General features: G+C 28.7%; 5 protein-coding genes across 5 annotated transcripts; all 5 read right to left on the bottom strand.

The window, feature by feature from the left end:
• Positions 1–14947: 14947 nt before the first annotated feature.
• LOC119674243 lies at positions 14948–34012 on the bottom strand. Its single transcript, XM_038085371.1, has 4 exons — positions 33818–34012; positions 15411–15566; positions 15170–15334; positions 14948–15103 (listed from the first exon to the last, which is right to left on the bottom strand). Exons 1-4 carry the CDS (start codon positions 34010–34012, stop codon positions 14948–14950), a joined length of 672 nt encoding a protein of 223 aa, XP_037941299.1.
• Positions 34013–35315: 1303 nt separating this feature from the next.
• Positions 35316–35943, bottom strand: LOC119674242 (cuticle protein 8-like). The gene is made up of 2 exons (XM_038085370.1): positions 35932–35943; positions 35316–35864 (listed from the first exon to the last, which is right to left on the bottom strand). Exons 1-2 carry the CDS (start codon positions 35941–35943, stop codon positions 35316–35318), a joined length of 561 nt encoding a protein of 186 aa, XP_037941298.1.
• An 820-nt stretch (positions 35944–36763) lies between these two features.
• On the bottom strand, positions 36764–37213 carry LOC119674241. The gene has a single exon (XM_038085369.1). The coding sequence runs from the start codon at positions 37211–37213 to the stop codon at positions 36764–36766; it is 450 nt and encodes a 149-aa protein (XP_037941297.1).
• Positions 37214–40041: 2828 nt separating this feature from the next.
• LOC119674240 lies at positions 40042–40569 on the bottom strand. The gene is made up of 2 exons (XM_038085368.1): positions 40267–40569; positions 40042–40206 (listed from the first exon to the last, which is right to left on the bottom strand). The coding sequence occupies exons 1-2, from the start codon at positions 40567–40569 to the stop codon at positions 40042–40044; spliced, it is 468 nt and encodes a 155-aa protein (XP_037941296.1).
• A 510-nt stretch (positions 40570–41079) lies between these two features.
• Positions 41080–41806, bottom strand: LOC119674238. Its single transcript, XM_038085365.1, has 4 exons — positions 41747–41806; positions 41539–41694; positions 41310–41474; positions 41080–41241 (listed from the first exon to the last, which is right to left on the bottom strand). The coding sequence occupies exons 1-4, from the start codon at positions 41804–41806 to the stop codon at positions 41080–41082; spliced, it is 543 nt and encodes a 180-aa protein (XP_037941293.1).
• Positions 41807–72089: the final 30283 nt, after the last annotated feature.

The raw sequence follows: 72089 nt of genomic DNA, 5'->3' as shown, positions 1-72089 counted from the left end.
TGATTTATGTTAAGCATTGTTGTTGGCTATTATTTTGTCAATACTAATAGTAGGTCACTTAAACAGTAGTAACTTATTGGCTTGAGTTGAGACTGTAACGCGATCTTGACAACGTCTTAATGGATGAGTGCAGATTTTAAATATGGTCACTTAAAGGTCACTTAAACAGTTGTAACTTATTGGCTTGAGTTGAGACTGTAACGCGATCTTGACAGCGTCTTAATGAATGAGTGCAGCTTTTTAAATATGGTATGTAGTACATACGACTATTGTTACCTAATGGTTACTCTCGAGATTTACTAAGTTATATGTATGTTACATATGTATGTTAATTGGAGTTATTAAAAAAAAATTACTAAATGCTAGAAGAAGGATCGATATAACTAACAAACTTAGTGTGAAGATTGGTGAGTAAAATAACATGAATGCTGAAAAGTTGTTAAGAAAAGCAATATTAATATAAAAACTCAAAGAGGATGAGAGCATATAATGACTTTTAATAGAGATGTATTATTACTATTGTTAGGGGATGTGGCACTCGATCGTCGGGTCTATTTTGCCCCCTTCTAGGCTTAGAGAAGGTCTTAAAGCCCTTTTGCGTCAATAAAAAGTAGTATAGAACCTATTTTACAGAGTTTTATTGCCTCTTCCTAGGAGTCTATTTCATTCACTACATTAGCGCAGGTATTCTAACAGCACACGTGTGGCCAACTCCTCATTCTCTTCACAGAATCTACAGTTTGCATCCGTAAGGATACCCAGTTTCGTAAGGTGGTGTTTTAGTCTACAATGCCCTGTTAGGATTCCTATGATGATTCTATTATTATTATTATTATTATTATTATTATTATTATTATTATTATTAAAAGTGTAGACGTGAAAATTGCCCAACAACCGGTACTGTGGCCAGAAGAGTCCTATTGTACCAATTTCACTATTGATTACACAAAACTCTTTAAAGCTTTGTGAACAAAATCTAGAACTGAATCTAGAGAAGTGCTCTTTATCTGCTCTGGTGACAGAAATTCCATATAAAACAGGTTTATTGTGTGCGTTATAAAAGCTGGACAGTCACAAAGAATGTGCATGGTCGTTTCTCAACTTCGAGGCATTATCTGCATTCCGAGTTTGCAGATAATTGTAGTTTATGAAGTTTAGTTTATATTTCAGACCATAATTACTTGTAATGAAACCCGTTATCAACCTTAAATCACATTTTGACAATTTAAGAATGTCTTTGTACGAACACTGTGTTATCAGTGCTTTGCTTTGTCAGAGTCCTGGAAAGTTTTCCCAGTACTCCAGTCGCACTCCAGTACTCCAGCAGAACCGAAACCGAATAAAGACTTACCTTATTCCGAGCTGCAAGTGATTGCAGGAGCTCGTAACACTCTAGGACCTGTTTTAATTTGAAAGTCCAAGAAGAAAGAGTTTTAAGAGCAGTCTGGTTGTCAGAGTAAATAACAATACTCGAGCCAGAAGATTTTTTGATTAAGTTGAATCTTACGCATAAGTTGATGGTTGTAAGTTGATTCTAAGTTTTTCTTTTGATAGATTCATACAATCCTGATATATCTTATTGTTATAGGTACCATAAGTGATTTGGATTGTTTTATTCCTGGTGTATTATCCCAACAATCATTTTTATTCTGATTCTTTTTTTATGGGAGAAATGAGCGTACTATTTCCTAGAGAGATGTGTAGTGATAATTAAATGTTATATAAAGCTGGTTTCATTTTATATTAAGTGGGTGTCTAATGTTGTTAAATGGACTTAAGTAATGAATTATTCTTTTAAAGGTCTCAATTTTTTTGTGACAAATAATGTTTCGACATACGAAAAACGTTTGAAATCAGTGAAGTAGAAGATTGTCGTAAAAGACACTACCTCCACGTACCGATATGATAATGTTAGTGATAGTCAAAAGCATGAAATTCTTCGCTTAATAAATATAAATGGCGTCTATACACAATTAAATAATATTATTGAAAATATACTCATATTTATTCAAGTTGAGATTATTTTTTATTACTTACATAAATTGTTTTTATTTAGCTTACAAAATTTTTGTTTCCATCAATTAAACTAAGCCATGTTCTTCAACTGATTTCATATAAATTGCATAATTTTTTACAATGTATAATTTTTTAAAAATATTTGCAATCGAGTGGAATGCAATTTTATTGATTATGAATCAGCAAACTAAAAAAAAAGCCAAAAATTAATTCCAAAGAACTCATTTCAGAACTTTTTCTTATATGTAGTATAATATATTCTTTTTGTAATATTTACTATGTGTAATATATGTACATATTTTTTGTTATTTGCCTATAGTAAATATATTTTACTACATGCTTCTAAGTAACAAAAGAAAAAAAAAGAAAAAAATTATCTTGAAAAATTTATTGATAGCACAATGTGGATACTTGAGAAATCGCCTCGTCAATTATAATAACCGCAATAGGCGACAGTATAAACGGGGGTGTAGGCATACCAGAGCCCTGTACAATAAATATATTAAATGCCATAAAATAATTTATCAAATTTTAACTTCACAACTGTCATTCTGGTATTTTACGTTTTGAAATTTTAAACTCTAATCGCAAAGAGTTCAATAAAACAACTATTCTTAATCTTTACCAGCGTTGGCTAGAAGCTTTTAATAAGGAGTTTTCTGAAGTTGTAGTTCTATTTCAAATTTCCTTTATTTTTGGAAAATCACGTGCTTGCAAGTGGAGCTTCCCCTAACTTAATCTTTAAGAGAAAATTAGTTTTTTATTACATTTTATTTTTTGTATATTTTTTAATTTTATTCGCAATCAGCGTTTTTGATTTAAATTTAATTTACTTGTTATTCATTGTAATCTTATCATATTATTGATTAATAAAAATAAAAGTCAATTGTATTTAGACCGTCTTTGTTTTATTTTAGTATTTAACATAGGGTTCTGCTTTATTTTTATTCTGTCTCATGCTCGATACCCCTTAACAAAACCAATAAAATTTTACTCAGATTGTAAAGTGACATTTTTTTAATTTAATCAACGCACTTCTTCATTTGATTCCTCGAAACATGGCGCTATAATTTGTCATTAAAAATAATTAACTATAAAAACTATACAAGTGCGCATATGGAACTGATAAGCGTTTATTCGGAGTCGCATTATCAGTAAGAAATTAATAATAAAAAATAGTTATAAAGCCACCTACGTTTTAAGTGGAATACCACACATAAGGTTTGCTCACCTTATACTATATAGGTATTACATAGAACTGGATGCCAATTTATTAAGTTTCAAATATAGATATAAAAAAAAAGTTGTGTTTATAAAACTATATGAATATAAATTTATGTTAAGTTACCCACAACATAATATAAAAAATTAATGTGTGTTATAAGATCACTATGCTGATCACTTGTGTAGAGATGAATATATCTATATTACCATGTAGATCTGAATAGACTACACATACTTATACATATACAATAAAACTTATTTTATTACTCCAGGTATTTTATTTAAGTAGCTTTAAGCATTAAACAATTTACTATAATCATTAGGAATGTAATTTTTAAGCTGGAATTTCTCAAGCACCTGTATTCCGTATACACTGTAAAAACTCACCTTTAATTTTATTTCTTTATATGAAAGTATTGGTACCGATCTTTGTAAAACATATTGAATAATACACATACAATAAAACTTATTTTATTACTCCAGGTATTTTATTTAAGTAGCTTTAAACATTAAACAATTTACTATAATCATTAGGAATGTAATTTCTAAGCTGGAATTTCTCAAGCACCTGTATTCCGTATACACTGTAAAAACTCACCCTTAACTTTATTACTTTATGTGAAAATAGATGGGTAACAACCCATCTTTGTAAAACATATTGAATAATTGACTTCTCTATACAAAACAGTTGCAATATTTTTCCGCTTCAGAATGTGCCTTGGGTTGAGGAACACTGGTCTAAGGACACTGGTCTAACATACCTCTGCAACAATTTCACCAGTGGATTACCGTTTCACATAATCAAAATCGAACAAATAATTAAGAACTAGCATTTGCAATAATTTATGTGATTAATACCCTATGTATAGGTTATAAAAATGTATAGTTAAAAACAAGCCCCAGTTTTTGTTTTTTTGGCAAGTTTTGAATATTTGAATGCAAATATATATTTTTTGTCAAAAAGTAAAAACAGACATATTTCTGGGTAATTTTTGGAAAGCTTGAAAAACTAGGTAAATGAAATAACGAATATATATGCAACAATCTTACCAGAAACTTGCCGGTGTAGATAATATCAGAAAAAAAGACTTGAACTTGTTAAATATAGAAATTGTTTTGTTTTCCCAAAAGAAATTCATAAAATAGAATATACAATAAGATAAATATCTTTTATATCATTATGTATTTAACTAGTAGTGTCATTATGTAGTCTATCTCTCAATCCAATGATTGATAAAATTTATGATGAAATAGTGTATTTATTGTTCTATCGTGATTCATAGAATGACTCGACGTTACGACGATTTACTCAATCTCTTTTAAAAATGTTCAATCATTCCAATATAATAAAAAATTTTTTTAAAAGATTATTATTTGCAATATTATAAAAAACTGTTTGTTTCGGATCATATACCTACCGAAATATTAATAACACATTCTGATGAGTCAAATTTTGTAAAAATTCTGGCAAGTTTTTTCTAAATTTTTACGATCCCAGAACGGCGCACTTTCTAAAACAATAACAAAAACTTTAATTTTGATAAGCAAATTATTTCAAATTTTTACAAATATTTTTATGTTAACTTAATTAGTTTACAAGTACTTTTCCAAACAAGAACAACAATAAAAGTGTTTTTATCACAATTAACTAACAAATAATTATCAATTTTTAGTTGTTTTTAGAAAATTAACACGTGTTTTGCTATAATTGTAGTATGTGGAGTGCATACCAAACTCATGACAGCTTATATCAGAGAACGAGGCGAAAAGTACCCGGCGCCCTTATAAAATTTTATTTAATTTCTTAATCTGATATTTTTAGTTATTTTATTACCAAATCATTCCTAGAAATTTATTAAAAATTAAAAATTTATATAAAGAATTTATGTTATAAATTATTGTGTATAAAGCACTGCTAGAACCTTCACCTTAAACGATACGCAATCGAAATACCTCTTCGCCCATGCGTAATAGGTATACGGTTTGGGACTCTGTCAATGTCTTGCCAAAATGATAACGATTTTTTGAAAATGAACGACCTTGCGAAATTACTGATAAAATTCCAATAAATCGATAGGAATCAATATGTTCACAAAGCGCTCTATTCGGCGGAATTCTTTTTTTTCAATATATTAAGTTAATTTTTTTTTAAATTGATTGTTTTGATATTTTGATGACAGTAATTTTTTTCTCGCAATAAATAAAAATATGATGCCATGAATTTTTGTGGTTTTCTATAATTTATATTTTATAAGAAGTCAATTTATTTTAATATAATTAAATCTGGTCATTCGTATATGTGTTCAAAACTGAGACCTTTATAAATCAATGCTTACAAAAAATCTTCATCAATTAGTAGCCACAGAAAAAATCAAACAACGGTTCTTGTGGGTTCAGGCAAGCTTAAGCAACAGAAGAGATTCAGAAATGTAAATGGAATTGGATACGAAACAGTAGCATATTTCGGTAGAATAACATAGTGTGAACGACGTTTTGTTTCGAAGAAGTCTGGGTTTGAATAGGGTAGCTTCATAGACCGTTGTCAGTGAGTTTAAACAGGCTTGAGCAGCAGAAGATATTCAAAACCGTAAATGTAGTTAGATAGGACAGACTCTAAACAGTAGTATATTTCAGTAGAATAACATAAAGTGAACGACGTTATGTTTCGAAGAAGTTTGACAGTGGGTTAAAACAGGATTGAGCAACAGAAGAGACTCGGAGTATATTTGGGTGGAATATTTCACTGTAAGCAACATTTTCTTTCATATTCGTTTCGAAGAAGTCTGAGTTTGTATAGGGTAGGCTCATAGACTGCTGACTTTGTGTTCAAGCAGGTTTGAACAACAGAAGAAATTCAGCAACGTAGATGAAGTTAGTAGACTCTAAAAAGTAATATATTTCGGTGAAATATTCAACTGTGAGCAACATATTCTTTCTTTCTTCGTTTCAAAGAAGTTTACTTTTTCTAAGCCACAAAAATTTTACATTTACAAGTAGAGAGGCTATTCCTTTTCAAGCAAGTTATTCTGAAATTAGGTTGTCGGTACTAGGTTCCAAATTGAGATGGATTTAAATAAATCTAAGCCGAGTACTTTGATTGCTGCTTGGCTGTAATAGGGATAGCTACTCTCCATTCGAGCTTAAACCGATATCATAAGTAACACGAAAAATTAAAAATTCTGGAAATTCTGTAAAAATTATTACTCAATTATTTTAGTACTAATGCTAATAATTTTTAATGAAGATTTATTTCTTTATTTCGCACGAATTTAAATTGTTCTTGAAAATTAACTCGTAGTTTTATTAAAAAAAGAAATTATAGTGAAACGTAGAAGACATGTTTGTTTATTATTAGTACTAAAAGTATTTGTTGTTCAAACAATTGTTGTTTGATTAGTTCTAGGTTTCTTGGCCTTATCAGGAAAAAAATATGAAAAAAAAGGTTTGAAAAGTGCTAATTGAATTGTCATTTTTGTAATGTTTTATGATTGCAGCAATTAACTTGGTTAATGACTTTTTACCACAAGTTTTAACATGAATTGGCAATAAGATATCATAAAATAAGTTAACCATAAAAAATCCAAAAAATTAATAAATGAAGAACTATCTCATGTTTCATATATATGAGCAAAAATATTATATATGTAATAACATTTTATTTTAATATAACACAGCAAGCGAAGTTGTTAATGAACTTTCACGGCAAATTAACATAAAATTCCAAGTTCGAATATGCAAGTCAAGTAAGGATTTGGGTCAGTTGCCTAATGAATGCTGAATCTGAGCTTCAAATTTGCCAGGGTACTAGTTCAACCCTTGATACTTGCAGTCTCAAAAAGTTATTTACGAATAATTAAATATAAGAAATAATTTCCAAGACCACTATTAATGGGTATTTGGCAATACTCAAAACAGCTGTGTGGTCAACCAAATTAATTAATAATCTTAATCTCTATTAAAACAATAGTTTTTATAACGAAACATAGTTTCGAAATGGTCTTCCAAAAGAGATGCTTCATGGCAATGTTTTTTTGATTTTATAAAGAATTCCTTAAAACCTTCCTTAATTTCTTTCAACGGCCGACCTAAAGTATTTTTAAAAACGAAAAGATGCACTTTTTGTGTGGTGATTGAATTTTTATATTTATAAAAATTATTTATAATTATAAATATACGGTGCTGTAATAATGTAGATATACTATATATTTGAGCTTGTTATACATTGCAAAGGGTTATAAGTACATTCAAAGATTACAAATGATATAATAACTTTGATTACTTATTTATATTTTTTTTTGAAAAGGATTATGTGATTAAACATAAAAAATTTAAAATTAGTTTTTATTTTAATTTTTATACTCATAATACTTTTTATAAATATGGTCGACGATTTAAAGTTTGACTGACTTTTTCTTCAGGTCGGCGTATTATTACAACGTATTTATGTCATACAAACTTCGATATTTGTATGATTTCCAATTTTTTATTTTTTATTCACATAACCCTTTTTAAAAAACAGAAACCATTAAAAAGTGAACTAAATTTTGTTATTTAATTTTTGAAAGTATTTTAAATTTAGAATCTTTTCCATCATAAAACATATAATTGCAATTCCATATCCAAAGCCCAATAACAAAGCAGGCATTTCAAAATATGATATATCCAGAGGTTTAACTTCATAGTACTCCGTCTTAAAATAGTCTATGTAACCGACACGTATAGCTCCATCAATTGTGTCTTGCAAAATTTTTTGGAAAAACCCTACTTCATGTACACGTGACATAAAATTATTAAACATAAATTCAAACGGCCAACCATGTACCATGGGCAATCCACCCCATAAAACCAATACGTATTTATCGAGCATCTTCATTCGTGGGCGGATCATGAATTTTTGTTGATATAAAAATAATTCGCACTTATAATGAAGATTAATATAAGCATATTGTGGATCCAAACGATTTCGATGCTTTTGTAAATGTTCTGCAGGTACGATAATTAGTTTGTCTATTATCTCATCTTCTGATACACCAAATGCATCAAACACAAACTTATCTACAGGATCAGCCATTATTTTAATATCTGATTTCTGAAAATCATTAAAAGTGTTGATTTCTTTTTCATAAACATTTGTACTTAAAATGCTTGATAGAAACGCCTGGTAATAATTAGATAACATGAAACCAATAATTAATAGAAGCAGTTCAATTGCATATATAGCTTTTCCCTGTAAGCTGCGTAAGTTGAATGTAATATATAAAATACTGCTTAAAATGCGTAAGAAGTATTTACTCATGTGCCAAGCTCCGCACTGCAATCGATGTATAAATGAGAGGATTAAGGTTAGTGCACAGATACTACCAAATATTACCAACCACACTGGCATTTGAAATGGCATCAGAAAATAACGAAATTTGGCAAGTGGAGGCGCATATGGCACTAGTAGAAAGCCAAGTGACAACGATTGTGGTCTGCTCACTGGAAAAGGTACATTTATAGGTGCAGCATCGCCACAAATATTAGCTAAACCATTGCTAAGCAAACGCAGGCATTCCATTATGTTATAATTTGTAGTGTTTGGCACAAGCACATGCTTTAGCGTAGCATTATAATGTTGTGAAAATAGATTTACGAATTGTGGCATGAATCCATCAAAAACAATGTGTCCATCGGATTTAGTGTAAGTGAACGACCAGGGTGGATTGTTGCCAGCAACCACTTTTATAACATAGCCCTGAAAGTCTAGCCAGTAGTTACGATTTTTCATATAATCAGAGAGTGTTGTTCCCACTTCTTTAAGCAATGGAAATGGCCAAAAAGTAGTTATTATGTTAGTTGCTATATCCAACTGCAAAACATTATGAAAGCCATTCTGCCAAAACCATTCAAACGTTTCTGGGATATAACGTTTCTCTGTTTTAGAAAAGGACGTGAGTAAAACTATATCAACATCATGCCAACGTTTTAAGCTCTTTTTTAACGACTGTTGTAAGATATTATTTGGTGGATTCATTAACCAAACTAAAACCAATACATCTGCACTAAAGTTACTTCGAAGTTCATAGCTGATTTCTTCTGTTATTATTATTTTTGGTAATTCTACACAATTTAAGATACTTTCATAAGCTGTTATACTTGTATTCTCTTCTTCGAAGTTATATATAATGATTGTGCTTGCGTTAATCCTTGAACTTAAATCTTTTATTAAGGCAGTTGTATCCTGTCCACCAATCTCTGATATTTTATAGATGAAAAGTAATAAAAAGCAAAACCACATCTTTACCTATAAGCACCTTAAACTGAAGTAATCATTACGAAGGAAGTAGACTTCATGAAAAGCTTTTATCTTAAGAAAAAACAGGAACTAATAATTAATATTTATTTTAATGCTGAAGGAAAGAAATTATTAGATACACAAACTTTACTAAATTACTAATAATTATAGAGTTGATTGAAGTTATTGAATAAGAAAATTTGACTTTTTTAATTAAATTTCCATTTGTAATTAAAACATTAGTCTTTCAATGTTTATTAATTATGATTACATGACGGATATGATTAAAAGTATTTAATTAATACTGAATACGCCTTCAAAATTACCGCATATAATTCAATGCATTGGAAAGGTAAAAGTTGGTAATAAAATTCTATTTTGGAATTCATATATAGGAGTAACATATAGGGCCGCAACAAAGTTTTTCCATTCAGAATAACTATTAGCTAATAGCTTCAATTCTCTCCAACTTTTAGGCATACGTGAAACTTTCGTATCCGTTTGTCGTCTCCAGGTGTGCGCCATGAGTTTCCACTTGATCGCCATTCTTGTGGTGTCATTGGTTGGTCTGCGCAGAGTATGGCTTATCAAGTGCCAATTGCGCTTTATTACCTCAATCTTGATTGGAGTTTTGTTGGTAATGGATCATAGACTTTTATTTGACTACTCGGTTCTACAAGATACAAGAAATGTCCCACAACGTTGTGTTCTAATTTTTTTGAGATAAATATTTTACACATATATGACTCAACACTTCTCTGATACGAATTAGTTACATACAATTTATTATTATGTATTTAATGGTCTTACTTAGTGGATCATGTTTTAGCAAATCAACTTAAAACTCTCGATACTTTCGTACTTCAAGGCTCGGCTATAAGTTATTTGTCGATGAGTTATCGAAAAGCATCTACTATTACTGGATATCTCTCTGAACACATTTGTATCATATACATATTTGATCGAGGTTTCGAGGGTTCTGCCGATATACGTTTACTTTTCAAAATATATACAATTTGGATAAGCCTGTATTTCCTTGAAAGGTGTTACGGCATAAAAATTAATTAATTAGATTTAGATAAACATTACCCACATATTTATACTAACAGTGTCTACGAAAATAGGTTAAGTTAAAACTAACTATTAACTCAATTCAATTTAATTGAATTCATATTATTTTAAAAAATATATTGGCATGTGGACATTATAATTCGATTTAAACCAGATGAGTAGTTTTTATTATATTGTGATAATTAACATTAACGTGTTGTTTTTATTTGCGTTTATGCTGGTAGTAAATTAACAACATATAGGAGTATATATGGGTTTTAGCAAGTGATATATATACAGAAGCTCAGTGAAGACCTCTACTTTTTATTTCTATACCCCGAAACATATCTTGCATCTTTGAGACTTTTTTCTCTCCAATGGAATAACTAATCCTGCATTCGTGCACCCTGTTACCTATGGTATAACACTACAATATAAGCATTTGTTGGCACATACATATCTTCGACGTATGATTAAAATCTTGCAGACATAGTTCTGTTCTCTTTCAGCAATGCTACACAAAAACTATCTTAAATGTAATCCTTAACTGCTTATTGTGATGGACTCTTCTCTTTTAGCAGAAGAGTAAGATCCCATGTACGTCATATTAAATTGACGGAGATGAGTGCTTCGATGAGCTTTTGGAATGAGATAAAGTGCCTTATGGAGTTAAAAGAACTGAAGATGATGACAATAATTCTGAAACACTAAGGCTAAAAAGTAAATTTACGCTGAAATCTGAAAGATATATCTGAAAGATATACCGGCATCATTCCTGGTAGTTGAAAAATTCATTGTCATTGTTGCAACTTTGAAGTTAATTATTTTGACCGAATATTAATTAGTTTAATGTGATAAGTTACTGTTAATTCGTAAATATATGAATGCACTGAAAATTTCTTTTTAGTTATTTTTATATATACTATATGTGAAAAATTGTTGCTATATGCGAAAGATACAAACGATGTGGTTCATTTTTAGTGATGAACATTAAATATTTACTATTGCGCTGTAATTATGATATTAATTAATCTAAACTAGTAACAGAAAAATTTTTTATTTCAATAGAAAATCAATTTCTAAGAAAAAAGTGAAAATTATATGTAATTAGTAGGCGTTGTAAAATATTAAAATAAAAACATTAAATTTCATAATTCAAGGAATTTCAATAAGAAAAACAATCGATATGCAATGTCATGTTTATTGTTAATAATGCAGTGTGCAATATAATTAACGTATTGGTTGTTTATCGGCGTAAAATCGTAAAAGTGTGATGTAAGAATTTTTACCTCACCTCACCTCAGATGCAATAGAAGAAAATTATTGTATAAGTGCTCAGAGCAGAAGGTGTAAACAATCAATTGTTTTCCTTAAAAGGTGTAAGTTCTTCAAAATAACTACTTTAAGCCAATAATTACAGAAGTATGGTTTAATGTTGACTTAAACCGGACATAATCTGTATGGGGACAACAATGGCGCTTAGCAGGCAATAATTTTGAACTAAAATGCAGTGCAGCTTTGTCAATTCAAGTTGTGCAGCTTTGAGAAAATAATGCATCATCTGGAAATGATGTATGCAATATTCAATATCACGCCTATTAAAAATTAAATAGATATTTTTTAATTAATTTCACCGCTAACGAACATACCAGAAATATTTAAAATAACTTTTTTATATTTATTATTTATTATTCAACAATTTGGTTCTTCTCGAAAATATGCGAGGAATTTTATCTAATAATTTAATTTTTGTCAAACACTTGACAATCTCAAACATTTCCGCTGAAATCACATTTATTCGTTAAAAAAATATTTCAATATTGTTTTAAAGAAAAAAATACATATAACTAAATACATATGTATATATACATATGAACAATATATTAATAAGGAAAAAGTCTGTAATGAGAAAACAATTTGTTCGCTAATTAAGTTATTATGTACTTTGGCATTTACATAAAAATTTTTTTAAACTTATTTTCAATTATTTGTTTTCATTTAAATTTTTGTTTTAAATTTTTTAATTTATTCATAATTCATTGTTTACCCGTTTTTATTGCTTTATATAATTTTTGTGTAAATAACTGACATTTTTGAAATTTTTGCATTTAAATGTTTGATTGGTTATTAAATTTTGTAGATGATGATATGAATATTTCGGATTGACTTGTTTTTGGCATATTTTTAAAATTTCCATTACCAAACAAAAAAAAATTGCTAATACAAAAAATCGTAAGTTATTTTCAATTAATTATATTAAGTAAAATGTATGATAACTTCAATTAAATAATCCTCAAAATAATTTATCAAAATAATTATGTGGGCTGTTCGAAAAACCTACATACCAGTAGTTGTCGATCTTTTGAAATGGACGTTGAAACATCTGAGTAATATTTTATAATGTCATAAACTGCTTTTACTTTTAATAAAATCTTTCATTGGCCGACTTTGTGGAAGTGGAGAGTTATAAGTATCATACCTCTCTAAAGCTCAAAAACAGGCTTGGAGATTGATTTTGTAGTCAGCAAAAAAATATCCTTTTACCGGGCTCTTGCACTACCAGTATTTGTCGATCTTTTGAAATGGACGTTGACACATCTAAGCACTTCTGAGTTCACAATTGAGCGGCGCCAGAATTATCCATCTTGAAGGCAGACATAATATGAAGGGAACTAAAGCCTTTTAATGATTTGTTGAAATAACTCGGGTTAGTACGATAAATGGGTCTTGTGGTAAATGAGAAAAAAATAAAGTAATTTCTGTCAACAAACAAATCTCCTGAAGATATTGAGAGCCACGTCACTGTTGACATTTATAAGTTCGAATTTGTGAAACATTTTGTTTATTTGGAAACCAGCGTAAATACCAAAAAAAAACGTCGATCTACAGATTCAACGAAAAATCACTTCGAACAGACGTTACTTTGGGCTTAGTAGGCCTCTTTTGAGAAATAAAGTCTTCTCTCGACAAACGAAAATCACACTCTACAAATCCCTTATCATGCCTGTCCTGCTGTATGGTGCAAAAGCTTGGACAATTATCAATAGTGATGAGAAGACGTTATCTCCCTTACGTGTTGGCAATGATTATCAAATTAAGTGGAATAATGAGCTGTAATATTGATATAGTTAAATGCATAAAAAGTTAGCGGTTTCGTTGGTGTAGTCAATTCGTGCGATTAGAAGACAGTGCTCTAGTTAGTAAGGTATTTGATTTGGTATCGGCAGGTGGAAAATGCGGCAGAGAACATCTGCATCTTCGATGGAAGGACCAGGTGACTAACGATTTGGGGGCACTCAGTACTATCAACTGGTGACAGCAATCTACTGATCGGGTTGGTTCACGTCTGTAATGGCCATCTAAGTAAGAAGTAAGTAGGCACAATATGCCACATCAATCGCGGTGTGTAGAATTTTGCAATTGATAATTGTTAGTATAATAAGTACAATGTGTTCAGATTTTTGTGTTTAAAAAATAATACGTCCAGTCAACCATGAAAGTACGAGCACAAAAAATGAAGCGGTAAGTATTTTCAGTTCAGTAGTTTTTAGTTCAGTATTTTTAACAGGAACTCAGTGCCATTGTAAGCAGTAGTAAAAATATAGGTAGTGGACTGTAAAAAAGTTCCGCTGCATTAATTAGCAAAGACCATTCTGGACAGGGAAAAACTGTTATATTTAAAGTAAATATTTAATAACTATATCCGATGGTACTGCATAACTGTTGAATGAAAATTGTAAAGGTTGTTGAGGTTATAATCGCTATGTGTAATAGAGCTTCCGAAAGATTGCATGAAGGTTTGAGCATAATTAAAATTCCTCGTATTGAGCTTTAGAAATCTTATCTTTTAAATCTTATCTTTTATAACAATATAGTTTCTTACTTTAAACAAAAGGAGCAAATATCTAAACATTGAATAGTTTTGGCCGTAAATACAGAGCTAGTGCTTTACCCCCTGTCCACTTAGATCTTGATATGCTAATGTTTTATAATATAAAAGAGGTTTTTGTATTGTTTCTATTCCTTTTAATAATTCATTTTTATAGGTATATATGATTTAAACAAAAAGAGAATCTTTATCTGTCATAGCATTATGTCAGCGCATCCTAACCCTTATTTTACTTCTAAGTCAGCGCCTTTCTCATTTCAGTTTACGCCTATATTTGAAATCAAAGCACGGTTTTTGAAACATTAAAAGAAGTTATGAACACATGAAGCAAGGTTACACCAGTATAATCCAGGGATCTTAAAATAACTGAAACAGTTCAAATGTAAGAAAACACCTTTATGGCATATAGTTGTTTGGCTAACTTACTCATATATGAGTAATTATATTGCATAAAGAATTACATATTCAATTCTTAACTTAACTGTAAAATTATTTTAGTCATATATCTTAAACTGCAATGCAACATCAGCACGATGAATATTTGAGACATACCAAGCTCCAGAAATAGCATATTGTCCGAATGGAATTGGCAAGCGTGATAATCTGTCAGCAAAACTCTTCGTGTCAAGTTTTTCAATGATCACATCGTGCTAAGACATAAGTTTACATAATTTTCTATTATTTTCTATTATATTTTAACATTAAAGCAAACTTACATTGTAAGGACACGTATGATTGACATTAGAGTGGTCCTTAAATACATTATAGACAAATTTAGTTACTGGATTGTTCTGTGATTTTAAAAAGCTGCAAGCTTCAAAGGTGATATTGTATAAAAAAGGCTTATAACCATTTTCTCGTTTGAGCATAGCATAGTTGAACTGTATTGGCAAGAGTAGAAGTACTTTTATTTTCATTCAAAAATTTTGAAAACTTATATATCGAAGCAATACATACCACTATATTTGTAACGGGTAATTGTAATAATTTTGCTCTCATGGATATGTATTTATAAGAGCGGTTTACTGACTTCAAATAACAATAATCAAATGTCACAAAACTTTTATCAAAGGTTTTACATAGCATATTAGTAAATTCAACATGAGAAGAAACCTGTAAGAATGATATTATTTTTATTATAATTTTTAAAAACAATAAACTTTTTACCTCAACTGAAATAAAGACCATATATAGTACAATTATTAATGAAAATTCTGTTGATCGCATTTTTCTATATGTTTTCACTGAAGTGCTTTCCTTAATTCTTAAAATGTATGCTTATAGAGATATATTTGTTAGAATACCTTTGCTAAAGGTCACTCTAATATAAACTAAAATTGACTTTCAAAAAACTGAATATATATAATTATAATTTAACAAAATGTTTCTATTATTTCGGAAACTCATTTAATAAAATAATTATTGGTATTATTATTTTTATTTTTTTACATTTATTTATATTCTTTTTTTACTATAATTTATCACTTTAATTGTGCAAAATAATTGCGCAATATATTATTATAATTTAAATCATCATTTTTGATATGACAAATGTTACGAATACGAAAATGAGACTGAATTTTTGTTATTAAAAAAATTCGATATATGAGATTATCAGCCGCTTCCAACTTTTAAACATTAAAAAATTAAAACTATTATATAGTATTTAAAGGAGACGTTTTTCAGTGGTGGTTAGCTGACCGCCTGTTACTACCGCATCATATCTTAGTAAAATATTATATATTCACTTTCAAGGGTAATATTTTTTTTTGGAGATATTGGTTCCGGTCTCTCCAATACCCATTAAATATTTCACCAGCATCTTTTAAATATATTGTATATTTTTTTGTAGTACGTTTAAGGTTGAGAGAGCATTATATGGTTTCATATTATGCCTTGTGTACTATTTCACCTGCGACTATATATGGCTACCATTAGAGCAGTAGATAATTTCTTAACAGAATCAGCTCAAAAAGATTATATGTGTTCGATATAGGAATTCGATATTTGAGCATAACATCTTAAGTATTTGACTGTTCAAGATTCTTTTCTAATGAAAAATTAAATTGAAATTGAATTGAAAAATTGAAAATGAAAACAAATACCTCGAACAAATTGACTAGTATGTCTCAGAGCGCTGATCTATACCATTTACAGCGAGCTGATTAATAATACATACTGTTCCTATGTTCCTTCATAATATTACAAACATCTCTGTTGACTTAACATATCACTTTTAACCTTCATATCTGAACGAAGGGTGTCAAAAGAAATCTCATCATTTTAACTTATTACTTCTAAGAACCTCTTTTTTCTTGTATTTCATTTTTACCTAATTTTATACCATATATACGTATTAATTTCACTTAGACTAGTATAGCGAAAGTCTTAATAGTATCAGTTTTCTAATATATTTACAAAATTCATGTTCAAAAAATGTCATTAAATGTTTACGGATGTTGTCATATTTTTGTAAATATTGATTAAATTAACTGCTTAAATATAAAGAATTCGAAATGCGGAATATGGAATTTCCAAAATTTGTTTATAATAATAAATGAAGTTTAAATAGTTGATACGCAAGTACTGGTACTATCACACAATTCCACTTTTATTTGCTGCTATTTATCGCAGTTTACTGTCAGAATCAAAGTAAAATGTAAGATTTTTTCGAGAGAATTTAGAATTACTTTTGAAAAAAAATTTTAAGCTTTATGTAGATCTAGTGTGTCTGCATTTCTTCTTTAATACTTAATACTTAATTAAATATTTAATTTTAAGGAATTCATTATAGATTGCATGTAAATTGCAATCTACCACTATACTAGAACTACAAGTATATATCTTTTTCATTAACTGGTTATTAATTGGATATAAGCGATATTCTACAAGTAGAAGTCCTCTTTTTATAATATGAATAGTACCAATTAACAAACTACTCTGACAAATAAAAAATCAAGGCGTCCGGGTTGTATTGTAACAGATGTAACTTGGACAAATGATATGACTTTCAGAACTGATCATTTCTCACTGATAGTCAAAGATAGAAAGTGATCTGCTGGGATTAAACTCTTCGCTTTGATAAAGTTAGATTCACCCATGAAAAATTTATGTTTATAGACAGATTATATCTTCTGAAATTTTTGAAGTATATATAACTTAAAAACACTTGCATAAATCAAATCTACAGTAAATTGTAGTTATTCGTTTGATAATGCCATAGATGGTATTGAAAGAGTGCCAACCTATATTATTTTGCTGTTATAAGATTTTGGGTTTCGACATAGAATTTTTCCTTATTTTAGCATGTTTGATACTTTTTGATTTAAAATTTTTGCTTCTTTTGCGTGGAGGTGTGAACTATTGATTCGGCTTGAAAATTTTGATCATATCAACGAATTTGTAACATTTATGGTGTTACGAATTCTTCTGATCTTAATTACAGAGGCATTCAATTCTTATTCTTTTTTGCATTGACAACTATTATCCTCTGTGATTCTTTGCTATGGTTATTATGTCTTGAATTTAGTATCTATATAATATATAATTGAAACATTCGATATTGATTACATCTCTGTATCCTTGTTTTCAAGGTAGCATTACTCTTTCCATGCAGAATGTAGGTGATGATTTTAAAACTTTGTAGGACTCTTATTTATTATTCTTTTTTAAACCAAACTCATTTAGTTGTAAGATGTATTTGAAAACTGATGCCATAAAGAACTGTTGTCTGCATATTTTAGGAGCACATGGTTCAAATTTTCGTCTCATTGCAAGTAATACCATATAAAGCAGTAGTAAATGAATTGTACTATAATATACTAAATGCATACCATAATATTAATACATGAAGAACTGAAACACTTCCCTTAGTATCGGTGAAGAGCGCTGAAGTTAATTAGAAGGACTTATTCGATGAAAAAGGATGAATTCTAGTCATTTTTATACTAGTTTTTTGAGTTCCTTTTACTACTATATATAGTATATATATAAGTTTACTATTACTCATTCATTTTTGTGTGCTAATAGAAGCAAATGATTTTATTTATTCAAATAATAAATACTAATTCAATTTGATGGCTGTATATATCAACACTTTTCTTAATGTCACAACAATATGGGTGTTTTCTCATAATTTAGCATGTTCATTTTTATATCTTGTTTGATTGTTTAGCTTACATACAAAGTTCGTTTATAGTTATCACATCAATAATAGTATTGATTGTATTTTATCTTTTTGATGTAATTATTTAAATTTTATATCTGAATTTAAACTGGTTTCCAAGTGGACCTCACAGATGCTTACTAACCTTTCGGAGTACGCAGTTCAAGTTAACATCCATCAGATGCCAATCAAATTTTCAGTAGCAAATTCACAATTAATTGAGAATTTTATATTAAATTTTATGGCTGTCTTTGGAATTCCAACTCTATATGTGTTACTCTTCTTTGTGGTACTACTCGTAAAACTCTATATAAAATACTAGTATTTTTTTGTTATGGCTATAAATTTAAATTTTATTGTTACTCAGCATTTAATGTAAATATAATTTTTTCTTAATGATAACCACTGGATTGAATGATTAACTATTATGTGAGATAAGAAAATATGTTTTTTAAGTTTTTAGTAGAATTCTGTTCCATCTAATGAGGATAATTTAGATATTTATGAATTGCTCTCAAGCATTTGTCAAGTTTTGGGAAGACAGTGTACGAGTAGTAAAGAGATAATTGGAAACTTATCATATATAGAGTAAATCTGGACTTTATACCGACCGGCGATATATCTTCAAGAGAGTAAACAGCGTTATGCAAAGAAATAATTTTGAAAGAAATATTTGTAAAGATGAAAAACTGATGACGGAAGAATTAGGAGTAAAAATGTACCTAAAGAAATCATATGAATATTTGAAATTTGAAATTTTCAATAGAAACAATAATTTCTATAGTTTATAGTACCGAAATTTAAGAAATGTCAATAAATTCTAAAAATTATTTTTTTGTTTTTTGATATTTATATACAAGGAGTACACTTACTTTAGTAAGTAATAGTAACCATTGAGAGAAGTTCACTTCTAAAAGTCTCTGCTTACATTTCAATTAATATTTCAATCAATACTTCAGGGGGTAATATAACTCAAATATTTAATAATTTGAAATAGTTTGTTCATATAGCTAAGTCCTGCCTTATCCTTATGCTCACAAAAGGATATATAAAATATACATTTAAATTTTTTAAAATTTCTTTTTTATATAGAACAACGTTTCCGCTAAAATAACTGCATATGAGAAATTATTATTCTATGAACTCATAGTTAAAAATATTGTAATTTAAAGTTCAAATCGAAAATTACTTATTCGTATTTATTTTAATGAAATAATATCGCATCATATTTTGACGTCAATTATCGTTTAAAAATATTATGTTGACATTAAAATAATTACGCAAATCTAATAGAAGTTAATTGGTATCATTTTTCAGTTTTATTAAGAAAACACCTTTTGAATATTTTAATAAATTATCTGCGCCCAGATGAGGTAATCCAGTATAAACTGTCAAATCATTATTGTAAATCAATATTACGTGCGAGATTATTTTAAGTATTTTAATGAATTTTATATTAATATTAAAATTCAATTTTATTTGAACTAAAATATGGCTTATTTTGTAATAATTAATCAGCTACACTCCAGCGACTATACGTCGTAATTTGCAAAATGTCATTGAATACTCTATTTCTTTATTGAACTCAAAGTAAACCCTACTAAAAAGTTTTTAAATTTGACCATATCCGTTATTTTAAAGCACAATAGCTCTGTCAGGTCAATTGGAAAAGGGGCACCTAAAATACTTAGTTTTCGATTGAACAAAGATGAGCACTAACGCATAACGCACGAAGCATAATTTCTTTCTTATTTGAATACCCAGGTATAAGAGTTTTTACAGGATATATCAAGATATAGGATACAGATCAAGATAGGATATATCAGAATATATCAGGATAATGTCTTAACATGCAATAATCTGCTGATACCGCATCACTGAGTAGGTTCCGCTTTGTTTTAAACAACTATATAGTAATTGTAAAAAATATAACTTTAATTTTTAATTGAATGGGATCTTTATCATATCATGAAATCAAAGTTTTATACTATGATATATATGTATAAAGAATATTGTGTTAATTTAATAAGTTTCACCATTTATGTCACGTAATTATTAGGTTTAATTATTTATGCACCATTATTTCACATCATCTACTTTTAAAAGAAAGAAACGCAAATCATTTTAAGCTAATGGAAAATAGTATTCTAAGTATCAATGAGATACATTTTACTCTAAATCTAAGACATTGAACTTAATATACATTACATTATATTTCTAAAAATTTGAAATCGGTATTTGGATTTTCAGTACTACTTACCATCAGGAGGTAAATAATCTTGGCATAGACCGTAAGCTGTGGTAACCTGAAAGAAAAATAAGGAATTAGAAAACTATTTATGCTGGTTTGGACTACGTACTGGTTTAATGGATTAAGAATTAATAACTTATAAATTTAGATATATATATATATTAATATTACATATACTATATTATATTATTACTAAATACAAATAATTTTCTATTGAAAGATAGTTATCAATCAAGCAAGACGGAGACACTTTGACCCTAAGAACCCGTTGTAATATCGTGGAGAAGGTTTATGGCGCTGGTCGATCTAAAAATTTTTGATAAAATTATCCCTATGTTGATATTATTTAATTTATTATATTATAAAAATAAAATGCATATCTAAGTAAATGATTTTTAATTTATATTCGTAAACAATCTAAAACATGCCGGCATTCTGGAAATGTAAAAATAGTTTAGGTATGTAATGTATTTTTTGTAAGTATGTTACCCGCTTTATATTAAAACTATATCAATACAATATATCAAAAATAGATTACTATGAATCAAAATTTTTCCTACTTTGACTGTGACCCATTTCACAAGTGTTTTGCAAATAATAAAAGAAAAATAAATCTATGTCTAGTTTTATTAAACCTTGAAATTTCTAGTTCTCAAGGTCTAGAAATTTAAATTCAATCAATAAATTTCATTATCTAAAATAAAAATTTAGATTAACAAATTTATTTAATTTACAATAAATTACGCAGTTCATATTTTTTTATTGAATCATTGCATTTTTTATAGGCGATTGTTTAATCAGTCAGAAATTTTGACCAAAAACTTTTTATGAGGTACTCAGTATAAAATTCTTAGCAAATACGAAATAATTTAATAGAGGTATTAACCTTAACGAATCACGTTTTCGCCTTCGCCACTCGTACCTTATAAATTCCAAATAATTTCACGCTTATATCACTGTTACGTATCACTTAATGGGTTTCGGAAAGAATTTAATATGGGAAATCGTCTAAGTACTTCAAATGAGGTTTAAAATAATTTTCGAAGAATATAAACGTTCCTAAAATAGATGAGCACATTTTTCTGAGTTGTTTTTATTAAATTTAATATTGGTTTTTTTTTTAGTTATTATCAATTAAGTTTGGGGATTTTTTTATAGATATAAAAATAATGTTGAAAAAAAGATACAGATATAAAAATGTAATTGCCAGTTTTCTTGATAAGACATAACAAAAAAATTATCTGAATAGAAAAAAAATATCATACATGTAATGATAGAAGAAGGGGAATGCTAAAACTTTTTCTTGTTTACAATGGAAATATATGATATGTTGCATGATAGAACAAGGGGAAAGCTAAGATGTCTACTTGTTTCTAATGGAAATATATAAAAAGAAAAAAAACTAAAAGCACTTCTTGATTTTAATAGAAATATAGATATATGATATAATGTACAATAGAAGAAGCGGAAAGCTAGAACGGCAAATATTTTTATTGGGAGTATATATATAAATGTTTAAATTATATGTTTATTTTCCACTTCTATTTTTTTTTATTAAAAATGATTAAGGAGTTTCTTTTTTTTCTATTTAACGTTTCAAAAATATCTTTGTTCCTTGTAAAACACTACATAGTATCCAAATATAGTGTAAAACAATTTTATTTAGGTTTATTAAAAAAAATAGTAAAAGTAAGGACATTACTTGCGCTAAGTCAAACGCCTGTTTCCGTCTTAGTCGTGTTTTTACATTTGCACTGTTAACTATAATTAAGGCATTAATATCCTTTTTAAGTCTTTCTTTATGAACATTTGCTGTTTTTTGTATCACGTTCGGTACGATGTCTACAGCTAAGTTTAGATATAGATCTGTATTTCTAACATACCAAGGAGCATTTGCAATGAATTAAAAATGAAAAATGTTAAGCTTATTTTCTAAAAATATTTGTCAGTATATTGTTTTGTTATAAGAAAAAAATACTAAAAAAAACACCAATTATGTAAACAACAATCTAAAATATTTCAGAGTTTAATTTTATGTATACTTATACTTTATTATATATAAATTGTTTTGAGGTTTAAACCTTCAGAGATGACAAATTTAATATCTGATTTTAAAGCAAGTTTAAGAGTTGATTATTTATGGAACCTTTACTTTTGGATGTTTTGGTTATAATTAATTTTAAATATAATTTTTTTATTGGATATATACTTTTTTAATTAGTGCTTTTAACATTGTAAGAAGATGTGGTTTTTATTTTTATTCACTTCTTTACACTTTCTTAACATTTTGTGTAATAAATCAATTGATTAAATTTCTAGCAAAACAAATTAAACAAGAAATGCTAAAGTATGTTTTATGTTTTAATTAAGCAAAATTCATGACTAAATTCCAGTCAACTGCAATATGTGATATATTACGAAATTCCTATTAAATATTTTTACCATAATTTATTATGCAATTAGTAAGAGCAATCACAAAGGCAGAACCAACACAAAACATAAAGTAACAACCTAAGCCAATGTTGGTAAAATGTTAACAACAGCAACGCATAACATACAAGTTAAATACAGCTAAAAACAATTTATGTTAGAATGTGATGGGCATGTTAAGCTTTAAGCTGTAGTGTACGAGTATGTGTGTAACAGTAGATAATATTTACGTGATGTTGTTGTTGGTTTTATTGCTTGTATTGTGCGTTTGACAGCGTAGAATAAAATTAATTACAGCAGCTGCTGTTGTCATAAGAATTTACTAATTTTAAGCAAAAATATTTTATGCTGTTATTAGGATAATATGAGACATAAAGTGATTTATCAGATATGTGTATGCATATGTGATTGTATATCAAAATACTATGTAAAGCGACCTTGAAAGCATGTTTTTAGGCTATTCGAGTTCTTTTAAAGGATCCAGTGAAAGTTGCTGTTATGAGTTATTGCCACCTAGAATGAGAAGTTTAGCTGCAAACACTAGTAAAGATTATATACCTAATAGATATTGAAGGTGTGAAGTACTACTCTCCTTCCATTACAACATAGCACTTCGGTTACACACTTTTTGAGAAATATAAAAAATACTAACTATTTTTTGTCACTAGATGAAGTTGGTACCCATATACCTTGCCGCACTAATCCGAACGTCTCAAACGAACACGTGTTTGAAAAGTGAATTTTCTCGTCATATTTTTTTTAAAACAGTTGTGTAAATGAGTGAAAAATCTAAAGAAATACGCTATCTGAAGCTTTATTACTAAAAAAAAAGGTAAAAACGCTGCGAAAACATGCCGATTATTATGTGCGGTTTACGGTGAGGATGGTGTCAGTGAACACCGTACCTAGGCCTGGTTTGTTCAATTCCGTTTCGAAAATTTTTATGTTAGAGATGCACCTCTGATGGTGAAATGAAGATTTTATAACTGGTGGAGTAAGACTAAGCGCAAGTTGTCAGGAGATTGCGGAGACATTAAACATCAACCACATAAAAGTTTGGAATCATTTAAAACGAGCAGGCTACACAAAGAAGCTTAATGTTCCATATGAATTAATGTTAAGAAATTTGATTAATCAAATCATCATTAGTGAAACACTGCTAAAACGCAACGTAATGGAACTATGTTTTTAATCGAATCATACAGGTGTTGAAAACTGGGTTCAATATGAGAATATTCGATATAAGCGATCATGGTTAAAGACCGATGATCTCTATAAATGATTTCAAAACCTGGATTGACGATAAGTAAGTTTTGTTGGGTGTTTGGTGGTATTGAAAGGGAATTGTCTAATACGAGCTGCTCTACCCTAATGAAACAGTTATTTCGGTCCACTACTGTTCATAAGTTGACCGCTTGAACGAAGCACTCAGAATTTACCAATAGAAAATGAATTATGATTGAACAAATTCACTGAACTTGATTGGAAAGTTTTTGTGCATTCACCATATTGCATCGCCTGACAAAACTTGCTTAACGTTAAAAAATTGACCATTGATCTAGAAACCGCTGAAAATCCCTAGGCCATGTTTTTCGACGATTAATCACAGAACTTCTACACCAAAGAAATTATAAAACCACTCGAATAATGGCAACACAGGTCATATAAAATAATAACCAATATATACTACATTAAAATTAATTGTCAATGAAGATAATTTTTATATATAAATATAAATTATATAAATAAATTACTTATTGATTTACTTTTCAGTGAGTTTATTATTGTATAATTATGCTCATATAAAATTTAGAATAAAAATAAGAACATAAAATATTTAAGTACCTACTTTAGCTATAAGACATTGTTTAATGTGGAAAACTCCTATTAAAATCGTATTAAATAAACGGCCCTTAACCAAATTATCGTTAATTATTATATCATTATTGATTATTATTGTGTATAATTATTATTATTATTTAATACTTTTTAGGAGTGTATTTTGTTAACTATTCTAGGAACGAAGTACAACAATTTTGCAAGAATGTACAACAACACCATTGCATTTCTATAAGAAAGGCATGTGCCAACATAATTTACATTCCTCATTTTTCGTATGGAATATTTTTCAAGCTCATCTTAGTTTTAAATTTGTTTAACCCGGAAAAGTATAAAACGAGCCAAGATGAGCAGCAACCGCATTGAGAGTCATACATACCAGTTTGCTGTTATTTCAGTAAACGTCTAAGCGATTGTGTATCTGTCATTGCGTTGATGCTTTCCACAGTAAATAAAGGTTCTAATAGTTATAAGCTGCATACTGTTTTCAATTATAAAGTCATATCTTTTGGTATCTGGTATCTGGTGTTTGGTATCAATGTTTGCAAACTTTAAGCAAATAATCGCTAATTTTATAACTGCTACACCGTGGATAATATAAATAAAAGTGGCAACCAGTTTGACGCATAACTGTGCTGATGGAGTTCGTCCCCAAACAACTAAGGAATTCCAAAGATAAAATCATAACAATCTTAACTAAAAGTTTATGTTAATTAAATTGCAGCAGTACTGAAGCTGTGGAGAGTGTTGGTATATTATTTCACGTCTTCAAGCGCTACTTAGCCGATGAGGTATGATAAATTTCTTATAATTTCTACATAATCTACGAAGTGACTCTTCTCAGATAAGTTTTATCAACTGATCTACAGTTTTAATGCATAATTTGTTGAAATTAAATGTGTAATTACTTAAATAAATTTATATATCAGAAAAATAATTATAAAATCAAATTCATAAATGTAAACATAATAAGTGCTATTACATATAAAATAGTGAGAGACCTGTATTGTGCAAGAAAAAATAATAGAAAGTCATTAATAATCTTTCAAAATTATTTAAAAAATTTTCATGGTGTTTGATAGTAACTTGGAATATTTATATTTCTTTAACTTTTGCATTAGATCTGTAAACTGTGTGCTTTATAAGGAAAAGGATTCCAATAAAGATAATGGTAAAGAGAGGAAAGAATTTATACTGATGTTAAAATGCTGGTAGAAGAGAGTAAGTTCCAGTAAATCTTTTCGAGGGATTACTTCAAAATAAAATTTTTTTTAATTATATGTTAAAAATCTATTATAGGATTTTGATCATTTCTCTCTGGGTACTGCTTCTTCATAAATATTTTCTATATTATTGTACACGAAATTTGGTTAGTGAATCTTCACTTATTAATTTACTTAAGTATCTTTAACGATACATTGCTCAGTTTCAATCCTACGCAAATATTCTCTACGGACACCTTTCATCATACATACTTAATCCAGTATTAAACTCTAAATATAGTTAGTACTACTTCAATATAATAATTTCAAAAGACATCTTTATTTCTTTTTTTATCTTCTAATAACTACTACTACTACAAACCATTATCACTATTTTACACTGAATAAACTTTGGTAAACAATGTTTTAGTGAAACTCTCATATGTTTTAATTCAATCTTCGCTAACAAGGTGCAAACTGAAGATATTACGAGGAATTCGTCTTTTGAATAGTGCCAATACTGATCCAGCATTTATTACAAGCGTCCATACCTCTGCGATATATAAAAGCATAGGAGGTGTGATTTATTGACTGTAAATTCTCTTAGTAATGATAGCGGTCATGTCACAATTGCCTACTAAATCTATAGCAGTATCCACTTCTACGTTAATTTTTCGTCACCGAGCTATTATTGTCAAGGAAGGTGGCAATATTATTAATTTTTTAACAGTTTTGTTTTTTAATTGAAGTATGTAAAATTTGTCTGCGGTAAAAGAGGAATGATGGAATTTGAGAATAAGAACTACTAAATATTCTCAAGTATATGAAGAGATTACTAAATGAACAATCACAAAATACATTAAGTGTAGTAAGAAAAAATTCATTATTTTTTCTTGAAATTAACGTTCAATTCAATATTTACCATAGTAAGAATGATTCGATTATACATTTTCCTTTTCCTTCTCGTCCCTATTGACAAAAAATTGAGACAGTCGATTTTTATAAGTCTGTATCTTGGTGCCAGGAAGGGATCATAAGGTGAATGCATAAGAACTTTTCAACCAAACTTCGTCCTTCATACGGTCCAAACTGTACAGTTGTTGACAATACAGTTTCGAATTAGAAGTTTTGCCGTAGAGGAAAAACCCTGTCAATCCCACCAAATACAAAGTAAGACCTTGTTGACCGTATATCCTGGCAGGGCCACCGTTTAGCTCTTGGACAATCGAAACAGTGCTCATATGAAGATCAAACTTGACTATGGAAAGTAGATAAATGTTGTAATTTTAACAATTCGGGAAGTGGTGCTGCCATGCTTATATTACATTATAATATCAAAGAATCGGTATAGTCTCATGTCCTTAATTTAGCATTTACAAGAGAATTTTACGGTTCAAATTTTTACCAAAATATCTTTAATACTTTTAAACTCGATCTAATTTTTTTTTGTTGAAGGTATGCTGTAATATGAATCTTGAATTTATTTTCAAAAATCTCTCATTTAATGAGTTTCTGCATACCTATCTGTACGATTCCCTCCTTTTTTCTTTAAAAAGCATAAATCTATGGAGAATAAAAAAAAATACTAAGATAAAGATGAAGTGAAAAAGTAAGTATGTCCGTACCATCCAGCGAATAGCTGAAAATAGCTTTGTATTTATCGTCATCCTTATTTTGAGTTCAATATCCTTTCCATTCCCAATGCATCGGTACCATGTCCCAAAATGGTTTTTTTCTCAAAAGGTAAATATATTTTGCATTTACCATTGTATTAATGTAAAATTCATATTAAATTACTTGTAGTTTGTAATTAAATAGTACTATCCTAATCCAACCTTTGAAGGACAAAAATATATTATATATGTTATAGATAAAATGAAAACGGATAAAAATGTTTAATTTTTTTTAATTAATTAATATTAGGAAATATAACACTTATTTTGTATTCTCTGATATAGTTTGGTTTATATTTTACTATACCAACTTTACTATATTCGTGCTTCACTTTCTAAAGCCAATACCATTTTATTTTCAAAAAGACATTAACTTTATTTAAAAAGGTGTAAAACATATTATATATATGCTTAAATATACATACAAATATGCTACTTTAAGCTGGCGAATTTACATATTTATTTACTTTATTTTCTTAAGAGAGACTTTTTTTTAAATTGCATTTACCTTTCATAAAACGAGTGAGACTTTTGATGACTTTGACACAAGTTGCATGATTAGTTTTTGAAATGCAACCAAGTCATGCTCATCAACAAAAGCGTCAAGCATTCAAAACGGCTAGAATTGCGATGTTTTATGGAAGCTCCAACGTCAAGATGAACGTCATTATCATTGCCTGCAGCCAGTTCAACTGCATCATCGATTTACGAGTACTCGAGTATTATTGTAAAACGAGAATGAAGCCTAACGAATGCCACACAATTAACACCGCATTATGTGCAGGTTGAGGTGTTAAGTCCGATGTCAAGTCAACAGAAGCTACAGACTTATTCGAGTGGCTGGAAATATTTACTAAATCTCATTGGCATAAAGAAATATTAAGAACTGTTAAGGAAAACAAAAAAAAAAAAAAAAAAAAAAAAAGGAAAAATATTCCAAAAAGTTATCATTTGCTAAATGAACAAAACTTGTGGTATGTAAATTTATCTATTTTTAAATATCAGTCGAACTAAAATTATATATGTTAACAAGAATGTTGAAGCTATTTGAGGGAGTGCACTTGAGCACTTTTACTCTTTATTAACTAACTTTCATAGCTCATTACAAGTATGAAGTTTCGAGAATCCCGGTTACCGTGGTGACGTCAAGAAAACAATCTCTAACAAAAATACTGACTGATTTTCAATGGCACATATTGCATTCTAAAAGCCAAGAAATCGGCTTGATTGCCTCACATGCAGTGGATCCTGCCATCTCTAGATAAAAACTACAGAGTTACGCGTCACTGATCCCAACTCTTTACTTGCTATCCTTGTAAAAGAAGTTTAAATGTTAGTTTTCAGTATGGGTCTTTTATCTAGTCTTTAGTTGATCATATATATGAAGCTAATGGTGGTTACTGTTTGATATATAAATTAATATGTGTCAGCAAATTCAACGAAGTCATAAATAAGTTTCAAAGATGTCTATTATTGAATGATACTGGAACTAGATAATTATTTTATATGAAAAAATTAACAATAAGTTGAATATAATTCATTGATATAATTTTTTCTTACAATTAGACAATAACAGCTTAACAATTAATAGAGAATATTAAACTTTCTTTAAAACTAAATTCAAATAATTTTTAATGATTGATACTTAGAATTTGACGTATATGAGCAAATTATATTACAGTCCACAAATAATAGTGAAAATATGTTTATTTAAGAGAAAATATGCATCGTTAAAGGTGATTTACATATTTCGTCTAACACAAAATCATAAAATATCTTATTCTTAATATTTCACAGCCTTTTATACTCCATTGTATGTACGTACTTGTCTATTAGACAATTATTTGCGAACTACCAAAATACTTTGCTGTCTTTAAATAAATAAATATTTTGAAAATTTATTCATAAATGAAATTAAAAACAAATTTTAAGCAGACAACAGCATTCTTTTTTGCTATAACATTCCTGAGGTAAATACGACAGATACGAAGATACATCAACACTTCATTTAATACTTCATCGCCGCTCTATGTAAATTGCAAACATTTTTATAATTTTTATTCACATTTTCAAAACGTTCAAATATCAATTAATTTCAGTAGATTTTTTCTTATTTTATTTTATTTTTTTTTTTTATTTTAATTATTTTTCTTTTCTCAACTATTAAAAAAACATATAGTGTATAAGTGTATAAATTGCTCAAACAATAATGCCGCTTGCCGTGATTACTTCTTCATTTTTATTTTTAATCATACATCAAATTTATATACGTAGATTGTCTACGTTGTCTACGTTGGTTGTAAAAATTTAACTAAATAAATACTTAATTTATTACTTGAAATTAATTTAAGACCACTTGTCATGAATTGCAAAAAAATGTATTTAAAATGAATACAAAATAAAAAAAATACAACAGCAGAAATAAGTTTATTTGTCTTGCTTCATCGGTGATCACTTGCTGATCATACTCAGCAAGACACAATGTCACATGCCTATTAAATACAACAGGAGCGGTTCAATACTTAAAGGTGATCAATTTTGAAAGGCAAACCATCAGAAACTTTATGTAGCTAAGTCTGTATTGTGTTATGAGTATAAAGTAAGTACAATAATGTTTTTGGAGGATCTATTGTACTATCCTCTACTAGTATAGAGAAACTTTTTCCAGTCTCATTTTTCTCAAGAATTCAAGATTATTGACTAGATTGTGTATTGCGAATTCGTCCTAATAAATATAGTTCTAGGTTATTTTTTTTCAATGCATAACATTTTCATAGTATGTGCTCTAATGACTCAGTCACTGTTTTGCAGAATCCACATATGAGACATCTCCGATGCGCAGACAACCATTGAGTCTAAACTGACCGCTACTCTTTAACATTCTTAAGCTATTCTTAGAGAATTCAATATAGAATTTAACTCTCTTACTCTTATTGTTGTCTGCAAGGAATTTAGACTTTGGGAGTCTGAACACTCTTTTTCAAACTCATTTGTATATTTTGCAATACGGTTCAGAACTTATCATTATATTTGATTAGCTTATACGATTATTTGTTTCTGACCAACATACATTCGGAACGATCGGTCTTAAGGTATGTGTTTACGAAGTATTTGATGGCGAACTGCTCCATTTTTAACTGAGTAGGTTCTCAGTTAGTTGACTAATCGAATGAAACATTGTACACTGAATTTTTTGTGTATCGAAACAGTTAAAGACGTTCATGAATTTAATTATATAAAACTTACAAAACAATTTAAACATAACATATCATTTAAAACTGTTAAGATATATTGGATTTTTATGATTCGACCAATTTGAAAACAGATTTGTGGAATTGTAAAAGAAATACACTTGAAGAATAATGCAGCTTCACCCGAATCAAGTTTGAGAATTTTGCTAATGTTTTAAAAATCTTGTCGCTGTCCCAATATATATTTAGTGTTTATATCTTTATTATATGTGCCATATATTTGCTGTGCCAAGATCAAGTTTTTGCATTACAGAACTTAACCAACTTAGGAGTCTGGTAAATCCTTATTTCGAAATATAAGTACTCAGAAAAAAATGTCCTTATGAAACAACCTGCATTTTGAGATTTGCCTAATCGGGCTTGTGATATCAAAATCACGCCTCTGGTCTTACTTGGCCAGAAGAGGAAACACTGTCGTCACAAAAACCAACCATCCAGTTTATCAAGTATTTCAGTATTTTTAGTATTTTCATACTAATTTCTGATTCAGCGATTCCACTCCTGGGTCTTTAGGTTAATATCACAGCATGTTGTCATTATTAAGTGTTTGCTTTACGCTGCATGGTTGTCACCTTTGACCAATTTAATTTGCCAGTACGACGAATTCATGATCTGTGCCGAGTAACGTGAAGCTTGAAAAATTCGAATTGCAAATTTGACGTATCATCAAGTTCGTAAATAAATAATAAATTTTAATTTAATGCTGTTTAATAATATTAACTAAAAAGTAATGAAATATAATTTATTTACTACTAATAATATAGAAACAAAAGCATTAATATTTAACATAAGATAATTACTTTAAATCTTCTTACGAGGAAATAAAAGAATAAAGAGAAAAATTTAATTAATAAAATAGAAACACTTAAAGTCAATTTAATAAGTAATTTCATTCATATAAGTAAATCCATTATTATTGTAATTAATATTCATTTTTAATCAACAACTTTTTTTTTGCAGTGTACACATCCGCATATCGGCTTAACCTTAAGCCTCTTCAAATTCGTTATGGTGCGTTTAATTTAATTAAAAGATATTGACAATTTTGTAATTTATGCGTGTGTGCTACATTCCGATATCCGACTATGTGACTATCTGGCCTACCAAGTGTGGCACACTTTCTTGAGTGGGAAAGTGGGGTGGCGGCAAAGCATTTTGCAAGAGATAATTTGATATAATTTATGCGTATTAATTAAGAAGCAATTCCTATCAAGTGGAAGACTGGAGAGTGCGTGTGAAATTTCAAGTGTCTCCCACAATTTTCCAATGGTGTATGCATTTTAATTTATTCCAGATAAATCGGGTTTTAATTATGAGTAATGAATGCCTTCGTTATAGAGTCAAAGTAATTTAATTGTAAATTATGTGCCATGTACATGTTAAGTAGTTTAAACGCCTGAGAGGAAAAGAATCTCATTAATTTGAAAATGGTGAGAATTTTTCAACGCTTAAGCGGTTATTGAAATATTTAATGAAATTAATGAGTGAGTAATACTAAATAATATAACAAATAATATGATAATATATAATAACATATAGTAGTAAATAATAATAGCAGAGTAGAGTACCTAAAATTCGAAGTGCTAATATAAATACTTCAAACTCTAAAGTATACTCATATTACATATTATCATAAGAAATTAGTTAGGTTGACGAATCAATAAGGTACATTAGATGTCACTCAGTAATAACAACTGGCGAAAGCACATCGTTGAAAAGTAGTATAACGGATGCTATTGGACATGTTCTTTATACTGAATATTATAGTGTTATCTGCAAATATAACAACCACATATTTAGAGAACATTAAACGATCAGCTATATAGATAAGATACAGAAACAAGCTCCGGCGAAAAAGGTGTTTGAAGCAGTAATTGGCGGAAGAAGACGTAGAAGTAGACCGTGTCTCCGGTGGAGTGATCAAGTTGAGGGAGCACTAATTCGACTTGATATACGAGACTGGAGAAGGCGCGCACGCAACAGAGGCGCCTGAGGAGACATGCTGCGTCAGGCCGAAACTCGGTAACGGGTTGTTATGGCCACATAAGTAAGTAAGTACAGAAACAAGCAAGTACAATTATTACAGCTAATATATCGATTTCTTTTTTGGGATTAAAGAATTGTGTTTTATTTTGAATTTACTACAAAGTATATATAAAGTGATTTCAGAGGATGGCAATAATTTAAATATCTACTATATATTAACAAAATATTTTTTTCTTCAAAAAAGTAACCGAGAATGCACTAAGGTAGGCACGGGAGAAAACATATACTACAAAATATATTTTATGGCAGTATTTTTGGAGTTCCCTAATATATTAATAATAAGATTGAGCAATTCAATGTAAAATATAATATATGCACATATCAAGAGAGATCTTATTTCTAAACTCTCCCTTGATATGTTACTCAAAGAAAAATAGTATATTATTTTTTAGCAGTTTCGTGGACTTGTTTGATATATAATTCTTCACCCAAATCGGTGATTAAGAACTTGATATTCGACATCAACACTTTAGCAAAAACTATTCATAATTGAGACACATGACTTACAACTCCATATAATGATATCAAAGATAGTTTTCTTTCTAGATTTGGAACTATTTGAATTACAAACCGTTCTATTATTTTAGATAATAACCAAATGCAGAGATTCTGTTGTTGTAGCGGATTTGGATTTGACGCAGCATTTTTCTCCAGGCGCTTCTGTTGAGTGCGCGACTTTTTCCCTGGAGCATCTTGATCCATTTTTACGACATGACTAAGCCAGTAAAGCCACTAGATGTTATGGAGAGTTTAAAATTTTAAAATCTACAGAACCTGAGGACTCATTTTTGTTTAAAACAAGAGTAAGTAAATATATCAAATATCAATGAAGGAGTATGCAAATACTTGACATAATTGGTTTATTAGGAGCAGCTGGAGATTTGATAAAATGGAGAATATAATTTATTTAAGTGTATGTTTTTTATGGTCAAGGCAACGTTTATGCAATTTGCTTGTTAAACAGAAACTACTGTTACTTGTCAGGTGATTAAACAAAATATTGTTAAATCTAGGACTATATCATGTATAGAGACGTCGAATTGAATATTTTCTATACCATCATATATACGTCAAACCAACCATTTTTCAGTCAATCTATTACTAATGTGACGATTTTCTATTGTTCAGAGATCACATATTTATAATGTCTTCCTTGATAGAATAAATGGAAGATTCCGTTCCGTTTGCAAGATATTCAGTTTAAACACTGGATATATGTAGTATTTAATTCCTGAAAAGCAGAGGCTTCAAAAATTATTTCTCGTCACAAATAATTTTTATAGTAAAATTTATATTAATGTATAAATATGTTCCGATTTAAATAGAATAAGCACATCTAAGGTATTATATTTCTAGTGCAATGTTTGCAATAGACTTTTGTATTTTCAGTGCCAATGCGTTGATGTCCTTGACTGCAACTGCGGTTGCTGTTAATTTTTCCGTTGTTGTCATAGCAGCTGTTTGTTGCTCTGATTTATGCATTTTATAGTTGCTGACATTGTTCTTGATGTTGATGTTGTTGCTGCTGATGTTGTAACCATACTCATGACACAAATTCCTTAAAACCATTACAAGTGTAAGTAATTAAAAGCTTTGCTATATACACATTTTGCTCATTTCGTTACACTAGAAACAAATCCTGTTTGTATGCTGGCAACTTTCAGTTTTCTTGTCCTAGAAACCGCAATTTTTCCAGAGCATATAAGTAAACAAAGACATAACCTCGCATATATAACACTATATGTATATGTATATTAACTGCAGCCACACTTTTTTATATGTGATTTCAATTAATTTAATATAAGATTTTGCAAGAAAGACAAATTTTTATATATAAAAATTAAATAGATTTTAAAAAAAAATTAAACTTTAAAAAAAAATACTAAAATTCTGGTATAAAAAATGTTATAATTATTTTAATTAAACAAAAAATGAAAGTCTTATAATTTTTTTACTAACAAATTAAATCTTAAAATTAAAACTAAAAACAACAAGAACTAAAGAGTTAAGGATATGGTCCTTCACCATCCTGTACTGGTGGCGTTGCATAGCTATCAATCGTCTGTACGGATTCATCAATTTGTGGTACTTCTTGGCTAGATGAAAGCTGTTGATTTTGTACTTGTTGTACATTAGCAAAAGCCAATTCTACTGATGGTTGAAATTTAACCACAGGAGTAGCGATTTTAATAGCTACTGGTTCACGATTAACAACAGCATTAAAACCACTATGTTGATCTGCAGTATATGAGACAACACGTTTAAATCCATCAGGATCGACAACACTATAAACACCACGCACATTATAGCCATCACGTTGTTCGGAATGGGATTTTATGTCACCAGTTGTCTCATCATGTACACCATAGCTAAATTCATATTTGGCTGGAGCTGGTGGATAATATACAGCAGCAGCTGGTGCTACCAATTGTTGTGCACGATAGTCAAATCCATAATTTGCTCCTTGATTACTGACAGCATTGTATGTGTTGGGGTTGTTATATTCATAATCTCCAGCAGTAGCAAAACCCAATAGGCAGAGTACAATAATGAACTAACATATAAAATAAACGGCAGGCTGGTTAATAAACTTCAAAATTCAACGTCACTTAGAAACTTACTCTAAAGACCATTCTCACAAAATTTATTTTTAATAATTGCTGTCCTTAGTTAAGGTTGTTACTCAAATTACTGTCAAAATACGACTCTGATCATAGCAGACAATTTCATTCATTTTTATACTAAAATTTTGTCAAAATTGGCTCAAAGATGCGAATATAAATTTTGTCACTGCTCTACATTTAATAAGCGTATTAAATATTATATAAAAATATCTCATATTGCAAAAATTATTCGAACAAATTTCACTTAAGCAATTTCGCTCCATAACCAATTATTATAAATCAGATATTCATTTTTATAAATACACCTACATATATATATATGTTATATATATAGGTGATTGGATATACCGAGCTACGCAACATGTAATTGAACTCATTTGAGAAAAAATTTAAACAGATTCGAATTATGTTTATTATTTATTAAATAATATACACATAGCAATATACATACATATATATAAAAAAGTAATTCTTATACTATAGGTACAATAAAGGTTTTTAAAAATAGCAAATAAAAGCGAAAAGATACTTTAAAATTGTTATTTCGTTTCAAGCAGTTTTTCGTTACTATATTTGTTAAATATTGTTTACAACATGGTTAAATGATATATATCATTAATTTATTAAACGAGCTGGTAAAATTATTTAATTGAATTTATTAATAAAGAAATACAATGCTAAAAATAGCTCTAGCTTTGCCGCAATCACCTAGTAATCGATTATATATTATTTATTAAATTTCATAGCATTGTTAATTAAATAATATTTATTGAAAAATAAAATCTATGCAATTCTAATTATACATTTCTATCCAACAATTAAGTTCATTTCAAAATATTGTCAAATAAGTGATAAAATCAGAGAAAGGTCGAAACTTTTTCGTGTTTCTTCTACCAAAAAAACTTAAAGCACTTAAACGATAATCTCCAGGTCTTAAGTAGGGTGGTAATGTTCCGGGAGCCATTTTATATTTACGTATATAATAAAATCCTTCCATTATTGGACAATTTTCCATTAAGTTACTATATTTTAGTAAATTACGGTACCAAGTTTTCAATAAACTCTCTCGAAAGAATTCATTTAACAATTTACACAAATCTATGTCATAAGAAAAAAGTGATTGATATTTTTTAGAATCGGCCAATCGTATTTGTAGATCAATATAATTGCGTAGGCCATAATTTAAAGTATGTGTGATTTGCATTTCAGCATTAACGGTGCCATTATCGATCCAATAGGTAACATTGGTGATGAATGGAGAAAGTGTTTTTATTTCCATTTTAGTAAATTTCATACTTAGTCCTGTTTTGGGAAAAATGAAATTAATTTTTCTTTAAAGATATATATTTGTCTAAATACCTGAAAAAATCTCTGGAATGACAACCGGAACTATGCTCACAAAAATACATAACAGAATGCAGTGTTTTTTATTGCTTAAGAACTTCATTATTGTTCAGAAATATATTTTAGAATTGCTATTGTTTAATATACTCGATATCCATTGAATTTTTCCTACTTAATCACTTTTTAATGAGCAGAAAATTATAAATTATATTAATGGTTGACAAAAATGATTAAATTTTTGGATATGAACAAAATTATAATTACATTTAAAAATATAGTACGTAAGTTAGGTCTGTACAAAATTTTGAGATAATTGGTTTAACTTTTAAACCAAGTTTTTTAGCATAAAACTGTTAATATTAACATATAGCATTTATTAAATTAAATAAAATACACTATATGCAAAATAAAAGACTAACTTAACTTGTTCAAGCTTATCTTCAAGTATCTTCACTACCATAGTTATGCTAAAAATATATTTTTTATTGAATTCTTCGGATTGCAAACTGCAATCTATAGATTCACTTTATTTTTGAATCTCTTCATGAATTCATAGCGTTTCTTTATGACAACTTAACTCAATATAGGTATTATGGAATCAAACTTACTTCATCAAGTCGTTTTTCTTCGTCTTTCTTGTATATCTAATGCACATCCACGTATATTTTTCGTTTATTAGGCGAGCCAGAATAAGTATATCCAATAGAAGGTGCAATCACAATCACAATACAATAGTGGAAATATTTAACCACATATGTGTTGCCTTGTGTTGTTCTCTTACCTACAAACCCAATACGTCCCTCAGTTTTCCTGTTTTATTAGGTGTTAGTTTAACTTAGAGTTAGAAGTCTATTAATGAATCTTTAGTTACTTTTATTAAATTTTATAGAATTCTTAAAGCAATTTAAGTTAAAGGTTCTTAAAAGCAATTTGGATTGCTTTAGTCTTAGTAAATTGTTCCAATATAGACCAATATAGAGTTTTTATAACGCTTGGCACCTTATTAACTGCCAATTTTCAAACAAGTTAAGATCAGGATGTGTTATTATTTATTATATATGAATATAATTGATATTGATATTGTTTATCTTAACAGAAGTTATATCACATGTTCACAGATCAGTATTAGTATGAGAATTAATGGGAATATTGCGTTTTACAATTGAACTTTTCTACTTATGATAAAGTGTATGCACTACTGTTAATGTCTGTAGTCGTATACTACTATTATCTTTACGACCAAAATGCTACATTTTTTATAAAAGCGTATCACTTACATTCTGCTTACAATATATAAAGATTAATAAACTGACATAGGCAAATAAGTACTCTTAGCACAATATATATATTTTTAATGAAATACTTCCATAACTTCCATAACCCGAACTTCTATAACTCGTATTTTCTATAACTCGAATTTTCTTTAACTCGAACTATATAAAGTGCAATAGGATTTAGAGAGCAAGTTACTTACAATTACAAAAAGATTCTATAACTCGAAGCCTCCGTAAGTCGAACCTTATCTTTGCAAAATTGTACTTCGAGTTATGGAAGTTTAACTATACATTGTGACCGAAAAGTTTCCGGTCATAAATAAATAAAACGCAAAATTCTTAATCTTCATCAATATTTATTTTATCTCCTTCAAAATATGCTCCATTAGAAGCGATACACAAATGCCAACGTTTCTTCCAATCATCAAAACATTTTTTATAGGCGCTTTCCGGTATGGCTTTGAGTTCCCTCTGCGAATTCTGTTTTACGTCTTCTATGGATTCAAAACGCGTTCCTCTGAGTGGTAATTTGAGGTTGGGAAACAGGAAAAAGTCACACGGTGCAAGATCAGGTGAATACGGTGGCTGTTCGATGGTATTTATTGAATGTTTGGCCTTAAAATCGTTGATAATGTTGAACAAATTGAGGTGAATCGGAACAAGCCGGGCGTTGACACGTCGCATACACAAATTGTCCACCAAAATCAAACGAGCCATCTCACGACCGATGCCTAGCTCTCGTGCTATCTCTCTAACACTCACATGAGGATTTTTGAACACGATTTCCTTTGCCTTTTCAATGTTTTCGTCGGTGGTAGAGGTCGAAGGTCGTCCAGAACGCGGCATGTCTTCGACGGTCGTACGACAGTCCTGAAAGGCTTTGTACCACTCATAAACTTGAGTTTTCGATAAAACTGATTCCCCATAAGCCTTTTGTAGCATTCGCAACGATTCTGCACACGAAATTTCGTTCGAAAAACAAAATTTGATGCAAACTCTTTGTTCAATATTTTTTTCCATTGTTTTTTTCGCAACGCACTACTGAGGTGAACTGGTTTCAACAGCTGCCGTAAACGAACTGTCTGACAGATCGCGCTCATTTTTGGCATAGTAATTAAGGACAGTGCTGCCAAACTACATAAACTTAAAATATCGAAAAATATACAGCGCGCGAATTTTAAATGAGAACCTCCGAAAACCTTTCGGTCACAATGTATATTAACACAATGGGCCGCCTGGCCGAAATAGATCCGTTAAAAGCACCATGAATAGTTTACTTTTTCAAATACATTTTATCAATCTAATTTATTTTATAGTCATAATTTGTAACCAGATTTACGCAGGTCCTTAAAAGCACTGTGAAAATCTAACCTGAAGATAATAAAATAATATTTTGCCAGTTTCCAACATTTCCTTTATAGGCAAGATATTTAAATATATACAAATACCAATCCATATCAATTCATTTAATTTTATTAACAAAATTACTTTAACTTAAAATTTGCATATAGGCTGTAAGATTTGATACAGATCTTTGCTTCTTAGAGTTTCGTTTTCCATAGTAAGCAGTACAGCATAAACGATAGTCTCCTGAACGTAAATAAGGTGGTATACTGTTTGGCTCCAATGCGAGCTTACGTATGTAATAAAATCCCTTGAAAAATTAATAAAAATAGTTATTTAAAATATCCAATGTTATAGTAATTTCACACACTTCCATAATTGGGCAATTCTCCATAAAATTGCTATACTTCAACAAATTGCGGTACCAACTTCTTAATAAACTTTCACGAAAAAATTCATTCAACAATTTACAGACGTCGACATCATATGAAAACAAGGATTGATATTTCTTTGAATCAGCAAGTTTCATTTGAAGATCCACAAAAACACGTAAACCATAGTTTAGAGTGCGCTTCACATACATATCAGCATTTGCAGTGCCATTATCAATCCAATATGTCACATTACTGATATAGGAAGAGTCTCCAGTTACCTCAATTTTCGTGAACTTCATGCTGCGTTCTTTAGAGAAAGAGAGAGAGAGTCAAAGGCTTGCTGATATTATTTTTCAAATAAACAATATTATTTGAGAACTTACCCATATATACTGCGGAATCAGTAGTTGGTAACAGTAGGAATACAAAGGAAAGTATGATCCCCAACATATTTACGATTAAGAAACTTACACTCGAACTTTACAAATGCGGTTGTAATATCTGTTTGACATATTTTGTTAACTTCGCTAGCAATTATGATAGTTCAGTAATTATTACAAAAATAATTTTTATCTTTATTAGTTTGGTTAATTATTTTTATTCTATTCCATAAACAAATTAAGATAATAGGCCACATTAAAAAGTAATTATAATTGATTATTTCTCTGAATATATTGAACATAAGTAAATCGATATATTTCATATATAACAAAAAATAGCATATAAAGATTGTCATAAAAGCAATATAGTATATATTGCATATAAGCAGATATATTATATATATGTCCCCACATATATTTCATTTTGGTTTAGTTATCTGTAATTATCTTGAAGTACAGCCAAAAGTCAACACGGGAAATATTATCGATGATCCATATTGAGTTAAAAGCGTATTGTCCAGACGGAAACGGTAAAAGCATTAGTTTTTTCTCTAAAAAAGTGGCATCAAGTTTCTCTACAATGATGTCGTGCTGAGATTGAATATAAATATTGTACTAATTATTTCAAGAGTTATTTATATCATATATGGTATACCTACATTTAAAGGACAACTTCTGTTGAGATTTGTATGTTCTTTAATTATGTTGTATATGTACGTCGTGACTGGATTATTATGTGACTTCATAAAAGCGCAAGCATCAACAGTTATGTTATATAAAAAAGGCTTATAGCCATTTGCTCTTTTGAACAGGGCATAATTTATCTATAACATAATATGAAAGTAGAAAACTATACTAACATGGGTTAAAGCAAATTACAAATCATACCTTCAAATTCGTTATTGGTAACTTATGAACTTTTGCCCGCAGGGAAATGTACTTGTAGGAACGATTTATGGACTTCATGTAACTATAAGAAATTTCCACTGTTTTCTTATCAAGAGATTTGCAAACAATATTTGTGAATTCAACATAAGAAAACACCTTTCAAAGAAACAGTGTTAAATATTTCCTTTCAAGTTCTAAAACATTTTACCTTCACAAAAAGTAATGAAATAAATATCACACTTTTCAATGTAAACCTCGTTGAGCACATTTTCACATATATGTCAATAGGAATCTTCTTCACTTCAGGAGATGGGAAGAATATTTCTACTACTTGTTATTTTCACGCACCGATATAATATGACATTGAATTAAAAATTCAATGAAAGCCCAAATGGGAAAAGTAATTATAAACTATTTAAAAATTCATTAATTGAAAGTTTTGTAATTGATTATAAATTGTTTAGATGACAACTTGTAGATTTAATACATTTTTAATATAAAAAATAAGTTTTCTTAATTATTGTTACAAAATTGATAACATTTTTCTATAACAAATTTTAGGGAAATAAATTTTTAGGAAAGAAGTTTTCTTCCACAATATTCCAAAATCGAATATATCTCAAAAAATAATTGTAATATAAAAATTTATGTACATATCAGAATATGTATGTATACGCTTTCATAATAATTTATATACTATATCTATATATCTCTTTGAAAAAGATCCGTAGATGATAACAGCCGTAGCATCAAAACATTATGTGACAGTTAAAAGCACTAGTGCCAAAACGTGTAAGATGACTATGCTTTATAGAGGTTCGATATTAAGAGTACATCGATTCGACAATGGACTTTATAAATGTCAATATTCTGAGCAATTTTTCTCATTACGCTGAATGCCAATTAAGCTTACTTGCGAAAGTTATTCATGCCGAGTATGTTATCCATGTGGTAGGGTTTGATTAGGTGAAGGATAAGGATATACCTAAGGGTCAATAATGCAGATTGTCAAGATCTCGTCAAATGTGAAATTGTTCTTAAAAATAGTAAAATAGTGCCAATTGAGACAAGGCTTAACGGCTTCTGTATTTTGACGTGGTGATGTATGAACACATCTACTCGGATTAAATTTTTTTAATGTGTCAATAAATTTAATGTAAAACAAATAAGTTTAATTATTAATAGAAATTAATAACACATAAAATAGAGAATATTTGTAGAGTTAATTTTAAATTATGGGAATATTATATTTTAATAAAAAGGTCTTAACTTTAAAGCAGAAGTCTAGTATGTTAGAGATAGAAAGAACACAAAAGGTATTAAATTAATCACAATTGTTAAAATACTATTATACCCTTAAAATCTGCAGATAGTGGAAATATTCATTTGAAAAACACAATAAAATCCACAAAAAATTTTATTTTTTCTATTCAACCACAAATAAAAAGTGTCAAGTTAGTTACAGTAGTATGAAACTTATAATTGTGATTTAACTGTCTGCCTAACATTGCTTTATGGTTTTAACCAAAAGCTGCATAAAACTGACAACCATTATTCATATGACTGATAGTATTTTATGACTTTAAAAAATTTAAATAAATAAATATATATAAAAAATAGAAACTTAGTTGTTTTATACTATACTTTTTTTCTTCTTCATCATCATTAATAGCTCGTAAGCATAGGCTCGTAAGCTTAATACTTCTTTAGAAAGATTGTATTGGCAGCTATACTTCACAGCGGCGAAAAGTTGACTGGATTTCTAGGATTTCTTGACTTTCCATGATTTCTTGAATTTATTTGAACACTCATTGAAAACAATTTAGCTTCAAAAAAATATATTTATTCACTTAAATTTGAAATGTTACAATAACATCAAGAATACTTATAAAGAATCATGCCATCTTATTTTAATATAACTAGTTAGTTAATTTGTCATGTCCATCGTAACCACATTTCTTTAAATTTAAAATATTATCAAATATGTAATAAATTCAGAAATCGGTTTAAATTTTTTTGTGTTTCTTTTACCAAAATAATTAATTGAGCTTAACCGATAATCCCCAGGTCTTAAGTATGGTGGTATGCTGCCTGGGTCCAATTTAAATTTACGTATATAATAATGTCCTTCCATTATTGGACAATTTTCCATTAAATTACTATATTTCAGTAAATTACAATACCAACTTCTCAGCAAACTCTCTCGGAAAAACTCATTAAGTAATTTGCATAAATCTATGTCATAAGAGAAAAGTGATTGATATTTTTTAGAATCGGCCAATCGTATTTGTAGATCAATATAATTGCGTAGGCCATAATTTAAAGTGCGTGTGATTTCCATCTCAGCATTAAGGGTGCCATTATCGATCCAATAGGTAACATTGCTGACATATGGAGAAAGTGTTTTTATTTCCATTTTAGTAAATTTCATACTTAGTCCTGTTTTGGGAAGAAGCCAATTAATTTATATTTGAAATTATTTTTTTGTTGAAATACCTGAGAAAATCGCCGGAGAGACAACATGAATTATGTTTTGAAAATAAAATTGAAGAATGTAAAAATTTGTATTGCTAAGGAACTTCATTGTTCATTGTTAGAAGTATACTTTCATTCAAAACTCTATATTCCCATTAAGTATTGTGCAACGTAATGGTTTTATAATGAGCATTAAAAAAATAATTATATCATTTTGTGTTAAAATTGCAAATAATTGTTAAAAATCTAAATTGAAATTATGACTATGTGAACATTTTTTTAGTTCATATTAAATAATTTTAATAGTAATTATTTATTTATTGTATATATATAGTATATACATATATGCTGGATAGACAATGTAGAGCAAAAAGTGGCGCTGCTTTAAATAGAAACTGGAGAAAGCAAGAGACTAAATGATGCTAATTACAAAGAGAGGCCAAGATTCATTTAGGATCGTTGCGCCATTAATGATAATGAATAAGATGTTTTTAAGAAGTACAAGGAATGAGTGGTTAATAATCAAAAAACTTAATTGTTTTAGTTCATTCGATGAAAATCACAAATTATGTTGTAGATCATTTAACTAAACTTGATGGCAATTAAATATTTAATAAATTTTTTTGAATAATTTTTTTAAATTGTTAGGTTTGTTCATTTTTATTATGTAGTTAAATTTTTAACAAGTAGTTTAACTCATTTCCACATCTAGAACTAGATGCACTTAAATGCATAGGTGTTAATTTTTATCTCAGTATATAATAATTCTACATATACTATACATATCATATACAGATGTATACTATAAAAACTGTTTATTTAAATGATATTAATTAAACGTTTTTATAATCTTCTATTTTAAAGTACAACCAGAAATCAGCCCGAAGCACTTTAAAGACGAACCATTTGGAGTTAAACGCATATTGTCCAGTCGGAAATGGTAAAAGTGATAATTTGTCAGCAAAAAAGGTTGTATCAAGTTTTTCAAATATAAGGTCATGCTAAGAGTAATATTGTTATAAGTGAAATATTGTAATAAATAAAGACTAACTATAAAGTACTTACATTTAACGGGCAAGAATGATTTAGATTTGAATATTTTTTAACAAAATCGTGAATAAAGATTGAAACAGGATTATTACGTGATTTCAGAAATGCGCAGCAATCCAAGGATATATTGTAAAGAAAAGGTTTATATCCATTTGCTCTTTTAAGTACTGCATAATTTACCTATTCAGTAATAGATGAGAAACAATCACTTTGATTTTGGGTATGAAAAATGCATGTAAAAGTAAAAAACTTACCCACAAATCTGTAATCGGTAATTGTAGTATCTTTGCTCTTAGTGAAAAATACTTGTAGGAACGATTAACTGATTTTAAATAACAATAAGTGAACTCCACCAATTTCTTATCATGAGATTTACAAACAATATTTGTAAATTCAACATATGAAAATGCCTTGAAAAAAATAAAGTTCAATATTTAAGCTTTAATATTTGATCGACATTTTAAGGAAATTCACCTGCATTAAAAGTAACGAAATAAATATCGAACTTTTTAATAAATATCCTAAGGACCGCATTTTAAATTAACATTAGCTGTTGGATGTATTTTATTCCAAATAATTAAGTAAATATATTAACTACTTGACGTTACTAGAGTCAACTTCGAAATAAATAAAAATATGATTTCAAAATGAATATTTAATGAAAACGTAATTAATTTCTATAATTAAAATCTAATTAAATATCCATTAAGATCTTTTGGTTATTGATTATAAATATTATGTTGCCAACATTTTCAATAGTACGTTTGTCTGAATGTTTTTTGTAGTATTATTTAATTTAAAAATTTTTTCTTATAAATTTTGCTAATTAATGTAAATAAAATTATACATTATTTAATATTTACAGCACTATTGAATATTTAGACTAACATATTACTAACATTGCTTGAATAAAAAGTAAAAGTTAGCACCACAAATTTTTTTCAGTGTATTGTTAGCACTGTACTATATTACCACTTGGTTGGGAAATTAAAAGACTTAGGACGTGTGCGAGTTAGGCTAAGTTGATGCTAAACCAAATATAAGATTTTTAGGCACACATTTAACCTTTTATCAACACTTCACTACATTTTATCAGCACAACTTAGAATTTCCCTCATTTAGAACGCAACTTAGCCTAACTCGCACACGTCCTTAATTGAGATTATAAATATTTGCTAATATAAGCAAATTTAACAAGTCTTAATTTCCGATATTTACAGCCCAATTATTACATACAGAATATTATACCAGTAGATATATCTGTTAATATAAGTTATGATGGATATTTGCCGATATCCGTAGAGTTAACCCATGGATCATTTTATCAATAATTTTTTGAGTATGAGAATTTCCTTAATACATCTATTACTTTGTGTTCTGTTCCTTGAATACTTGCTACTGAACATAAAATTATATACCAAAAAATAAACTATTTTTGCTATTTATTATTCCCTTGAGAGTGCTTGGTAAAAAAACCTCTATGAATGTGAGAGAACAGTCGCCATACTCATTTGGCATGGCCATGTGACTTTTTTCCGTTCTCAAAACTAAAATAAATTAAAATAAAAATAAAATAAAATAAAATAAAATAAAATAAAATAAAAATAAAATAATAAAAAAGCTTTCATCACCAATTCTTCCACTTTATCGCTTTGTTTCAGTTTATAATTTGACGTCTCGCTCTTGTGATCGGTGATATTGTTTTAGGGTGGTCGAGAAGGTTTAAAGCTAATAAGAATAATAAATTGACAAAGCGTCAACAATTATCTACTCTATTTGCATATCAAAATTACTTGCAACTTCAAGTGGATTCTTCTAACAACCACTCTCACTAAATAATTTGTAATAATAATTTTCGCTTTCTTTCAATAAAAGAAACCAGTCATTTAAATTAAAATATAAAAATAATCTTAACTAATTTTCACTCTTCATCATAAAACTGAGGCGATAATCCGGCAATTATAAATTAATCCAATTATCGAACGCACCCATTCGACAACATTAACGATTGAAGTGATGCACTGCAAACTAAAATATGTGCAGTGTCAATACGTTTAGAGGAAATGGGGTATAGTTGTTGTAATTGTACATTGACTTGCTACCATTGATGATAATACGATGGCAATTGCATGCAACTGGCTGATAACTCCAAGGCATGTTATTGACAAGGCACTGCAAAACTATTAACAACATTGATGGTCCAGCAATGCGATGGTCTGGTGAGGATTAGACAGTAAGGCAATGTGTCGTTGTTATGCTAATTATGTTTGAGAGGCGTTGTGGAGGTAAGGACAAAAATCATCGATTTAAGAAAAACACCAACAGGTTAAACCGTACATAAATCTAAAGGAAATAATTGCAAATATTGTCTTCCAGTTGTTGCAATTTGTTTGGCAAATTATGCCACATGTAGCAAGTATGCGCATTGCATGCAATATTAAGGCGTTTGACCACTCAGTGCAAGTCTTTTACAGACACGTCCATATCGCAATTTGACAAACTCGTACGCGTACATTTGTGGCAAACAACTCAATTAGTTGACACTAACATTTGATGGCAATGATGAAGTATAAAATTGGTGACAATGACGGCGACGTGGTTGCTAATAAAAAATTGACGCTTCTCACTACAAAACACAATGTTGCAGTTGAAAGACATTATGGAAGACTTATAAATAATTTTATATACTTAAAAGGAAGTCATGTAAACAATATTTAAATACTTTAAATTATTTAATTTTTTTTTTATTTTTGCAAATATTTTTCTTTTTTTTTTTTTGTGATTTATTGCGTTCCTCGACTAGTGTTCATTATGTCAATGTCAGCTGCAGCAGCTCGAAATCAACACTTGAAAGTGTCAACAAATGACAGGCATTCATCAACAGCGCTTATATTTTTCACATATTTTTTTATATTTTATATCTTTTTATAGCATTTATGTTGACAGTCTACATGTTGCCAATGTTTTAATCATTATAGCAATCATCATGACCAGTTCTATCCTGCATTCCAGTGGCGACGTATCTGAGTTCTTCACGCCTCGCACATATTTCATTCATTTCATATTCTTTCGGTGTTTTTTTTTCTTCTTATATCAAAAGGACTTCACTTCATTGTTGCTAAATTATGAGCATTCGTTTGGATCACTTGTCCAACAAAGTGCTTGTAGCCTTTCAGACTTTGGTGTTTGTGTCATTCCGACTGCAGAACTCAATGCTTCCTATCCCTCTTAATCAATTTAAATTCTTTTATTTTTTTGATTCACTTTTTATAATTTTGAGTTTTTTTAATTTCATATTGTTTTACAATCTTGCATTACTCATCAGATGTACGAGTATGTCAAATATTTGTCATTTGGACAGTTTGGACATGCATATATAAAATTATTTCATTGAAATACTCTCACGATTATAGTCGCAACAATAGAAGACACAAAGTGTTTAATGGAAAAAGGAACAAAATGTAAAGTGTTTTTGAAATAATCCATTTTTTTCCATGTCTTCTGATGGGTTAGGTGTACTAATAACATTACTTCAAATAATCGTGTACGAATAAACAGTGTTTTATTCTTCTTAATAGTATATAGAAGATCGAAATAATCAAGAAACGGTTATCGTCTATTTGAACAAGCATACTCTCCTCAAATAAGAGAAAGCAAAAAAAAAATTAGCTTTATCTTAAAGTCGTAAAGTTGTAAAGTCGTTAATATGTGGGATCGAATAGTTTACTAGTTCTCAAATATAACCACTGGCTTATAAGATGATAGCCTTCTTTTCTTCTGCATAGCCACAATCACGGTAAACGTTATTATGTGGAAGGCCAAATCTTATTTCAACTGATCCTATTACGAAATACCTGTTAGCACCTATACCGTAAACCTATACTATACAAGTAGATTTCACTTTAGTTCAAGCAACTGACAGATCATTCCTTTGTCAAATTCGAGCTAAATAATTTTCTGTGATCTGATAAGAATCTTTCAGTACCTAACCTTTTTTGTATAAATCTTCAGGTCCATAAATCTCCAGAGTAGGTAAAACCTAACTTTGAAGATTTTAAAAGCATTATTTTTACTTCACATGTTTTTTTTCGTCAGTTGCGAGTGTTTTTTTGTTACAAGAAGAAAAATTTAGTTTGTTTCTTGAAATTTGGCTGACCATATACCGCTGTTGCGAGTATTGCCATCATCACTGGTTTTAGGAAATATTCGAATTTCTCTTTAATTAGTATATAGTCCGTATATTATTTGTTGAGACAGCAAGTGCCAGGCTTAGAACTCGTGTCTATCAAATAAGAAGCGATGACTAATCTTATTTTTCCACAAGTAGCCAAGACTGCCGAACTTTCAATGCTCAAGTCCCAGGTTTTTTTTGTTACTTTTTACTTTTTAAGTGATACTAACTAAAGCACTTGTCGTGCTTTAAATTAGAACGAGTTTATAAAGTATAGCTCTAGTTGGAAACACAAGTTCAACGAATTGAAAGTGAACCTTTAAAGTCGCCTATTTTTGTTTCATTCTTTTATTTCTATTCTTATTGAAGAGAGATCTGTTATGCATATTTTTAATTACTCTATGTTTTATTTTAATCATAAAAATTTAAAAATATATGGCGCCGTTTCATATGATGAGAATTCCAATTCTTTCAACTAATGTTACAAATATTAGTTCTTAAATATGTACAAGCAAAATATTTTAACCGTCTTAGGAACACCTACAAAATATATTGCCCCCAAACTGCAATTAAAAGGGAACATAATTTGAACAAGGCATCAAATTGCAATTAGTAATAATCATTGCCGATCGCCATCTATGCCAAGTGGCGATAAAGCAATATATGCACATCCATACAAACTATCCATACAAAAACGAGCAAAGTGTGCAATGTAGTACACTGAAGTTACAGTAAAGCCCAATTAAAATTCGAAGACTACAGAAAAGGATCAAATAGCAAGTGAAATCTTGTTAATGAATCAGCCAGTGCGTCTCTGATACGGAATGATGTGTAGCGTGTTCCAATTCAAGTTCAACCACTTTATTAGCACAAGATTTTTTTTTTGTGTAGATTTGCGTGCAGCATCATTCGCCTCAATGCGAATGCCACACGATTGCTTGGGTTGCATAAAATGTGCAGATATAAATTTGTTGAATTTCTATGAATTGGAAATCGATACTTAAGTGCATAAATTTATGTACAAAAACTAATTAAAACAGTTTAAAGGGAACTACTAAGGCAGTGCAGTATTAATTGCAGCAACACTCCGATTAGTTGCAAAAGCTGCAGAAAAACTCCATGAATCCATGAATCCATGAATCGGCATGTAACCGCCATAAAAAGGAAGTTACCAGGCGCATACAGCGAACCCATGTACAACAGTTGTTAAGTCAATTGGCGTCTCCCTACATTAGAATAAAAACTGCATGTGTGGCACGAGCATGTTCCAATGTCTGCATGCCTTCGGCAATGTTAAGGCTTAGTCTCAGACTGCGCCTGAACCAGAGTCTGAATCTGAGTCTGAGCTGGCCATATAAGTAATGCTCGTGTACTTGTAATTTTTATTATTTCCACATAAATTCAGCATTTAATTGATTTGTCAACAATTGCGAATGTTGCTGCTGTTGCTGTTGCTGTTGCTGCTGTCGATATTTTTTTTATTGCTCTGACTTTTTTTTTGAAATTGTTCTTATTGCTTGTGTAACTGTTGTGCTGAGTATATTTTTAAGCTGCTTACATAAAAAAGTTGCTGATTTCTTTTAATCGGATTATTTGTTCCCAGTTTGTTATGATTACCGCTGCTGTTTAGTTGGGCACATCGTTCAATTAATTTTATTTTTATACATAAATTTGAAGATTTTTATTATAAATTTAGATTCATTTATAGTACAAACAATTTCATGTCGTAATTATTAATAACAATTTATGTTGTCCGTAAATGTCAATTTATAAATAAAATTGTAAATAAGTTGACTCTGAGTCTAAAAAGGTTTATTTGTACAGATGTCTTTCGCTTTCATTGCCAGGCTTTTTATAATTAAATATGGGTTGATTGAATAAATATCAAAATTTATTACATCTAATGTCACAGTAGACCCTCTCTGGGAACAAGTAATACTCTTACACATAGCAACCATAGTACGAATTAACCAAATAGTAAGGAATTCGGTACGTTCCGTAGGAAAACAGAGAGTAGGAGTTATAAACTTCAATATATTCTGTAAATGTGAATATAAAAACTTCAAATGATTGAAGTTATCAACCACAAAAACAACAAGATGATCTGATATGAAATTTGAAGACTTCTTTGCCACAAACTCGCTGGTTTTAGTCTCTAGCTATAGTCTATTGTCTAAGTCTATAGCTAAAGAAATGGTATAGAGCAATTAAATTCGTTCTCAACGTGTTTTCTATGTTTGAACAGGTCTCTTTTTTAAGTTTTCAACAAAATTTACATATGTATTTAACATTATTTAGTAAATTATTTAGTCAACATGTAACCACAGTTGCATAGTCCATAGAAGTTGTGAAAATTTTTTAGAAAAATAATTTATCCATTTATACTATGTTTTACTCACTATTTGAGTTGAATGAAAAAATTGAAACGTTTGGATCAAATTTTGGTACTTGTGATGTGAACAATCCAAGAGTTACTAACAATAAAATGAACCAAACGTGGGTGACAATCTAAAACAATCAATAGGAAATAGTTCCTGAGCACTTGGAGTTGGACTTTGATGATACCTTATAAGGATGATACCTTATACTCTATGCTTTCTAGTAGTATTTAGGGATTAGAAGAAGTTTTACCAATACCAGTGGTTGTATTATGGTATATTCAAAGTACTAACTGACTTCATATTAACAGAATTCATCACATTTGGGTTAATTGTTCAACTATTGATCGTGTTTTTTTTTAATCTAAACTTACAGCTTATTTAAGAAAAGAAATCATATTTCTAATATTTGAAAAAAGGAAACGAATTTTTAAATCGTATTTAAATTTCAGACCAAAAGGTTGGGTTGAAACTTTTAAATAAATATGAGTATAAGTATAACAGCCATGCTATGTAGGGTATCCCGGGCACACCCATATTATTCACAGTTTTTTTTTTCATAGACTTTAAAAGATTTTAAAATCAGATAATAATAATTCAGTATATTGATTTTCAAAACAATTTTTGTATTAAATTAAAACAATAAACCATCGCCGTTGTTGAAGCTTTTATTTAAAGTGATATTTATAGTACACAAGAATTATAAAATAATGTAAAGCAACGTATTTCATATGCATGCGTTACAATAACAATAGATATTTCGCTAAATGTTCAGACTTTCAATGTGAAAATATATAAACAGAAACAATAATTTTTTTTTCTCAAATTGTTGAAAATGGAATATTTGTATTCCAACGAAACAATTTTTAATTCTTTTTTAGCTTTTGACAAAAGTAGCGCATGAAGAAGAAGATAAAACAGTATAACTTCAAAATAGTATATATTAAAATGATGTATCATTCCATTACACACGTGCATCTTTTACTCTAAATGGAACTTAAACTAGTTGAGAATTATATATTTAAAAAAATTATTTAATGTATTAATAATATATATTATAATATTAATAATATATATATTTTTAATATAATTAAAAATATATTAAAAATATATATATTAAAAATATATAATATTTAAAAATATATAATTCTCTGGGATCTGGTATGTATGTAACATATAAGCTTAGTTATAAGGTGACAATAAAAATATTTTTATTAAAAAAATCAATTTCAATTTCAAAAAAATATGAAAATATAAAATTAAACGGATCTTAAATTTTTTTCAGAGTGCTGTATTGAACATAAAGCATACAATAAAAATAATTATCATAAGTTTTTGCAAATACAGATTAAAAGATCTGTGTTTAAAAATTCAAGATAATTCTACATATGTATATTAAAATTTTTTTTATATATTAATATATCATAATTGAGCCAAACAATAAGTTTTAGAATTTTAGAAACTAATAACATTACATTACATATTTTTTATATACATATATATACTACAATGAAATATCAAAACTATTTGTAAATTATTTTAAGAGGCCTCCGAATAAGTAGTCAGGGCATGTCTACAAGATATCACGGCACATAAGTTGAATTAAACATAACAAATTTCAGGAAAGCAGGATGGCAGGTTTATCATTCCATGTCAGTCTAGTGGAATTTATCATATTAGCAATAGGTATATTAAAATAAATACTCTATTAAATACTTTTGTAATATGGTTAACTCTAATGCCGTAATCGAAATTCACTTGTAGTGCGATTTTTTTTTAATTGGTATATCTCGGGCAAAATGCATAACACTTGAGTTTATTGTATAACACTCTAGATATTTTGCTACAGTAGCAATATTGCTCTGAAATTCACAGCTATTTTATTTGACTTGACAAAAAAAGAGTGATTTCGTTTGATATATGTATGTATTTTTAAAAACTATAAATGTCCACTAACTTGCTAAACAAATGTTAGATTATGCTAAAAATGTTCGAATGCGTGACCAAATTTGACAGATAGAGAGTAAATCTAGATTGAATCTAGATTAACTAATCAAAAACGCTGTGAGACTCTCGACTAAAATTTATTTATGTTAGACAGATTCGAATAGCAAAGAAAAGGCAAGGACAAAAATTTTAATTAATTTATTTTATTTTGGCTGACCATAAATTAAATAAAATTTTTGTCCTAGTCTTTTCTTTGCTATTTGAATCCATCTAAAATTTATTTATTTATTTGTGAATTAACATTAAAATTAATTTAAAAGTTAATTAAGAATAAGGAACTGGACTGCTTGGTCCTTCACCTTTATAGGGTATTTAAATTAGATGAGAATTATATATTTAAAAGATTATGGATTTTATTGTGTGGTATTACTTATTTCCTACAAATAACTACAAGCAAAGCCTTCCTTAACAATTGTTTTACACCATTTTTTTCACAATTTTGCTTTGCTTTCACTAATTTCTACAGGTAAATTTTTTCCATATGTATATGAAAAATAAGAAAATACGGAAAATTGCCAATATCTTTTCTATGGAAATTTTGTATTGGTTTTCGCGTAGGAAGTTTAACCAATTAACCCACTTATCATATTTGCACAAGTCAAGCCGTCGAAATTATTCAACTAAATTCACTTTAAGAATGTAAAGTTTCAAAACAATAAATCAGAATCGACTTTCTGGAATTACAAAAAAAAAGTCCAGAATAAGAATAAAAAATTATGATGTTAACCGATAATTCCGACAAATTATGCAAACATTCGCATGCAATTAATTCCATTCGTGCCCACGAGATAAGCTGCGAAAACAAATCACTGACACAAATGAAAAGCTGCACCACGCAACCAATTGGAATAACATAATTCAGCAACCTGGAGCCGTGAGTAAAGACAAAAGCGCATTTCCAAGTCAATGTGAGACCAAATATTAATTTTGAATAAAATTAAAAGAGAAGTATTAATGCCATACGCACAGTAGTAATGACAAGAGCCGCTGAGACATTCTATACCAAAACAAAAGACGTACAAAGTCACGTCTCTCGGCCGGTCTAAGTGTAGGCCCGTCTACGGAAACGCCACCTTACGCCAATGTCGCTACTACAAATGCAGCTACCAACTATTGTGGGCATGTCAACGTCAATGTTGAAATTCGCGATAAAATTTTGTACAAATCCAAATCAACAAACACGGCACGTTTCTGTACTTGAAATCCAAATCAAGTAAACATGCTGTAGTAACCAGCACACAGCCTAGGAAGTAGACGTACAAATGAACAGATCGTCGAAATAACAGACAAGATACGTCTCTTGCTGAAGACGTAACACTGTAGCCTGTAATATTCTACATGCAAATCTTAATGTGGGCGGTAAAATAATAATTTTACTTACATTGACTTTGACTATCTTAAGTCCAAGTCCAAACGCATATTTCTTGTTCGAAACAGGCTGCCCACTTATATATTGGAAACGGTTAGTGTTAATGTGTTTGAGGTACAAATGGATTAAGAACGGAATGACTCTGCGAATTTCTATTGCTGACAATGATTCAGATTATCAACATTGTTTTACTAAATAAGATTAAAAAACTAATCACAATGAAAGGAATTTTTTCAAAGGAACAGGTGCTTAAGTGATTTTTTCGAACAAAAATAATGCAATCACTGGTGGTAAAATCAGAGCTAAGTTATAAACTAGCACATAACACAAAAAATTGCTTCAAGCTTAATGAAATTATATATAGTATAAATTATATATATGAAGTTATCAATAAATATTTTATAAAAATTAAATTTATTTATAACAAAATAGAATTTGGTGTAAAAATTATAAGTAGGTAGGACTCATGAGGAGCTGGTGAAAATTGAAGAGTACTTTTCTTAGAGTGGTGGTAATATCAGAGATAAGTTATATAGTAGTAAATAATAGAAAAAATTGCGTTGTTTAATAGAAGTTTAATAGCAGAAATAAATTTATTAAATAATTTTATAGAACAACAGTTTCTAGTACAAACGTAAACATATTATTAAAATCAAAATAAAACTGAGTCAGTAGTTGACCTTCTACAAAGAGTTATCAATGTCAAAACCTCTGATGAAATACCAGAAAAATTATTTACATTTTATTAGAGTTTTATTAGATCAACTTTGGATGCTTTGGGAGTATACTTAAATGTATTGTACTTAAAATATTATTAAATAATATCAGTAATAAATAAATGATAATAATAAATATATAAATAATAAATTAGGTAATTAAATAATAATGACCTAATTATATGTGTTGAAGGAAATTAATTTTTAAAAACTTTTTTGCAAAAAGTAAAATACTAAAAATAAATTTATAGCACGATTTATTCTTTATCAGGTCCACACATAATCCATACAAAAATGATTTCTATAGTTTCAGGACTAATAGTTTCCAGTATTAGCAGCGTAGAATTCGAATTCATAGTTATTTCAGTTGTTAGCACAGTCTAAGGGCAGCTATGGATTTGAATCAATTTTCAGGTAACTCAAAATCGTAAGCCTTATTTTCAATACCCAAATACCTGGGTGTTTCTATCATTTTTCAACTGATATGTCTGGAGTCTTAATGGATATATCAACTTGAAATTTATATAAGTCGATACATGACATAAATAATATATCATTCTAATAAGAAGAATTTTTGGAAATAAAACAACAACCAGTTATTACCCCTTTGATCAATATCCAACGAACTCGGGAGTTTGGTTATAAAATATATGTTTTTTTAACTTTTTTATGTACTTATGGAATTTTTTATATACATTTCCAGGCTTATTATATATATATGTCCAAGTATAAGTTTTTGAGTTTTGGCACAAAAGTTAAAAACATTTAACAGTATTATTTTATATCAACGTTATATTGACAAAGTTCAAAGCATTTAGTAAATAATTACTTTATCAGACAAGTTCAAGATAACCTCAATGAACTCTTGTCTAGAAATACTTAAACTACAAGCGTCAGATAAATCTGTTTCAATTACGAAAAATATAGATTTCATATTAAAATGCATTGACTAAAGCAAGTAATTTTATTGAAATTAAAATGCAAAACCGTGGTTTAAGCGTTCCCCACTAACCGCGGTTTATTAAACGCTACTACATACACACATAAACATTATGGCAACAATGGCTTAATTAAATCGCAATAGCTGAACAATTTAGAACAACAACAACAACAACATTGACAGTAATAATCAGTGGCGTTAATTGATTAATTAATTCTAATTAATTCATTTATTATTCTGTTAGTGGTGAATAAATTAATGCAATTTTTCCGCTTGTTTTGTTTTCAATTATAAGCAAGTGTGAAGAAATTGCAAGAATTATTATTTAATTAAGTAATTAATTGAAATTTATGGTAAATGACGTTTATTTATAACTCCTTCAATAGTTCCAGCTTTTGATTGTTTGTTATTATAATCTTATTGACAGTAATTGACACTTTGATTTCCATTTCGTATGGCCTCACAATTGACCAGAAATGTCAATAATTTAACATTAATTTTGATTTATTGCTGATAAACAAATTATTTTTAATATAAAAATGATGATTTACTTTGCAGTAACGGGTAACCTTTATTTGAACTAAATTTTAATTATTAATAAGTTTTTAATTAATTAATTTATATTATGTTAGACGATTTTAAATTCCGAATGGGGCTTCAAAGTAAGGTATTCTACGAAGGACTGGATTTGAAGTACTTATATATATGAAACAAATTTATTTTTGCTTGATTAATTTCATAATTTTTTCTTAATTTAACTATTTTATTAAACTTTTACATATGCTAAAACACTCTTTTGAAAAAAAAAATTGTTTTAAATCAGCTATAAGTCTTTAAACTACAAACCCTGAAGCAAAAGTTACATGTAATTAATTTAGTTAACTCCGATTTTTTTCTTAATTTAATTTAGTTAATTTTTTTTTTGTTTTTGCATATTATTTAAAAAATATTTAAGTTATGCAAGTTTGTTGTTTTTGTAATAAATGAATGTGTAACAAGTAAATTGAAATTTATTTATATATTAATTATCCCGACATACCAACAAGAAACCGGTCAGTCAGTATGACTTGCAGGCCCAAGTCTAAACTATAAGCTAAATTGGTTTATTGATTAAGAATTCTGTTAGCTATGATTTAAATAAATAGCCGATAGACGCTTTGATTTATCTAAATACTGCTTAAATAATATCAGACACACCCTTTAAGGTGGATTAAGAAATTAAACTGTTTTTAATGACTTTTAAATTTAATTAATGATTTACTAAGCCAGATTGTGACAAAAATAAATACGAATTCGGATACGAAAAATGATGACAGTCAGTTTAGGTGATAAACAAAAATTTTGGATGATTGATCAGGAGCGAAAATATTTGTTTTGATTGGATTTGTAATTAATTATAGTACATGTTATTTTCATATCCGAACAAAGATTTGTTTTAAATTGTAATTTTGAGTGTGAAAAAAACCGAATTTGTAAACACTACAAAATTAAAAAAAAAATTACTTTAAATATACTGATGTGTTAATAAAATCATATTTTTTATATGTAATTTAATTTAATTTGAATTTTTAAATCAGATTTATTTATTCTTTTAACTTTAGTGCACTTTATTCAGTACAAGGTTTGACTGAAGCCTCCACAAATGCAACTTCTATTAGAAACTTAGGTAGAAGTTAACAGGCAAATTATTTTTAAAATTATGCTTATGCGATTCCTTCTGAAATACCACAAAATCATTTTGGATCATGTTACTATAAATACAACAATAACGTAACTTACATTACTATATAAGTGATATTTCTATAGTTTCTAATGAAAACTTCAAAAGATGAAATATCTAACAAGACCTATGAATTCTGTTCCAGCTTCGTTTGGTCTTCATTTCTAGAAAAGCTTATAAATTATTTTTGACTATCAAATTGTGTTGATATCTACGCTTTTCAAGCTTCGAAACTGTCATTCGAAGAACTATTTACTTAAAATAAATTGGACATGTTTTTCCAAACACCAGATATGTGGTAGGATATAAAAGAGGTGTATGGTTAAATCGAAAAAATTGCCCCGCTAAAATCTACTTAATTAATCGATAATTATTCCACTTATTATTAATTCGAAAAAATATATCATGTATGTGTTATATAATATGTGTTATATTTAAATAATTATTAAATTTATTACAATGAAATTAAAGCGCACCACACTGAAAAATATATTACATTGAATACAAAACAGTAAGCATTGATTATTTTTTCTAGTGGAAGAAGTTGCTGTGAAGTTGGATGTATAAAGCATACTGGAAAGATTATTATTAAAATAGTAAACAGATGAATAACCACCTCGATTGATGACAAAAAGATAACAAAACCCAGCGGCTATTGATTAGATGCATCCTTGTGATCATGAGGATAATTAATCATTATTGATCAGCTCATACCATAAGTGTTTAATTGGTGTTTTAAAATGTCACGTGCTACCCCAACCCCAATTTAACAGAGCATTCTATATATAACTAATTTATATTTTGACTAAAATAATGGCATACTAGCCCTCTTAGTTGGTCATGTTGGAACCAAATGTCAAATGTCATCATTGTTTAACTGATTAATTCTTGGGAATTGCTGACAAAAATTTACTCAGCATGGCTTGTTAGCACTCACCATTTACTGTAACAGCAGTTCCATTTTCGTTTCGAAAGAAATAAGGATCGATGTTACTACAAGCGTGTAAACCACACCAAACAATCAATTTTAATGGATGTGTTGGTGATTTGTTAACGGCTTGAGATTTATATTCGCTCTATATACGGTAATTTTGCTTATTGGCATAGCCATTCAAGAAGATTATGTTGATCATAAAATGGACGAAGTGCGCTATAAACTTTGCGAACGGAACTATTTTTTTCAAAGTGAATTTTCTCAATTTGGAAGCGTTATTCTAGCGTTAAACGATTCATGACAAATTGTCAAACTTTACTGATTACAGATGTTAAGGCAGTTTAACATTCTCAGTTGTTAGACCATATTTATCTATATCAATTGTTCTCATGCAGCAAAAAAAAAAACAACACCCAATATAAGTAAACTGTAATTATGAGACAAAAATTACAGTAAATTGAATAAAATCACAACTCATATATTTCTGAATATCCGAATAGCTACAAAAGTAATAAAAACATACATTTTTTATATAAGTACTTATAGAATAGAGTTATTTATTGTGTGTCATAGAACACGAACACTTATTGAGTATCAATACTCAATAAAAAACTTAACAGACATTACATCAACTCATCCAATAGCTTACTCATATCATAGTGGATTAATGACAACTTTACTTTAATCCCCTACTGCTTATTTCAGACATCCAAAATACTCTAATAAAATCGTTATTTGAAACTTATGTTTACTCCCGCGTTAATCATGGAATTAGTCAAATCAGCAATAGTATTAATTCAAAACAAACCCAAAGTTCATTGAACTCAAATAAATTTGCGAACTTAAGCAAGTTAAGCTTTTCTTTCAGATTCAGAAGAATTAATGTCCCAGACAGGCAGTCAGCGTAAGGCGCTGTTTACTGTCGAACAAAATATCGAACTATACGCATTTTTCGTTTATCGGACATTAAAAAAAAATTGAAAAAATGTTTATAAATAATCAGATAAAAAATTATTGAAAGTTAATAGCTTTAATACTCACATCGTATTTATTTAGCCTCATTGTACCCATTTATTTTTCATGTAAAAAATATTCGCATTCGGCTACGCTTTCGACTTATAAGCGACCATCGAGTTTAGTTTGAGTTTAGTTTAAATTTTTATATTATTTATTTTAATTTATTTTTTAAGAAATTTATTTTATTTCAAATTATTTTAAATTTTTTAATAAAAATTTAGAATTAAAAATAATTTTTTTTCCTATTTTATTTTATTTCTTTTTAAGCGAATTTATGATATAAGAATATTTTGCATATATTTATTAAATAATCTGTATAAATTTTTTAATAATATAAATTAATTCTTTATTTTAATAATTTTTCAATATTTTACTTTTCTATAATTTAATTAAAACTTTATTTCATTTGTTTGAAAGAAATTTAATTTTTTTAGTTAAAACATATATCACTTCTAATTTATATATTATATGTAAAAAATTTTTAAAGCACTTTCACTAGTTATTACAATTAAGCAATTATCAATATTTTTTAATAAGAAATTAAATAATAAAATTTATTAGACTTTTAAGTATTTAGTATTTCGTTGTTTAGTTAGTCGAATAGCGAAGAAATATTTCATTTATATTTAATATTAATATTACGCAGCAGTTGATTCTGTAAACAAATAAAAGACAAAATATAATTTATTACTATTATTTTAGAATAATGATATTATTATATTAGAAATATATAAAAATGAAACTAACTTAATTAAATTATTTTTATAATTGTTTAATTTTAATTATAAAAATAAATTGTAATTATTTTTTTTTTTTATAGATTATAATAAATAAGTTAAACATAATTTTATAATTATTATAAATTGATTTTAATAAAAAATAATAAATTAATATAAAATTATATAATGTAATATTAAATTTATAGCATATTTTTTTATAAATTTATAAAATTAAATTGAAAATAAGTAAAATTATTTATTCTATAATATAATAATTAAGTTAAATATGATTTTATAATTATAATAAATAAGTTGGAATACGTATTAATTAATATAAAATTTTATAAAATTAAATTATAAAATTATATTGTAAATATACTCAATAAATAAATTTTAATATATATTAGTTTTTTTAATGCCACCGGTGGCAAAAAGCCATCCTCTGTTGTATGAGTAAAAATAATTTTTCCTCTCCGGGTTCATATTTTGAAATGTGAAACTCAAATCTTTCATAAAGAACTATCCTAATGTATATACATATTGCATATATACAATGTATATTAAAAAGTTTTTAAAGTTTTTGAAAATTGTTTTTTCTGAACTATAGTAGAAATCGTTAGTATTTTATTTTATCTATACTTATTTTTTATTTTTTGTTTACTGATTCATAGTATATAATATAGGGGGAAGCAGTGAGTATACAAGGTAAAGTGTCTAATTGCATTTAAAGCTCTACAAGTCTCATCATGGCTGTCCTACTGCATGGTGCAGAAACTTGGAAAATTACCAACAGTGATGAGAAAGTAGTAAAAGCATTCGAGTGAAAAATTTTGCGGAATATCTATGGTTCTAACGCGTTAAGTGCAAGTACTAAACTAGATGGAAAGGGGATTTATACGAGTTATGTTGTGACGTTGACATAGTTAAGTGCATAAAAATTTAATAGAAAATAGATTTATATCAGTTTATTACATGAAGGAAGTTTATTTGAATAATAATAATAGTAATAATAAAATGCATGACATTGTTTTCAGGATCTATTAATGAATATATCTTAAATACACTAGTAGTGTTCATCATACGCAGTGTATGACAACATTTTTAGAGACTAACCTTATTTTAAATGCGTTTAGATCAATTTTTACGAAAGAATTATTTCTAAGTGCTGTGATTTGGTAATATTATGAAACTATACATTCCCTTTCCACTCTTCATTTTGTTAGATCAAGAGACAACCCTTTAAATTAATTCTCTTTGATTCTTTTCATATCCCATATAATTCAAAGAAAAAGTTTTTTTAATTTAATATACGTGTTTATTTATTATTATTATTTATGTATTTAATTTAATATGTATACATATCTATTTATATGTACATATAGTACGGTATTATCTGTAGTATATGCATCATTTGACGACAGTATACACTGTTCAGAGGGGTTAAACTACTTTATAATGGCGACTCCAGGGATGCATTTGGAGCTATTGGGATATTGTGTTATTGTTATCAGAAGTTACTAGTATTGATTAATAGTTATAAGTAGTATGATAAATGTTATAGAGAGAATAAATGTTATTGAGAGAATAAACCATATATAAGTAAGTGTTTATATAACAATGGTTTAAAGAAAACTCTGTAGAGACAATATAGAAATAATAAATAATTTTATTACATGTATTTTATGAATATATTTTTACAGTGTCAAGTAGGTACTTTTCTTACCCATATCCAAAGAATTCTTCAATTATTGCCGAAATTGTCAGAAAAATTCATGTATATTTCAATAAATAATTTTTTTTATTATTTTTGTATTTCATATTTAATTGCACTTAATTATTAAATTTTATTAAATTGTCACAAATTCTTATATCAATTTTAAATTGAATCATTCACGAAAATTGTAGTTAAATGAGCAGCAAAAAAAAAACACACACACACACACAAATCGGTCGATAGGTCAAATTAACAACATGAAATCGTAAACGTAAAGTACGAACAGGTAAAACGTATTTTTACGGCGCAAACCGAACACAACATATGTAAAAAACACGGCGATTGAGCTTTAACGGAAAATGCACAAAATCTTGTAAACTTAAATTTTTTTGTTATATTTTTACTGCACAATTATTATAGACGCAGTTTTTAATTATTTTTATTTATTTCTCATATTCTTTCTTTTGTTAATATTTGTAAAAATATGGCAAAGAAATTGCACTGGTTACATTAAGCGCAGCAGCAGCAGCAGTAACAACAACAACAAAACTAAACCAAACCAACAAATAACAAAAGCACAATACCACGTGAAAAATGCCGGAAATAAAATCGATTGCACGCCTGTGTTAGTGTGTTTATGAGTATTTGTGAGTGTAAAAAAGGAATGTAAGCGTATGCAAGTATAGTAAAAACATGGAAAATATTAAAAAAAAACCATTTGTGTGTTTAAGATAAATTTGAATATTTTAAATAATTTTTTTAATTTTAATAATAGTTTTTACTTTTGCATAGTAATTTGTTTAATGAAAATATATTACTTTTAGTTTTCGATTTTATTTATACGATTTTAAAACTCTTTCTCATTATTTAGCACACCGGTCGATAATATAACAACAAAACTACCGAAAAAGGGCAAATTGTGTCACTTGCATTGCACACAAATACGACATGTAGAACACAGTAGAGTAAAATTATTTTCACTGACGTTTTACTATTACACAATTCGAATTTAAATACACCGAAAACAATAAACTATGCTTACAAATTCAATGTTTATTTTAAGAAAAATGTATTATTTTATAATTTAATGTAATTTAAAATGGCTTTTATATTATCTGACCGGAGATGCCACAACGTAACACATGAAATTTCACGTAACAATTGATTTGTGTGTCAAAAATGTCACAAGTGTCAAAAATTTGTTGTTGTTGCTGGGTTTTTCATTTGCCTTGTGGTGCTCTCTACATTACACGAGTTTACTCAAAAGTATGAGTAACAGTTTTAGTTTAATTGTTGTTGTTGTTGTATAGCGGAGTAGTTGCATGCTTCGTAGCAGTAATGGCAGCAAGCAGGCTGGCAGGCTGACAGGATGACAGGTGCTACAAGCAGTTTTGATTAAATTTGAAGCATTAAAAGCAGAAGAAAAAAAAACAACAATAAATCAAAACAAAATGAAAGTGTATTGTATAAAATTGATGGAAGAGAAAGACTTGAAGAGAGTTTTGTATTGTGGTTTTTTATATTTAAGAGTTTTTGAATGACCCCCCCTCAATATAATAAGATGCATGAAGATATGAGTAGGCTATTTTTATTAAATTATAATATGAAAAAGGGGCATAGCATTGTATTTTAACAAATTAGTGTTGTGGAGCTCAGAAATATTAAAAAGAGTCGTGTGTTCTAATAAATCATTTATATGAAAATGTTTATGTGGTAACTATAATTCATAAACCTAGCTTATGCAGATCTTGTAAGTGCTAAAACCTATCACAAAAATGCAGTAGAGGTTAAGCTTTTTAAATTTTTTGCATAACAGAATATAATGGAATCATCGTGAAACATGTGCAAGTGGCATAGTTTAAAATAAAACTCAAACCTTTTTGCAGTATACAAATTCTATATTGAATATGAACCTAAAACCAACTTATAATAGGTATTTTGACTTGTTTTGTGTATATTAAAATGTATAAATGATGTCTTCTAAACTGCAAATTAAGAAATTTTCAAAGTAATTTCATCAAAACCAAAATTAATTATAAAAACTTTAACATATAAATTAATGTATTAATATATTGTACTTTAAACTCTGTTGCTTTGCAATTTAAAAATTATATTATTTCGAATTATTTCATTTAAATTCTTTTTTGCTTAAGCATTACCGTAACCTCACATTAAATTAAACTGTTTTCATGCTCTTTTTTAATTTTTTTCAAACTGCTTAACGGGCTTTTAAAAACAAAACTCAACTTTTTTCAACAACTCAAGTGGTTTTTTTAACTTGCCATCCACTCATTACCGTTATTGACTTTAAACGCTGTACTAAATGCTGGAGGAGAGGGTGACAACAGGCATACCAACTACTGACTGCCTTTGGTATTATTTATTTTTCATTCTTTTATACTTTACGACTTTTTTTAAGTGAGGGTGTATGTCTGTTGTTGTTTAAACAATTAAATATATTAAGCTTTAATTAAAATTTTTTTTTTAAAATACAGTGATGACAACTTTAAACAACAACAAAAATAATTAAAAGATGACACAAAATTTAATAAAACAACAACAACCACTATAATATTCTAAACAACGTGCAAACACGCTGACCGATTATTAAAGTCTAACGAATTACGACACGAAAAAAGCGTTTTTAAACAGACCGTTGCAAAACAAAAACAACATTTTTATTTAATAAAAATAAAAAAGAAATAACGAATTCACTTAATTGATTATTAAATTCTAATTTAATAGAAAGAAATTATTTTTCTTGCAAACGTACATTTCCACTTTGTTGTGAACCCAACTAAATGCGATATGAAACTGAGCCAAAGAAAAAATTACACAAATTGAAATCATGGTTATACACAGCACACTACACAGTAAAAAAGGCACACACCACAACAACACAACACAATCGAGGAGGCTAATATCATGTCATACGAGCCACAACAGCACCAATGTAAATACTCGTACACTGAAGCTAGCTATGGCTATGGATGGCTATGGCATATTATATGAAAATCATAACAAAAACAACAACTACAACAAGAACAGCAGCAAATACGGCAAGGAAGCGGCAGAACAGCAGAACGGCCGCGCATTGAGCGCATTAAATTTAAAAAAACCAAAAAAAGAAAAACAAAAAGCACTATCTAACAAATACAAAACAAAAACGCATAATATAAAATAAAAGTTATTGTAACCACATTGGCAAATATAAACAACAACAAAAGCAATAACAAAAACAACATCAACAACAGGAATAAGAATACAAAAAAAAAACGGCAGTGAAAAATGTGCTTTAGGGTCTCCTGAAGTGTAAGAGTAAAACTATAGCAAAGCACAGAGCAGTAACATTAACCAAACCCCACAACTGCAGGAGCACACATTTAAAACCGCAAAGCAAAGCCAAAGGCAAAGACAAAGAAAAATAAAATGAAATAAAATAAAATATAAAATCAAAAAGAAAATGAAAATGTGAAAAAAAAATAAATGTGTAAATAAAAGCATCCAAAATAACAACAACTAAATCAGAGCATTTCGTATACGCTTACTAACCACTTACCAACAAACCAGAGGGTGGTGAAGCGGGCGCAGTAACTTTTTAATGCTGTGCTGGTCAGGTTTACACTCACATTAGTTTTCTTTTCGGTTTTTTTTGCTTTGATTTTTGTTGTTTTTTATTTCACTTCAAAGCAATACTCTGTTTTGCTCGTTTCTTAGCTTAAGCGGCTTAAAATGGTTTTACTGCATTAGCAGCAACATTAATGCTAACAACAGCGTCGGCAGCGCATATTGCATACGTAGCAGAAATTTGTCAGCAGTTAAGAAGGCAATGCTTTTTTTGATATTGGAAGTAAAATGCCGCAGTCAATATTGGTGCGTTGATGTTGTTGCGTCAAAAAAGAGTAACTAAAGCAGCGTAGCACATTTTTAAATTTTTTTTATCGTTTCTTAATGTAAATCGTTCTTTTTGTTTTGTAACTTTCCTCCATAAAGTAAACAGAGAGTAATTCAAAAATGAGCTAACAATGAAAAGAGAGTATTTCATATGGAATGTTGGTCGGGATTAAAGAGAAATTTATAGTACAACAAATCCTTCTTTATTCATATTATTTATTATCTTATTAAAATTATTAAATAAATAAGTGTTTTTTAAGAAATTTATATAAATTTAATATAACACAAATTTTAAAAAAAATATCCTATAAATAACTATTAATTATTAATGTAATGTAAATAATTTAATTTAATAAGCTAACAATTTTTAAAAGGATAATATTATTTTTTAAGATAAACTAAGTAAGCCATTTCCTCTATATGAAAGGGATAGAAAACATTAACGATATAATATTATTCGAAATAAAGAGAATTTTATAGAAGAAGAGCAGATTTTGTTAAGAGAGACTTATTAAATGGATTAAATACTAATATGACTTCATTAAATATTCAAAAGAAAGAAAAGTTATAAAAAAAAGGATGGCATGAAAGCTTGAAATGGAATGTGAAAGTTAACAAGTGGTAAATGAAAACAAATAAAGAACAAAGTAAATATATAAAATAAATAAATAAAATAGGAAATAAATTGAACAAGTTTCTGTACGTAAGGAAAAATATATAAAAAAGACAATAACAGAAAAATAGATAGAACAAGAAGAACTACAAGAAGAACTGCCTTTCTATCTCTCCTTGTGTCTCTCTCTCCTTACGTCTCTCTCTCCTTGTCTCTCTCTCCCTCTCTGCCACTCCCTCTTTCTCTGTGTCTCTCTCTCTATATCTTTCTTTCTGTGTGTCTCTTTCTCTCTATCTCTCTCTCCATCACTCTCTATCTTTTTCTCTGTCTCTGTGTGTCTTTCTCTCTATTTTTCTATTACTTTCTCTGTATTATCTCTGTCTGCACAGATCTTAACAGATTCTTAAAACTCTTAATTAAGCTGAAGACAAAATTTGGTCCTACGCAAGTTAATACAAAAGAGTGTATTATGTGAGATATAATACCAATCGCATTATTAAACTATACTTTCTCCATACAGTAGAAACAGACGTCACTCGGTGCAATTCAATTGTATACAATATAGTAGCCAGCTTCAGAAGCTTAATCGTAAGTAGTATTTAAGTAATGTATACTCTTAACTTTATTTCTAGCTACTGTAATCATTTCCTGTACTGATTTACTGTAGTCAGCTACTGTATTCTGCTACTGTAGTCAGTTACTGTAATCAGCTACTATAATCAACCAGTCAACTACTATTGTCAGCTACTGTACTCATCTATTAGAGGCAAATAATGTAATCAACTGCTGTAGTTTAATTTTGCTTCAGAACATTAGGTATATTAATTTAAAAGAGGTGTTAATTTCGATCATTCAAACAATGGATGTTTTATCAAAAGCTTATTGTCTAAAATATAATATTATGTTACATTGACAATAATTATAATAGCAATGAAAGATAATAATAACACAATATATTAAAAATTTAACTAATAAACACCCAAACTAACGGAAAATTTTATTGAGTATAAAATTTTTCAGAAATATACTTAATTTTTATTATTTTTGTTAATTTAACATATAATATCAAATTATGATACGGAATATTACTTCTTACCGAATACCTCTCTTAATCGGTTGAAACTTGTCAATCATAAAATGCACACTCAAAAGAGTTTTCACTCTTTACTGAAAAAAATTGTTAAGCTTATATTTATAATAAAACATTTCTAAATCTCTTTTTAAAATAAAAGCAATTGGTCACCTTATTTTTGTAAAAACCGTTACGAAATAACTTTATAACATAGTCTATCTATGTTTATTGGAAGCACGAACCATTTTTCTAATAAGAATTTGCTATATAGTTTACTAATAAGAAATGACGAACTGGTTAAGGGTTGTTTTCTGTGCTTTAAAAATAGAGCAACAGAAAAATCGCATGCTATAAGAATGTCCTTTGTATGATGTTTGCATGCAACAAGTTTGAGAACATGATGACGCATGCGTACAAATTGTTGGCTTTTCATAACTGCAACATGTGTAAGCGATTGGAGTGGATAAATAACATTTTCGAGTGAATATTTGAGTTGTAGAAAATGCTACAAATAGTTGTAACATTTGTTTAATGTTGTAGAGTGTGGTCTGTACAAGTCCACACTGTTAAGCTTAGGTCTTAACAGTAACTTAGGAAACTCTGTTACAGTAATGTTAGGAGTTGCACTCTGTTAATGGGCGGGCAAAGAAGATACTTCATTTAACTTTTATTGCTTTTATTGTTTAAATTAGGAAACTCTGTTACGGTAATGTTACATGTTGCACTCTGTTAATGGGAAGTGAAAGAAGAGATTTAACTGGTGTGGATGACTACAAATATGGTGCCATTGAATGATATTACAAAGACCAATCTGTCAATGATGGCTTAAACATCCAAAAACTGTATGGAGTGGTGTTGGTTCATCGTCACATATCGCTTGACCGGAACTTATATATATTTCATGAATATTTTGGGTTGAGAAAGTAGTTTATCTTTATTTTTATTCAAATATAACTATTCATATATCCTTAGGAATACTTTAATATCAGCACGATGAATGTTAGAGGAGAAAAATGATGAATGAGTTGCATATTCTCCAGCCGGAAATGGCAAGCGAGATATTTTGTCAGCAAAAGTTTTCGTATCTAGTTTGTCTACGATCACATCGTGCTAAAATAAAACTTTTTATTATTCTATATTTATTTATATGAGTTCTAAAAAGTACCCACATTAAATGGACATGTATGATTTATATTTGAATGATCCTTAAAAATGTTAAAGACAAATTTCATAACTGGATTGTAAGGTGATTTAAGAAACCTGCAAACATCAATGTTTATATTATAGAGAAAAGGTTTATATCCATTTGCTTTTTGTAGGAGAGCACCACGCATCTAAATTGTTGTAAAATAGAAAAAATGTTAATTATTGAAATAAACCTTCGAAAGAACTTGCCGTAACATTTGTAACTGGCAATTGTAATAGTTTTGCTCTTATCGACCCGTATTTATAAGTGCGATTTACAGACTTTAAGTGACAATAATCAAATTCAATAAAATTCTTGTCAAAGGATTCACATACTAAATTAGTGAACTCAATATGAGAGGAAACCTGTCGGAGAAATAATTTATAATTTTTTATTTTTACGTATATTATATTAAACATATTTACCTTTGTAAAAAGAAATAAAAAACATACAGCACTATTTATTAAAATCTGTCCTGAATGCATTTTTACAGCTGCAATCGACAGAGTTTGTGTCCTTAAAACTGAAGAAGTGAAGATTAAAACTGAAAATTGAAGACACCCGCCTCTAGAGTGACTGAGAGTCGTTCCAATATTAACTGAAATAAGCTCTCAAAACTGTTAATAAATGAAATTTTTTGTAGTTTAATTATAATTTTTTTTTGAATAACCAATTAATGAACCACTATATGAGATTATTTGCAATTTATGAAAAATTATTTGTGAATTTGTGGTTGAGTATGGCAATTTTTATTCTAATGCATGAGCAATGATGTATGAAAATTATCTTGACTACAATCGATACTTTTAATACCATTTATTTTTAAAATAAAAACAAAATTCGACAGTTATTTTGATTTAAAAATGCATATTAGCTATTTTTAGTACCAACATTTCAAACGCTTTTAAAATCTTAATTATTATATGTTATCCAAAATTTTAATTTATATTGACTTATTATTCTAATAGCTTTTAATAATAAAGCTATTGTGTGTGTGTTTACAAAGTATATAAAAATTTACACAGGCCAATACTTCTGTCTGACAATATTCATAAAATTACAAAAGGACTTCTCTTCTCCTTACTAAAATAGAACTGAGAAGAGACCAAGAGACTTCTCTTCTCACTAAAATAGATCTGAGGTTGCTGACAAGTTACTTGAGAAGACAACTGAACCTTTGCCAAGTAAATGATACAGAGATCAGTGTCATTTAAGTAATATCGCAATTAGCAGTGGCCCGTAAAGTAATCAGTCGAAGTCTTAAAGTCTGCCCTATTCGAAATTATTTTACTTGATATTCTCTTCGCTGGGATAAGAATTCGGTTTGCATGGTGTTGATCTACACTACTAAGCTACTACTCTGCATATTTTTTCTGCTTCCATTTTCTGATGATACCATTTAAGTGGTTTTTTTATGGGCTAGACAAAGGTTCAGTGTGAAATAAGGACATATTCTTCTCTCTTTTAGCTAGGTAATAAATTTATTTATTGCTTTCACGTCCTTAATGCCTTTGAATCCACTTTAGCATAACACTATTTAAGTTCCCTAACGTAATGATCAGGTTTAGGCCAACATTCACTCTTTTCGAGGTTATCGTTATAGATTGAAAGTGTTTTAAAGCTGGTCGATTATCGGAGAGTATATAAATGTAGGTTTCTTTTATCTTCTAACGAGAATATTTCTTAGCACATAATGTAAATCCATCCATCCATCCATCCATCCATCCATCCATCCATACATCCATCCATCCATCCATCCATCCATCCATCCATACATCCATCCATCCATCCATCCATCCATCCATCCATCCATCCATCCATCCATCTATTCTTTTGCCTAAAAAATGGTTTGGTAGGAACTAACTGAATTAAATTATTTCAATAATTCCTTTCCCTGTTCTATCGTCTTTTTGTGCTGACCTATTTATTGTCTAATGTTAAGCATTTTTCGAGTTAGTGCATCTGAACGCTTTTACACTTTGATAGCGGAAGGGATTCTGCAGAGTCCCACCTATCTCAATGACTAGTTTGTGTATTCCTCATAAGCTTTGTGATTATTCAATGACTAATCTAAGATCTGCGTACCGCCCCGTACGGTTAGTGATTATTTTGATATAAAGTAGTGCTAAGTAGGGCAACCTGTCGGTTTTCGCATATAGCTTCAACTCTGTCCCTTATATATATTTTTGACCGGAGCTATTCTAAGGTCTCTTAGCATGTTATTCGTGCAGATGTACCATGGCACTTTGAAGAGTCTTCGGAGAGTCTGATTTTTAGCATCTGTGAAACAAATTTGTAACTCAGTTTTGAAACTAGTAGAATTTATTCTCTAATCGTCACGGTCGTTAATAGTGAATTAGAAATTTCTACAGCAGACCAGTTTTGAGGACCAGTTTTGCTTTTTTTTGCAATGTCTTTGCATTGTGGGTTCATTGTGTTTGATAGTTCCTACTTATTATTAGATATTCACTCTACTACTGATATCTAATATTTTAATTGACTTAGCTTAGGTTTTAGGAAAATCTGAAATAGATTCCAGTTATTGATTCACCACACTGACTTAGCCTTCCTGTTAA

This window comes from Teleopsis dalmanni, chromosome 2, assembly GCF_002237135.1.
Source record: "Teleopsis dalmanni isolate 2A chromosome 2, ASM223713v2, whole genome shotgun sequence".
Classification (NCBI taxonomy): domain Eukaryota; kingdom Metazoa; phylum Arthropoda; class Insecta; order Diptera; family Diopsidae; genus Teleopsis; species Teleopsis dalmanni.
This window is presented reverse-complemented; position numbering and strand designations above follow the sequence as displayed.

What these genes read in the sequence shown, in the direction of transcription:
- LOC119674240 (XM_038085368.1), bottom strand. Translation starts at nt 40,569, where the DNA reads ATGAAGTTCACGAAAATTGAGGTAACTGGAGACTCTTCCTATATCAGT. An exon ending in AGAATTGCCCAATTATGGAA is followed by an intron (nt 40,207 to 40,266) that starts GTGTGTGAAATT and finishes TAATTTTTCAAG; the next exon opens with GGATTTTATTACATACGTAA.
- LOC119674238 (XM_038085365.1), bottom strand. Translation starts at nt 41,806, where the DNA reads ATGTGCTCAACGAGGTTTACATTGAAAAGTGTGATATTTATTTCATTA. An exon ending in TTTCATTACTTTTTGTGAAG is followed by an intron (nt 41,695 to 41,746) that starts GTAAAATGTTTT and finishes TTTCTTTGAAAG; the next exon opens with GTGTTTTCTTATGTTGAATT. An exon ending in TACCAATAACGAATTTGAAG is followed by an intron (nt 41,475 to 41,538) that starts GTATGATTTGTA and finishes ATTATGTTATAG; the next exon opens with ATAAATTATGCCCTGTTCAA.
- LOC119674241 (XM_038085369.1), bottom strand. Translation starts at nt 37,213, where the DNA reads ATGGAAATAAAAACACTTTCTCCATTCATCACCAATGTTACCTATTGG.
- LOC119674243 (XM_038085371.1), bottom strand. Translation starts at nt 34,012, where the DNA reads ATGGATCAAGATGCTCCAGGGAAAAAGTCGCGCACTCAACAGAAGCGC. An exon ending in TGATATCATTATATGGAGTT is followed by an intron (nt 15,567 to 33,817) that starts GTAAGTCATGTG and finishes TCATTCTTACAG; the next exon opens with GTTTCTTCTCATGTTGAATT. An exon ending in TACCCGTTACAAATATAGTG is followed by an intron (nt 15,335 to 15,410) that starts GTATGTATTGCT and finishes TTGCCAATACAG; the next exon opens with TTCAACTATGCTATGCTCAA.